The sequence below is a fragment of the Microtus oregoni genome, unplaced genomic scaffold, assembly GCF_018167655.1.
Source record: "Microtus oregoni isolate MIOR12 unplaced genomic scaffold, Mior012 000010F_ref0000083, whole genome shotgun sequence".
Taxonomy (NCBI): domain Eukaryota; kingdom Metazoa; phylum Chordata; class Mammalia; order Rodentia; family Cricetidae; genus Microtus; species Microtus oregoni.
The window spans coordinates 28,987,995-29,060,083 of record NW_024543069.1 but is presented as its reverse complement, the minus strand read 5'-3'; positions in this window follow the sequence as shown (position 1 = coordinate 29,060,083).

Here is a 72,089-nt window from a genome sequence, read left to right as displayed (position 1 = left end):
TTTGTTTCTTTTGAGAAAGAATTTAAAGTTGGGTGGGTTAAGGATGAGAAGCATATCTGGAAAGAACTTTTGGGAGATGTATAATATGAACAATTTTATTTAAATTTAAAAATTGTTTGAACTAATACAAATTTTAATAATAAAAACGTACAAGAAATAAATAAAAAAAATAATTAGTTTCCAACTCTTGCACTTGAATAATGATGTGACTGCACATAGCATTTGTAAACCATATAATAACACTTTCAATTAGCTTATTGCTAATTGAATCAAATATATGTTATATTTAAAATCCATGAACTAAACTAAATAGTGTTTATATGGTGGCAATTTGGTATAAATTATTCTGATTTGAGACTTACATAGTCTATATATGGAACACTAGGAAGTGTCTATTCTCATCAAAGAAAGCAAATCAGTTAATCAAGGAATGATAAGAAATAATAAAGTCATATTGCAGAGACAGCCATACAATTGACGATATAAGCACATGCACACAAATTCTGCCTGTTCAAGAGTGACTGATCACAGGGAGACACACTACACATGCTGCCAAGTGTCTACATAGACATGGACTCTGTTTCTTTTACTTTATTTATTTAGGAATGCTTATACAGTTTATTTTTTACTTTTAATTAAAATGAAATTGCATCACTTTGTCCCTTCCTTTTATTCTCTAATATATGATTTTAATTATTGCAGAAAAGCTTCATTCTTTTCTCAACTCTCTTTCCTGTTGTAATTTTTATTTTTAATTGATTATTATTATTATTATTATTATTAATTACTGCATGCTGTATGCCACTGTATAGATAACATTAAAGGTATGTTAATGTCACAATCTGGTTGTTATGTATAAATGAGAACTTCTTTTGGGAGTTGTTTCTCTCATTCCAACATGGATTTATTGGCTCAATCCCACATCTGCAGGCATAAACCACAGCTACTTTTTCACTCTGAGCTTTTATTTTTTGCCCATTTTGTGTATTTTTAAAGTTAGAGTTTCCCAAAAAGCATGGTTTTCCTTTGTCCGAGGATGCCCTGCTTTGCTCTCCTCAGTGTTAACATTGCTGATGTCTGACTGCATTTATTTATCAACATTTTCCATTCTATCAGTAGTTGGAAATGCCTTATCTCTTTTTTGTCCTTATTATTCCCTTCTTCTATGTATTGTAAGATCAAAAATTAATAACTGAGACCTCATGACACTAAAAAACTTCTGTACAGTCAACAACACCATCATTTCAATAAAGAAGTAGCCAACAGAAATAGAAAAAATACATTTTACCAATTATTAACTGACAGATGGTTAGTATTTACAATAAAGAAATTTAAAAATTAACACCAAGAAAACAAATAACCCAATTAAAAATAAGATATAGTCCTAAACACAGAAAATTCTCAAAGAAATGAAACTCAAGTGGCTAAAAAAAACGTATTTTAAAGGTTCAACAGCAGTAATCATCAGAGTGGCAAATTAAAATTCCTTTTAGTTTTTATCCACCCCAAGTCAGCTATTTACTTTCAATTTTACCTTTCCTTAAATTTTTCATTCTTCTTTCCTACAATACATCCTGAAATCATCCTTTGCTCACTGCACTCTTCCCAGTTCCACCCACACCTCTCCTCTCCCCAGATATACAGCATTTGGAGTAAAGGACTTTGGGAAACAATGAGGTTCTACAGGTACCCAGAGGAAATCCTAAGAATACTAGATAAATGATGATGATGATGACGTTTTCTAGTCCCACCTGTGGAAGCATTGCATAGTTAAAAAGGATGGTCATTTCAAGCTTCAAGTCCTCAATTACCAGGAGTTCTGGATCAGAATTCTGAGAGTTTATTCCGGATTAAGTTCCCACATCACCCCCTTTCCCAAATGCACTAGAATTCCAGTCATCTCTTCCAGTACTATTCCCTCCATTGTTTCCCAACTCCTCTCACCTGATCCCTCCTGTTTCCATCCAAAGATGCTACCAGTCTATCTGCAAGGTCTATTTCATTTCCCCTTCTCAGGGAGATGCATGCATTATCCCTTGAGACCTCTCTGGGTTTTGTAGTATGATAATCTTTTACTTAATAATTAATGTCCACTTCTAAGTAAGTATATATCATGTTTGTAATTTGGGGTCTAGGTTACCTCTCTCAGGATGGTTCTTGTAGTTACATCCATTTGCTTGCAAATTTTATGGTATCATTTTATTTTTTAAACAATTGAGTAGTGTGTAAATTTCACATCTTTTTTTTTAAATCCATTTTCAAGTTGAGGGACATCTAAGTTGTTTTCTGTTTGTAACTACTATTTATAAAGCTGCTAAGAGCATAGTTGAGCAAGTGTCCTTGTGGCAGCATGAGTGTCCTTTGGGGATATTCCCAAAAGTGGTATAGCCAAGTCTTGTAGTAGATTGATTTCCTATTTTCCCAGGAACTGCCATATTGATTTCCAAAGTGACTCTACAAGTTTACATTCCCAACAGCAATGGAGGAGTGTTCCCTTTGCTCCACATCTTAGCCAATGTCAACTATCAATTGTGTTATTGATTTTAGCTATTCTGACAGGTATAAGATAGAATCTCAGAATTGTTTTGATTTGTTGATGGCTAAGGAAGTTGAATATATCTTAAGTGTTTCTCAGCTATTTTGGTTCCTTCTACTGAGAAAAAAATGTTTAGATCTGTGAACAATTTTTAATTGGACTGTTTGTTTTCTTCAGATCCAATTTCTTAAGTACTGTATATATTTTGGATATTAGTCCTCTATCTGATGTGCAGTTGGTGAATATCTTTTCCCATTTTTTTTTGTCCTATTGATGGCTGCCTTTGTCTTACAGGAGCTTTTCAGTTTCATGAGGCCCCATTTATTAATTGTTGATTTTAATGCCGATTTGCTGTCAGTGTTCTGTTTAGAAAGTTATTTCCTGTGCCAAAGTGCTCAAGGCTGTTCCTTCTTTCACTGCCTAATGTCCATAACATCTTGTGTTTTATGTTGAGGTCTTTGTTCCACTTGGAATTGATTTTTGTGTAGGATGATAAATATGAATCTATTTGCATTCCTCTACATGTAGATATTCACTTATAACAGCACCATTTTTTGAAGATACTTTCTTTTTTTTTCCATTGTGTATTTCTTTTTCCATACAGAAAATCAGGTGTCAATATATGTGTGGATTTATATCTGCGTGTTTGATTAGATTCCTTTGGTCTACATGCCTATCATGTAGCTTATATTATTATAGCTGATTTTTATAGTATGAAATCAAGGATGGTGATACTTCTGGAAGTTTTTTCATTGTTAAGTATTGTTTTAGCTATCCTCGTTTGTTTTTTTATTGTTGTTTTTCTATATGAAGTTCACTATTGTCCATTAAAGGAATTTCAAGAATTTCATTGAAGTTTTGATGGGGAGATTGTGTTGAGAGAATAACTATTTTTATTCTTTTGATCCTACTAATGCATGAGCATGGGAGATCTTTCCAACTTCTGATGTCTTAGACAATTTATTTCTTTCAACACTTGAAGATTTTATTATATAAATATTTTACTTGCTCATTTACAGTTTCCATATGGTAATGTTTGATGCTATTATTAAGTGTGTTATTTCCTTGGTTTCTTTCTCAATTCATTTGTCATTCATATATAGAGGGATACTGATCTTGTATTCAGCCACTTTTTTAAAGGTTTTTATCAGTTGTAGGAGTTCTTTGCTAGAATTTTTGGGAACTCTTATTTAAATTGTGACATTATCTGTGACTAGCAATAATTTGACTTCTTCCTTTCTAATTTGTATACTCTAGATCTCCTGACTTACCTTATTGCTCTAGAAAAAAACTTCAAGTATTATGTTAAATAGATATTGAGAGAATGGATAAATAAAGGACATTGAGCTTATAATTCGCGATCCTAGAGAAGCTAAATAAGAAGGTGAATCCAAAGACAAACATATAGGCATCCTCCTGAATATTAACCTTCATCAGCCGATGAAAGGAGACAGAGACAGAGACCCACATTGGATCACAGGACTGAAATCTCAAGGTCCAAATCAGGAGCAGAAGGAGAGAGAGCATGAGCAAGGAACTCAGGAAGGCGAGGGGTGTACTCACACACTGAGACAATGGGGATGTTCTATCGGGAACCCACTAAGGCCAGCTGGCCTGGGTCTGAAAAAGCATGGGATAAAACCGGACTCTCTGAACATAGCGGGCAATGAGGACTACTGAAAACTCAAGAACAATGGCAATGGGTTTTTGATACTACTGCTCATACTGGCTTGGGAGGAGCGTAGGCAGTTTGGCTGCTCACCTTACTAGACCTGGATGGAGGTGGGTGGTCCTTGGACTTCCCACAGGCCAGGGAACCCTGATTGCTCTTCGAGCTGATGAGGGAGGGGGACTTGATCGGGGGAGGGGGAGGGAAATGGGAGGCGGTGGCGGGGAGGAGACAGAAATCTTAAATAAATAAATAAATAAATAAATAAATAAATAGAAAAAAAGAAAAAAAAGAATCTAAAGAAAAAGATATTGAGAGAATGGACAACATTGTCTTATTTATGATTTTAGTTGGATTGCATTCAGTTTCTTTTCATTTAATTTGACATTGACTTTAGGCTTGCTGTAAGTTGACTTCATTATGTGGAGACATATTCCTTGTGTCTTTACTCTTTCCAAAGTATCAGGAAGGGATGGAGCATTCAAAGAGATGAACATGTTATACAATGATCATTCTTTTCTTTCTTTTTCTGTTTGTATTTAGGGTGGATTGCATTAATTGATTTTTGTATGTTGAGCCATTCCTATATTTCTAATATGAAGCCTCCTTGGTCATGGTGAATGACCTTTTAAACATGTTCTTTGATTCTATTTTCTAGTATTTTTGCATTTATGTTCATAAGGGAAATAAATAGTTTTATAATTTTCTTTTGTTGTTGATTCTTTGTTTGGATTCAGTTTCAGGAAGACTGTGGCCTTATAAAATGAATTTTGCAATGTTCCTTATGTTACTAATTTGTGGCTAATTTGGTAAGTTGGAATTTGTTAGATTTCTATGAAAGACTGGTAAATTTCTGAAATAAAACTGCGTGGTCCCAGGATTTTTCAGTTTAGAGACTTTTGATGATTACTTATATTTGCATAGGGATTATAGGTATAATTAAATGTTTTTACTGATATAGATTAATTTGGTAAGTGGTATCTATTGAGAAAATGGCCCATATCTTTTCTATATTTCAATTTTGTGAATACACGTTTTTAAAGTATGACCTAATGATTCTTTGGATTTCTTTAGAGTTTCTTGTTATGCACCCACCCCACTTCACAATTCTGATTTTGTTAATTTGGATAGTCTCTCTCTGTGTGTCTATTAGTTTATTTGGATAAGAGCTCTTCTATCTTGTTGATTTTCTCAAAGCACCAACTCTTAGTTTCACTAATTCTTTGTTTCTATTTCATGAATTTCAGATCTCAGGTTAATTATTTCTGGCAATTTCCTCCTTTTTGCGTGTTCTTGCTTCTTTTTGTTTTAGATTTGTCAGGGGGGACTCTTCAAGAGCTCATATGAGATCTCTACAATTTCTTTATGTACGTATTGAGTGCTATCAACTTGGTTTTAGCATCAATTTTATCATGTCCCATAAGGGTGGGTATGTTGTGCAGTCAATTTCACTGAAGTCTAGAAAGTCTTCTATTTCTTTCTTTTTTTCTGTGAGTCCAGTAGTCATTCAATAGAGATTTGTACAGTTCTCATGTGTTTGTAGGCTTTCCATTGTTTCTGCTGTTATTGAAGTGACCTTTAATCGATATTCTCTGATAGAATAGACGGGGTTATTTCAGTTTTCTCATATATGTTGAAACTTGCCTCATGATATGCTACATGCTCAATGTTGGAGATTGTATGTGTGACCCTGAGAAGAGGTCATACTCTGGTGTTTAGCTGAAATACTATATAGATATATGCTATGTCAAATTGGTTTATTATATCAAGTAGCTCTAGTGTTGTTCTGTTTATTTTTTGTTCTGGTAGACTTATCTGTTGCTGAGAGTTGGGTATTGAAGTCATAGCTATCAATATATGATAATCAATGTGCGATGATCAATGTGTGATTTAAGCTTCAATAATATGTTTTTCTTACAAACACTGATGCCCTTACATTTTGAGATATGTGCATAAAGAATTGAAACATGAATTTGATGGACTTTTTATTTGATGGGAATGAATTGTCCTTCCCCATCCTTCCTGATTACTTTTGGCTTAAAGTTTATTTTAATAGATATTTTAATGGCTACATAATCTTGTTTTTTATGTCTATTTCCTTGAAAAGTCTGTTTCTAACCCTTTTACACTTTCATAATGTTTATCTTTTATGTTGAGGCATGACTCTTAGGTGAAGCAGAAGGATAGATACTGTTTTTATTTCCATTCTGCTAGTTTGTGTCTTTTTATTGGGGAATTAGACTTATTAATACTGAGTGATATCCATGATCAATGACTGTTATTTCTTGTTTTTATTTGTTTGTTTTGCTGTTGTTGTTGGTGATAGTAGTGGTAGTGGTGTGTGTGTGTGTGTGTGTGTGTGTGTGTGTGTATGTACTTGTTTCTCTTCTATTGTTTTTTTCTGGTTTATTATTATTTCCTTGGCTGTCATGGGTATAACTAACATCCTCGTGGTAGAATTTCTCTTCTAGTATTTTCCCCAGAGGAGAATTTATGGTAATACATGATTTCAAGTTGACTTTATGATCTTGTTTTCTCATTCTTTGTGATTGATAGTTTTGTTGGGCCTAGCAGTCTGGGGTAGAATGTGTGTTTTCTTAAAGGATACAGGAATTCTCTTCAGGTCCTTCTGAATTTTAGAGTGGAAGTACTTTTAATAGGTCTGCATTTACATATTACTTGGTTTTATCCCTGAAGCTTTTAGTATTCATTCTTTTCTCTGAATATTCAGTGTTTTGATTAAAATAAAGCAAGGGGACTTTCTTGTCCAATCCATTACATATATGTCCTTTATTCTTCCTGTACTTTTATATGCATGTCCTTCTTTAAGTTAGGAATCTTTTTCTATGATTTGACAAAAATAATATTTGGGCCTTTGAGCTGGCATTCTTATCTTTCCGGTGTTCCTATTAGTCTATGTTTGGTCTTTTCACAGTATCCCAGCTTTCCTAAATGTTTTGTGTCAGAAACATTTTAAATTTAACATTTTCTTTCATAGATGTATCTTTATCTTCATTGTAAATCAATGACTGAGATTTTATTGCCATTTTTTAAATATTCATTTTGTGATGCTTGAATCTGTGGTTCCTGTTCACTTGCATAGATTTCTTTTTATTTACACTTAATTTCCAATTTTTCTTCAGTTTTTATTTCCTTTATTGCTTTTATTTCCATTTTCAGATCTTTCAGTTTTATTTTTTTCAGCTGTCTGTTTGTTGTTTTTCTTATCTTTTTTCTGAGATTTTATCATTTCTTTCAATTGTTTGTTTATGATTTCCTGACATTTTTAAGGGATTTATTCATTTCATCTATAAAGACATCCATTATCTTCATGAGGCCGGTTTTAAGGTTTTTTTTTTTTTTTTTTTTTGGTTTGGCTTTTTGAGAGAAGGTTTCTCTGTAGCTTTGCTTTGGAGCCTGTCCTGGAATAGCTCTTGTAGATCAGGCTGGTCTCGAACTCACAAAGATCTTCCTGCCTCTGCCTCCCGAGTGCTGGGATTAAAAGTGAGCGCCACTACCGCCCGGCTAAGGTGGTTATCTTGTGTTTGCTAGTTGGTTTATTTCAGATGTTCTCTATTAGAATGCTGGATTCTGGTGGTGACACATTGCCTTGACTGCTACTTATTTCTTTCTTATGCTCACCTCTAGGCATCTGCATTTATGAGCTGAGTAACACTCCATTGTGTAAATTGACAACATTTTCTTTATCCATTCTGATTAGGGAACATCTAGACTTTCAGTTTCTGACCATTATGAGAAAATCAGATACGAACATAGCTGAGCAAGTGTCTTTGTGTAGGTTAGAGTATCCTTTAGGTATTTGCCTCAGAGTGATATCGCTGGGTCTAGAGGTAGATCAGTTCCCAGTTTTCTGAGGCACAGCCGTATTGATTTCCACAGTGGTTGTACAAGTTTGCAATCCCACTAGCAATAGAGAAGTGTTCTCCTTGCTCCATATCCTCACTAACATGACCTGTCACGTATTTTTTTGATCTTAGCTATCCTGACAATTGAAAAATGGAATCTGAAAGTGGTCTTGATTTGCAATTCACTGATGACTAAAGATGTTGAATAATTCTTTAAGTATTTTGTGTAGGATGATAAGTATGTGTCGATTTACATCTTTTATATGCAGACATCCAGTTTGCAATTGGTAATCCACATTTGCATTATTACAAAAAGTTAAATGCATTTGAAAAAAAGAAACATAGATCTTTTGTCTGTCATAAGGCACGATACTAAAATGTACTAATTTAAACATTATTCTTACATTGAATATTTTTAAAAAATTATGCTTTTATTTGACATTGGCTTTAGTAATATATTAAATAAAATATACTCTAATTTTAAGTGGTTTATTCTTTTGTAATTAAGTTCATTTGTTAAAATATTTCTAATAAACCAAAATGACTGTTATTTAAATTCACATAAATAGCATGATTTTATAAATTCTAGATTTTTTGATCCTTATTACATATTTTCAAAACTTTATATCATTTCTAGATAGTAAACCTACCTCTATATTATCTTAATAAAAATATTTTTGATGGCACTTATGATATTGATCCCAAGTCACATCTGTAAATCAAACACTTCACACTGATTCTCACCACAAATCCCTCTCTTGTCTCTTAATTTGAGACGTTGTCACTAAAGGGCCCTAAATGACCTTGAACTTCCTCTGTAACTTAGGCAGACCTTGAAACTGTGCTTTTCCCAAACACACCACAAAGCTCACCTGAAAGGAATACTTGCGAAAGCGTGTTCAAAAATCTTAGCTAGCTTTTAGAATTATTGCAGTGACAAAATTTACATGCAAAAATTTCAGTGAAATTGACTTTTAACTTTTCATGTTACAGGTTTACAGATGTAGGAGCAAGTTATTTTTCTTAATATTCATTGTATGTGTGTATATAAATATACATGTGTGCATATATATGTGTATATATATGTATGTAAACTACTACTCATTCTCTAGTTATTTTTGACAAAGTGCAAATGGAGCTAGGATACACATCACAAATCTTTATTTGTGGAAAAGAAGAGCGAAAGGACTGAATGCATGTGGTTTTCACTTTAGCCTTTTCCCACACCTGTGTTTTCAAGCCCCTGGCAGAACAGCAATTTCCCAAATAGTAGGAGGTAAAAATGTATGTCTAAAGGGCTTCTAATGAAAAAGAAAAGTGTGATGTGTATTAGTGAACACAAAATCCACAGAAATACTGCATATACAAGTGATTCAGAGACACTCAAGCAAGCAATATGAATTTATGACTGAATTTTTTTCAGTGTAAGTATTTGTATTGAGCTAATTACAGACTCATGAACCACTCTCTTGTGTAAACTTCAGTGTCTCACCATGCAGCAACATATTTTAAGAGGATAGAGAATATTTAGAAGAATATGGTATATTCTTTTGACTATCCTCCCTTGAATCTATGCATTACACTCAGAAAACTAAGTAATTTACTTTAAAAAACAGAGAGCAAGTTAGAATTTAAGAATTCAGTCACATGGATATCTCAAAGTTATAAATAGTAGTGAAGTCATACATTTTCATGGAATGGAGGCTTTTACAGAATCTGAAAGGTTTATTTGATTTAATTTGTATCTTACATTGACCCTGAAATGTCCCTTAAGGACATCATCTATTATGGCAAATTCTTTTAAGCAACAGTTTACAGTTGCAATATCATATAACTGATTTTAAAAAAATGTCTCATTTAGATTTTTAATAATTTTAATAAAATGTGACAAATATGCTAATGCAATCCATTCTGTTTTATTTGATTCTTGCATATTTTCTATTCTTTCTCATGATGATAATGACATATTTGGAATTGATGTGTACTCATTTTAATGAAAATGACTACTTAAAAATTAAAAACAGAAGAGCTCAGTTGCATCAATTCCCATGAAGATGTGTATGAATGATCTTCTTTCCCTGAAAAAGAATTTAATACACAATAATGTCCCTACCATCTCTAAAGTTTTCAATGTTTGCCAAATTATTAAACATGCATCTAAATTTTTTATTATCACTCCAATTGATATGTATTGGTTTGATTGTATTTGGAATTATATTTATAAGAATTTTCCTGTGGTTTTGTATTGATATTGTAGCAGGATACCTTGTAACCAATCAGAACATTTGGCTTGAATGCTGACCGATTTGACCTCAAACTTGAGGTGATACTCCTGACTTCCTCCCTAGTTCTGGAACTTTACTACCACATGCATCTGAATTTTCTATTGTTTTGTAATGGGTTTTAAATAGGAAGAACTATAAAATTCAGAGTTACTTATTATACTATGGCTATGGCTCGATTCTCTAATTTCTTTGTTTTTATACATCACAAAATGCCTTACAATATTTCACCAAGTGATTACATATTACTTTAAAATATCTGAGTTTCATATAAATTAAGAGAACAGCTATCATATTTGATAAAATTTTAGAAATCTTCCCTTTCCTCTCTCTTCCTGGTTTTCTGTCTTCCTGGTTTTCTATGCTATTGTCTTCAAAAATGTCTATGTCAATATCAACTATGTAACCATATAATAAAGAAAAGATATACTAAAAACAAGTACACCATTTTACTATCACATATTACCTTAAACTTTGTTTTCTTTCTATTATTTTTATACAATTGTTTTATCAAATCTAATTTGATTTCCATAATGCTAAAATATAAAGTTTCTGATTGGAGAAAATTAATAATGAAATATTCACTTTAGAAGAACTAACAATAAAGAGTCTATGATAAAGAAACAGACACTATCTTGAGATTTCAAAGCTCAAAATCTGATGAACTAAACAATAAACAGCAAGTGTTGCCCAAGAGGAAATGAATTTCAGTGCTAAGGGGACAAAGGCACATAAGGATCTTATAAAGCATAAGAAAAGAAAGTTCTAGTTTCAAATGACAGGACTATGGTCAGAAACTAGAGAGAAAAATGGAGAATAACAGGAGATGAAAATTCCAGGGAAGGTGATATTAAAAATGACAAGTAAAATAAACATGGAAAATGTGCCTTAGACATAGATTTCACTAATTAATCATTGATAGACAATGTTTAAACACACATCCAATTTATACACACTACATATATGCTAACATTATGATACATTCTTAATTAAAAATTCGAATTGTTTTTAAAATTATCGCTTGATATAACTATGCATGAAACATAGTGCTAACATACCTTACAAAATATATTCACCAAAAATAACTTTCCATATTTTTAGGGTATGTTAGTGTTTTTCAGAAAAACAAAATACATAGACACATAAATAGATATTAAAAGAGGAATAGTGTAAGAGAGACAGATATATATATATATATAAATTATAGATAAGTGGTAAGTATTTATGATAGATTGATATATATGTAATACATCTATCATATGTGTGGGTCTGTGGTAGATGATAGATAAACAGCTAATTAAGAAAAAAATTTACAGCAAATTAACTGAAGATTATTAAGACTACAGTGTCCCATGTAGATTGCATTTTATAACTCATAAAATCAAAAGATGAGAAAAACTAGTGAAATAATAGTCTTAAAAACTATGAAAATATTAATAATAATCGTAAATCAAAGTCTTAGGAGGTTGAGCATGACCTTAAGTGTCTTTTGGCCATTTGAACTTCCTCTGCTGAGAATTCTCTGTTCAGTTCAGTGCCCCATTTTTTAATTGGGTTGATTAGCATTTTAAAGTCTAGTTTCCCTAGCCTATAGCAATACTGACGAATATCTTGCATATCATCATAGAACCTTCATCTGGTGATGGATGGAGATAGAGACAGAGACCCACACTGGAGCACTGGACTGAGCTCCCAAGGTCCCAATGAGGAGCAGATGGAGGGAGAACATGAGCAAAGAAGTCGGGACCACGAGGGGTGCACCCACCCACTGAGACAGTGGAGCTGATCTACTGGGAGCTCACCAAGGCCAGCTGGACTGTGACTGAAAAAAGCATGGGATAAAACTGGACTCTCTGAACATGGCAAACAATGAGGGCTGATGAGAAGCCAAGGACAATGGCACGGGGTTTTGTTCCTACGCAATGTGCTGGCTTTGTGGGAGCCTAGCCAGTTTGGATGTTCACCTTCCTAGATATGGACTGAGTGGGGAGGACCTAGGACTTACCTCAGGGCAGGGAACCCTGACTGCTCTTTGGACTGGAGAGGGAGGGGGAGAGGAATGGGAGGAGGAGGAGAAGGGTGGGAGAAGGGGGAGAAGGGTGGGAGGAGGGGGAGGGAAATGGGAGGCTGGGAGGAGGTCGAAACTTGTTTTTTTTTTTTCTTCCTTTTCTCAAAAAAAAAAAAAAAAGTCTTTGGCCCGTGACCTGAACTACAGTTCTCCCTTTTTATCAGAAAATTCTAGAAGCAGAAGCACCGTTACTCAAAGTCAGAACAAAGATGCTATTCTTCAGACTCAAAGAAGAGAGAATGAGTTTTTCTTGCTTCCACTGGTTTGTTTCATCTGGCCCTGGCAAGATCAATGAGCATGAGTTTCTTTTCTCATTAAACTCATCTAAATGCTGGAATATGCTCCTCACTCAGAAATAATGTATAACTTCTCAGTGATCAGCCATAATTCAGTTTTGTAGATGTACCAGATTAACCGTCACATCCCAGAAGTCAATGATTCCCACTCGGAATTTTATTTATAAGTTGAGTTATGTACAACTTTGTGGTAATTTGGATTTGAGGTAGGGGCATATTAGTGTACATATTTGAAGTCTCTGCCTCTGACAAACAATGAAACAGTTACTTTGTTACTTTCATGTGTAGGCATAAACTAGAGGAAAGAAAGATGACCGGCCATGAAAATTGACAGATCCATTGGTCAGAAACACTGGGCAAGAAAACAAGAGGAAAGTTTGATATGCTTTTGATATAATCTGAAATGCTATTGGTTCTTAAACATGTGAATGTGAGACACTAAAACATCTGAAGTTTAACCAAATTCTCTTGAATGAACACACATTAGTGATACCTCATATAGCCTTGGGGTTAAAATAATTCTCATTAGTAAGGATACTTTACTCTGAAAAAGGTTTCTAGCATGTGTTTAAAAAACAACACAATTTCTATTTTCTCATATTTCTTTTCCTCCACCCCAGGACTTAGAAAATAATTGCTATACAAGAAAATAAAACAATTATCTGATTAACAACCCAGATGGCTTTACTAAATTCAGGTCAGTCATTCAGCAATATGCTCCAAGGAAGCTACATATGTAGATTATTGCCAGAAGATACTGTATGCTTACTTTGAGTGCTCCTTTACAACAGAAATAAAATGCACAATGTCTATGTTAAACCATGACTAGCCACCTCTCCTGTCTATAGAGTTACTTTTCTCAGATTCTCAAAGGCAGCTTTGGGGTTGAGATCCAGAATGATAGGCAATTTCATGCCATGTGTTTGCTTCTTCTTTTTCTCTTTCTTTCTTTCTTTCTTTCTTCCTTTCTTTCTTCCTTTTGGCATTAAATTTTGTAATGTAAGCATTGAGCCTTGCTGGACATATTTGTCTACTGGTACTGCATGTCTTTAAAGGATCACTGATTTAAAAACCTGGTACTCCAAGTGTAGTCAGCATCTGAGTATCTTGCTAAATGTGTCTTTTGTACTTGACTTTGTTTTTTTAAGTGCTTGGAATTTCTGTGTATGAAAATTTTTCTAATTCCCTCCCACTGGATACATTACTCTGTCTAAATCTTTATCTTAAATATAAAATTCTCTTGAGAGTAAATCCCCTTTTTCAGTTCATGCTATTCCTACCTTCAGAGTTACCCAAACAAGGCAAGCCTACTTCCAACCTCTGGGTCCACAGAAAGGAAAACAGACTTGTTCCTAATGCTCTGTTGTTCTCAAATGACTGAGGGTGGGATATCAAGTTGAGCAGGACCAAGCTCCTTCCCTTCTTAATAGAGATGGAGGAGGAGTGGATGTGTGGCAGGTAGAAGGAAGGTGAGGGAAGAAATGGGAAAAGAGGAGGGAGGGGAAACTCTGGTTGGAATGAAAAATAAATAAATAAAATAACAATAATCTTTGGTTGTGGTTAGTTCAAAAAGACTAATGATCTAAAACCTTTAAAGGTCATTTATTTTGAGGCAGTCAAAGATGGAGGAATACAAATATAAGAAACAGAACAGCTAAATGAAGACTGTGATTAGAAATGTATGGAGACCGCTTTCTTCTGAGTACTGACTCCTTGAGAGCTGGGTCCTTGTTGCTAGAGTCCCTGTCAGCTTCCCACAGCATTGCAATGCTGGCCATAGTACTCATAGGGTCTACTATTGTTGAGAGTGGTTTTTTTTTTAATTTATTAGATTTTGTAAAAAAAAAAAAATATCAAACCAAGTTCCCACTCCCTCCCCTCCTCCCATTCCCTCAACACGGCCTCCTACCCCACCTCCATCCAATCCTCAGAGAGGGTAAGGCATATTGCTTTGTGGAAGGACCAAGGCCCTCCCTTCTACATCTAGGCTGAGTAAGGCACACGTCCAAAGATAAAAGACTCCCCAAAATCCAGTAAATGCAGTAGGGATAAGTCCTGGTGCCACTGAGGGCCCCTCATTCTGCCCAAGCAAATGAACTGTCAGCCACATTCAGAGGGACTAGTTTAGTCCTATGCTTGTTCCTTCTCAGTCTGGCTATAGTTGATGTGCACCTATTAGCTCAGGTAAACTGTTTCAGTGGGTGAAACCATCATGGTCTTCACCTCTTCCAACATATTCTCATTCCTTCTTCTCTTTAATTGGACTTTGGGAGCTCAGTCCAGTGCTCTGATGTGAAGTCTCTGCCTCTGTTTCCCTCAGTTGCTGGATGAAGATTTTATGGTGATATTTAAAATATTGAGTGAGATAGCCCGAACCCAAAAAGAGGAATATGGTATGTACTCACTCATTAGTGGATTCCAGCCATAAACAAAGAACATTAAGCCTATAGTTCACAAGCCCAGAGAAGCCAAATAACAAGGTGAACCCAAAGAAAAACATATAATAGATCTTCCTGGAAATTGGAAGCAAACAAGATCGCTGGGCAAAAGTTGGGAGCATATGGGTGGTAGTAGGGGTAGGGGTGGGGGGGGGGAAGGGGAGAGGGGGAGAGAGAAGGGAGAAAGGAAAGACGGAGAGAGCTTGAGGGAGTGGGAGTGTGGAGATGGAGGAAGGGTGGATATAGGAGCAAGGAAGAAGATATCTACATTAAGGGAGCCATTTTAGGGTGGCAAGAAACTTGGCTCTAGAGTGGATCCCAGGTGTCCACGGAGATGTTTGCAGCTAGGTCCTTGGGCAGTAGAAGAGAGGGTGCCTGAACTGGCCTTGCCCCACTAACACGCTGATAATTATCTCAAATATCACCATAGAATCTTCGTCTGGTGATAGATGGAGCTAGAGACAGACCTTCATCAGAGCAACGGACTGAGCTCCCAAGGTCCAGTAGAAGAGCAGAAGGAGGGAGATGAGCAAGGAAGTCAGGACCGCAGGGGTTGGTTGGTCTACCCACTGAGGCAGTGTTCCTGTTCTAATTAGTGCTCATCAAATCCAGCTAGGCCGGGATTGAATGAGCATGTGATCAAACTGGACTCTGAATGTGGCTGACAATTGGGACTGACTGAGAAACCATTGATAAAGACACTGAGACTTGTTTCTACTGCATGTACTGGCTTTTTGGGACCCTGGTCTTTGTAGATGCACAGCTTCCTAGACCTGGATGTAGGGAGAAGGGCCTTGGACTTCCCACAGGACAGGTTTCTCAGCCCTCTCTTAAGGAGGGAGAGGGAGGGATGAGGATAAGTTGGGGAGCAGGAGGGGAATGGGAGGAGGAGAGGAAGTATAAATTTTTGAATGGAAAAAAAGAGTTATGGAGAAACATAGTGCTAGGAAAATTCCCAGAAATCCTCAAGGATGACCTCAGGTAAGACTTTAAGCAACAGTGGAGAGGATGCCTAAACTGGCCTTTCCCTATACTCAAGTTGATGACTATCTTAATTGTAATCACAGAACCCTCAACTAGCAACTGATGGAAGAAGATACAGAGATCTACAGAGAAGCAATGGGCTAAGCTACCTGATACCAGTCTAAGAGCAGGAGAAGCAGTGATATGAGCATAGGAGTCAAGACTATAATGGTGATTCCCACAGAAACAGCTGGCCTGAGCTAGTGAAAGCTCACTGACTGTCAAGTAATAGCAGGGAAACCTGCATAGGGTCAAATTAGACCCACTGAATATGGAGGTCAGTTGTGAGGCTTGGGCAGTCTGTGGGGCCACTGTTAGTGTAACCAGGTTTTAGTTTGAACTGGCATCTTGGAGATTATTTATTTTGCAGGGATACCTTGCTCAGTCTAGATGGGGGGGGGGGGGGCTTGGTCATACCACAAAGTGAAGTGTTAGGCTTTGTTGACTCCCCATAGGAAGCCTTACCCTTTCTGAGGAGTGGATGTGGGATTGGGGTGGGGGGAAGAGGGGGAACACAGGAGGAGAGGAGGGAGTGAGGATGGTGATAGCTATATAAAATGGAAAAAGATTGTATTAAAAATTTTTTAATAAAAACAGTCAAAGAGAATAAAGCTGATAAGGGAGGGGGAGTGAATTGGGGGAGGGGGAGGGAAATGGGAGGCGGTGGCAAGGAGGAGGCAGAACTCTTAAATAAATAAATAAATAAATAAATAAATAAATAAATAAATAGAGAATAAAGCTAACAGAACAATGAGAAAAAGAAATCAGTGTTTCGGTTCCTCAGGAAATTCGGGATCAACCTACCCCTGGACCCAGCCATACCACTCTTGGGAATATACCCAAGAGATGCCCGATTATATGACAAAAGCATTTGTTCAACTATGTTCATAGCAGCATTATTTGTAATAGCCAGAACATGGAAACAACCTAGATGTCCTTCATTGGAAGAATGGATGAAGAAAGTGTGGAATATATACACAGTAGAGTACTACGCTGCGGTAAAAAAACAATGACTTCTCGAATTTTGCATGCAAATGGATGGAAATAGAAAACACTATCCTGAGTGAGGTAACCCAGACCCAAAAAGATGAACATGGGATGTACTCACTCATAATTGGTTTCTAGCCATAAATAAGGGTCACGGAGTCTACAAGTGGTGAACCTAAAGAAGCTAAATAAGAAGTTGAACCCAAGGAAAAATATATAGTTATCCTCTTGCCTATGGGAAGTAGACAAAATTGCCGGGGAGAAAAGTGGGATCTTGGGGGTGGGGTGGGTTGGGGGTAAGGGGAGATGGGGAGAGAAAAATGAGAAGGTGAGAATGGTGGGAACTTGGGGAAAAAGGAGGATTGCGATAAAGGAAGGCTGGAGAGGGGAGCACGAAAGCACAATTCTTAGTTAAGGGAGCCACCTTAGGGTTGGCAAGAGACTTGAACCTAGAGTGGCTCCCAGGAGCCCAAGGCGATGTCCCCAGTTAGTTCCTTGGGCAGATGAGGATAGGGAACCTGAAACGACCCTATCGTATAGCAATACTGATGAATATCTTGCAGATAACCATAGAACCTTCATCTGGTGATGGATTGAGATAGAGACAGAGACCCACACTGGAGCACTGGACTGAGCTCCCAAGGTCTCAATGAGGAGCGGAAGGAGGGAGAAGATGAGCAAGGAAGTCAGGACCACAAGGGGTGCACCCACCCACTGAGACAGTGGGGCTTATCTATTGGGAGCTCACCAAGGCCAGCTGGACTATGACTGAAAAAGCATGGGATAAAACCGGACTCTCTGAACATGGCGAACAGTGAGGGATGACGAGAAGCCAAGGACGATGGCACAGGGTTTTGATCCTACTTCATGTTCTGGCTTTGTGGGAGCCTAGCCAGTTTGGATGTTCACCTTCCTAGACATGGACGGAGAGGGGAGGACCTTGGACTTTCCACAGGGCAGGGAACCCTGACTGCTCTTTGGACTGGAGAGGGAGGGGGAGAGGAGTGGGGGGAGGAGGAGAAGGGTGGGAGGAGGGGGAGGTAAATTGGAGGTTGGGAGGAGGGGGAAACTTTTTTTTCCTTTTCTCAATAAAAAAAAAAGATCATTAAAAAATATATATTTATCTGTCTGACAACAGGGCAAGACTGAGACCCTGCTCCTTTATTGCTTAGGGTCTTAGCAGTGGTCATCATTGTGGATTCCTGGGAATTTCTCTAGAGCCAGGTTTTTGCTAACCCTATAATGGCTCCCCCAATCAAGATATCTCTTTCCTTGCTCTCATTTCTGTCCTTCCTTCATCTTAACTATCCCATTCCCTCAAGTTCTCTGCAATCTTCTTCTTCTCCCCTCCTCTTCCCCTTCTATGGTCCCTTCTCCCCACCTGTCAGAATTGCTAAGATCAAAACCACCAGTGATTGCTTATGCTGGAGAATATGTGGAGAAAGGGGAACACTTGTCCATTGCTGGTGGGGATGCAATCTTTTACAACCACTTTGGAAATCTGTATGTTGATTTCTAAGATTATTGGGAATCAACCTACCTCAGGATCCAGCAATACCATTCTTGGGCATATGCCCAAAAGATGCTCAATAATACTATAAAAGCATTTGTTATACTATGTTCATAGCAGCATTATTTTAATAGACAGACTGTGGAAACAACCCAAATGCCCCTCAACCAAAGAATGGATAGAGGAAAACTGGCACATCTACACATTAGAGTTACTCAATGTTAAAAAAAATGACATCTTGAATTTTTCATGCAAATGAATGGAATTAGTAAACACTATCCTGAGTGAGGTAACCCAGACCCAAGAAGATGAATACGGCATGTACTCACTCATAAGTGGATACTAGCTATAAACAAAGAATATTGAGACTATAGTTCACAATACTAGAGAAACTAAGTAATAAGGTGAACCCAAAGAAAAACATATATAGATCCACCTGGAAATTGGAAACAACATCGCCTGTTGAGTGTGTTTTATACTGTTCTTCCCTGACTGTTATGCTGCTTTAAGAGTAAGTCATGCTTTAAAATAGTTTGTGTTACAAACATTACTAAGAAGTATGCTACACAAAGACATTACAACCACTCTTTTCATGATCTTCTTTAATCTGTAGTAATATAAAATTTAAATGATATAGGTATGTATTTTCTCTATAGTTAGAGCATCTAACTTTTGCAAATGTTCAGGCCAAGTCAGCAGTCACTCAAACTTGAATCTATTCATGGCATAATGCAGGAAATGGAATTTCACAATGTTGTTTCACCACTATTGAGTGTAGGGACAGATTGTTAGTGAAATGCTAAAATACAGTAATTGTATTTTTCTTCCTTTCTTTCTTTCTTTTTTCTTTTCTTTTTTTTTTTTTTTTTTTTTTTTTTTTTTTTTTTTTTTGATTTTCGAGACAGGGTTTCTCTGTAGCTTTTTGATTCCTGTCCTGGAACTAGCTCTTCTAGACAAGGCTGGCCTCGAACTCACAGAGACCCGCCTGCCTCTGCCTCCCTAGTGCTGGGATTAAAGGCATGCACCACCACCACCCGGCTTCTTGCTTTCATTTTTAATTTATTCTTCTCTTATACAATACATTCCTATCACATTTTTTTCTTCCCTCCACTCCTCCAAGTTCCCAACAACCTCACCTCCCACTCCTTGTTCTTTTTCTTTCAAAAAAGAGCAGACATCCTAGGTATGTGAAAAAAACACTTCATAAAAAGATGCAATAAAAATAGGTACAACCCCTTATATGCAGGCTGGACATGGCAACTTTGTAGGAAGAAAAAAGTCCCACAAGCAGGCAAAACATTCACAGACACTCCCACTCGCACCATTAGTAATCCCACAAAACACCAAACTAACAACCAAAATGTATATTCAGAAGACCTAGCTCGGATCCATACAGGCTCCATTCGATACTCTCTCAGACTGTACGAACCACTCAGCTTGCAAAGTATTGCTCATCACTTACAAGGCTATTTGATCATTAACACAATGAAGGGAGAAGAGGAGAAAGAAAAAAATAAAAAGAGGCAGGATGGAGTAAAAGAAGAGAGGGGGAGGAAAAAAGGAAGGAAGGAAGGGAGGGAGGGAGGAAGGGAGGGAGGGAGAGAGGGAGGGAGGAAGAGAGGAAGGCAGGAAGGGAAGGGAAAGAATTGATAGCAATAATATGGAAACAGTAAATGTTGGTCCACACTTCCAATTCTAATTACCAGGGATGTTTAAATACACAATATGAGAATTCCAACACCTAATAATTGAGTTTCATAAAATATATTAACTTAGCATTGAAAGACCCCAGCTTAGCTGCTGTAATGCCATTTTACAAAGCCTTCACACAAATAAATGTAAGTTCAAGGTAAAGTCAGTACTTCTAGGTGGTCAAACAGGATATCTGTGGTCAGATACCAGGCCTAGGAGGGGAACGAACAGTTCTGGGAAAAACTATATGTACCCTAGATAGGGCCAAGTCTGTTATTATTATCAGACCTTCATGTCTCAGGGGAACTTGTCCCCTAAATGAACCCATTGCCTCATTCGAACTGACCAATGAGATCCCTGTAACCATGCATTGCTTCTGTATGCCTGCTTTTGCTCCCCTTTTCCTATAAAAAGACCTTCTCCCAGCCTGCAGGCACGCAAGTCCTCCGAAAGGACTTTGCCGCCCATAGGTACCTGTGCCCACCCAATAAACCTCTTGCTAATTGGTCTCGACTGTTCCCTGGGTTAGGGGTCTCCTCCTGAGGGAAGGACCACTCTGAGGGTCTTTCAGCATATTACCTAACACCAAACTGTCTGTGTTTTGTGTCTGCGTTTTTTGCATTTAAGAAAAATTATGTTATTATTGTTATTTTCATTAAGATGTTATTGTTATGTGTATAGAAGAAAGCCAAAACTTCTGTTTTAAATTCACCTATGAATAGTGGGGTGAATTGATGTTTTTAGTGTCATTAGAACTGCAAGATGATTCTAGGGTTTAATGAATCCCTTTTATTCCTGTACAGATTATTGCTTTCTACCATGCATCTCAGTAAATGTGTGAAGTTCATAATGCTACCTAGGCCCCACTCAGGTTGTTGTATAACTCAAGAATAAAATCTGCAGTCTCTGAAATTAGAAAACACACGATGGAACATCTTACTGCTAAGGGTTATGCCGAGGTGCTAATGTGTTATTAGCCAGAGATGATGCTTGCCAAGAACGACAATAGTTCAACTGTCAGCACAGGCACCTGCATCCAATTGCTTGAAGTAATATTACCTCCCTCTCCAACTACTCACAGATTCTTGACCATGTTCCATCTTATGCAGTGAAAATTACCCCTGCCCTCATCTTTCCCCTCAAGCAGATAGTTCCCATGATGGTGCAGGTACTGCCAATTTAACCCGAATCGCACTAAATGTGTGCTTGATCTGTCACAGCTGATTTACGTAGGGAGAAAGCTATGATAGGATGGAAGTAAAACCAGAAAAGTTCATTATCTTTCCTTGAAATCTTCCAGGCTTCACTTGCATCTCAATTTGTTCTTCCTTATACATAGGGATCATCTCCAAATGAAGCAAAAGGGCAGACACTCATGACATATTGACTAGGAGATAATGGCATGGTCATTCCTACCTCCCTTTATTCATTGCAGCACGAAAAGGAAGAGAAAGCCACAAATGCCCTGAGATATGGTTCCAATTATAATTTCTCTGCCTACGTCTGCAAAGACCATGTACTCTTTTAATACTCAATCGCTGCCTCTGGCGTGATGATATGCACTGCCAGGTGCTCTTTTAATGTAGAAGAAATGGTTTCCTGGCAGGCATCTTCCTGTGTAGCTTAGGTGGCCCGAACAGCACGACATATGTGGAGAAGGGTTTTGAGGGAGATCGAAGCTTTTGTGAGCCAAAGTTCTCAAATTATTATTAAGCAGTTTAAGAATGAAAGCTTACAGCAACTGGGGAAGAATCATAAAGAAATGCTGGCGTCACAATTACTGGAATTAAATCTGAGCTTCACTTGTCTTATCTGTCTTTAATAATGTCATTTTACTGTGAGAGTAGAAGAAATTATCTCATTGGCAGGACAGTGGAATCATACAAATGATTATACTGCCTTTGACAGGGGAAGCCCTGCAGTGTTACTTTATATTTTTGCCTTACTCCAAACATATGCACAACAATAAAGTCCTTTCCACTTACAAAAGTTAACACTTTGGGTTGTTGTATCTCATTACTATATGTGTTCCATCCCCAAATTGCTAGGACACTAGTAAAGCCCTTTACCACTCCATGAAGAGTTCCAAGGAAATGAGAAATTAAACAATTTTCATTATAAATGTCTATGACTTGGTCAGTACTGGCATAAGTGTTACTTAGGAAGGCAGAATATTGAAAATTCCTAACACAGTTGTGTTTGAATCTTTCACTTCTATTTATTTCCATAAAAGAACATGCTAGTAAATCAGATGCACTAGTTTCTTTAAAAGACCTATGTCTGCTTATTTACATGCCTTTATTCTCTGCTTTTTGAACATTATATATCTGATGTATTGTCTCACCTACACCCTAATTCTTTTTAAATAATGTATTCTTTATTCTATAAAAAGTTTGTACATTTCAACAGTATATTATTATCATATCCATTCACCATCATCACCCTTCAACTCCTCCAAATGCCTCTAATTCATGACCTCCCAATTTTATTTCTATCTTTCTTTTTCCTTTTTGACATCATTCTATTTGTCTATTGGCTTTTGATAAAACAAATTTATAAATTATTCTCCTTCTTTAATATTGAAGTTTCATTCAAACTTCTAGTTACTTTTGTTAACTAAAAACATATAAATCACAGATCTTGAAAGCACCCGACTGGATACACTGCCTTTCTCCCCCAGTTACGAAGGAAGGTTGAAAGTCTGCCATGCTGAGCACCAGGTAGCATACCCAATGGCCTGGCCGAGCACACTGTTCAACCCTGTCATCTCCCTCTTTTTGGTCTTTTCTGGTTGGAAACCAGCAATTTAAACTTCCCTATTATTTGCTTCAGTAAGTTTTGTCTTAACTCTATTTGCTGTAATTTAAAGTGAGGTATTCCCAATGTGCTTAATGTCCCAGATACAAATACAAGACTTTATTGTATTCAGTTTATATTCCATGATCTAACCCAACACACCATTGTTATACAAAGTGTATACAATTAAAATACTTTGAGGTCACTAAAATTGCTACATCTAAAACTCTTTCAGAGGAGCTCTTGAGTGCATTATATGTTAGAAGTACTGCCAGCCTTCTTTATGAGATAGGCACTCAGGAGCAATGACTAATCATAAAATCATATATTTATTTTACTTTGTCAAATAAATTAAATTTTGCTGTTGCTATAGTAAGTAAATCAGTTCCTCTAATCTGAGATCTATGTTCACAGTTCTTCCATTTAACAAGTTCACAGTTCTTCCAAAACACCTAGTTTCTCTCTCTTGTTGCTTTCAATTAGTTGAATAGTAGTCTTTAATATCAGTTAAAAAATGTCTGGTTGAAGATCATTTTTACAACATGTATAATACCTTTGACCTCATTAATACATTTACATCAGCCAAAGAGTTCAAAGCATTAAAGTAGAATTGCTTACAAATGCCTGTGATAACAATAGTTACGTCGTTTACATATCTATTTCTTATTAATCAATGGAAAGCAACACACATATCAAGAGATTGCATAGGAAATTACATATTAAAGACCACGCACACATTATAGAGAATTCCCTAAGAAACTACGGAGTGGGAACTCCCTTCTTAGGGTATTAGAAAGGTGGAGCTTTCCCTTAGCAAACTTACGTAAGCACTGTATGCAAGGATTTCCCATGACCCTAAGGGATTTGTGGAAAAATGCCTCACTGGGGAAGACCAGAAACAAAACAGGCAGCTTAACAAAGATGGAAACAATTGTCCCTGCTTTGTTCCAGCCATTCTAGAGAAAAAAATGATTCTTATTTCCTCTGCTTTTTTTTTCCTACAATGGGATTTAATGTCCCTGGATCATTACTAATAGTATATAATAATTCCCTAGCCCAGCCATCATATCGAACGCTCCCAGACTTTAGTTTGATGTATTTGCTAAAGTCAGCTTGAGAGTTTCCACAAATATTAATGTGACCAGAGGGACCTGTGAAAACATAAGGAGTTATGGTTTAGATATTATATAAAGTATCACCCTGCACATTGCGCACAGATTATGGAAACTTACCATAGAAGAGGCCATGTTGCTATACTCCATATATTTCATTTCTGCCTGTATGAAAAGTGCCTTTTGCAGGAAATCTCTTGCAGCAAAAGATTATAACTCTGAGGCTGAAGGAGCAGGGAGATACATTTATACCTATGCCACTCAGCTAGAACCAACATAAGAAAACTGGGGTCTTAACCTTGCATGCAGTAAGAATGATAAATGTTCCATAAGCCATAATGCTTTTTTCTTCCTATACAAGTTTCAGTGTCCTATGAAGTCTGCAAGTGTGTGTGTGTGTGTGTGTGTGTGTGTGTGTGTTTCACACCTTAAGGCAGGCAATGAGAAGTCAGGTATGATCTTCCTATTTTATGAGTGATTGAAGTAGGCTTTTAAATTTGTTCAGCACATCATCACGTTAAGAATCCAGAATTATTTTTCCTTACATTTCATCAAACCTTATATTTTCTGATCCTTTCAAACTGGATTCATGGACACGGGCATAGAAAGCATTCTGGCTTTAAATCTGCAACCATCAGAGCTGAAAACAAAACAATTAGAATTAAATTATTCCCTCGGTGCCTTAGGACTCCAGCAATGATTAAAAATAGCTGTTTGTGAGGCAAGTGAACGTGGGGAAATCTGTTTACTGAGCTCAGAAAACCTCAGAGGAATTCCCGCATGCTGTGTGCCTGAGGAGATGTGTTCAAGGGATTCATTTTCCACTCTTTATTTTAGATTAGCAAACAGAAGCTATTGGAGTAAAAGAATGAGAAAAATATAGGTACTCAGGTGTATTTAGGCTTGGCCTGTACTTCAAAGCACTCCCATGCCCGTTCCATCCATCCTAAATAGTTTTATGGCTTGTTTGTCTGCAGTCCAAGAAAACACTGTGGCTGTTAATGATGCTGTTCACAAACTTACACTAATTGCACAGAGTGTCTTATATAGTTCAACTACTTCACATATAAAAGGGTAAGTTTTAAAGTTCATCTTGACCTTTGAGTACAAGTAGTCTTGATGATACTGCCCATTATACATAAACTACTATTGTATCTTGTACTACATTATTATGCATCTGAAAAATACACAGATATGTGCTTAATACGCACTATTTATGCTATGCAAATGATGTTGCGCTTTCTAATAGTACCTGAAGTAGCCATTGTGACTTGTACAAATATCTGAAGACTCCTTGAACGTGAATGTATAGAAAATACAAGAAAATATTTCAAGTGCAAATAAGAACATAATGAAAAAAATACATTCAATATTTTTTCTCTGCCTAACACCTGGCCTAATATTATCACATTTAAAAGAATGAAAATTCAGACCCTCAATACCGTAAATTACTAAACCAAGTTTCCCATGTTGAGAAAATATTATGGGTTGTACATGCAAAATTAAGCAGGTGATCCTTAACTTGAATTAAAAAAAATAAAAATTCTGATAAAGAATCAAAATCATAATCCTGTCAGCTGAGTTTTAAGGTTATTTTATTTTTTATATCAAAAGTGTGTAAGGCTGATGGTACACAAGTCTAAATTGCTGAAATCAGATACACAGAACCCACTTTGGTGAAGAAAAGAGGTATTGGGATGCTGGACCTGGAACGCCAGTGCTCTGAAGTTGGTAATGGGTTATCAGAGCAAGCTGGCTAGCCAGGAGAGTATTGATGAGCTTCGGGTTTATGTAAACCACACTACATGAATGTACAAAATGAAAAATTGTCAAAGACTTCGGTTGTCAACGTTGGCCCCTCACATGCTAGTGCACAGGTGTGTAACCAGAGGAGTATGACTGTAAGTGCACAAATTCATACACACACAACAACCAAAAAGAAGTAGAAATGTAGATATTGATAAGGATTAAGGCAAAACACACCCAATGACCATGATTTTAAATAATAAACTACATTATGTAAGTATGTAATATAAATAGTATACATAGTAAACTTTATGTTGTTAAATTAAAGTAGTTGACATTGTAGCTCTAAAAAAAAAATCATTTCCAAAATCCTTGATTTTACCATGGATACTTTAATTTTAATTTTACACTTCCTTGAGTATTAATGTTTATTGAATATTGCACAGACTGAATTCACCTTTTTAAAGTAGTGACATTTTACTTGCCAAATTTGTGATTATGACTTCTCCTCAGTATGAAACTGTGGAAGATAATCAAGTCACCATGGGTTATTAGATGGACTTAAAGTTACTTTGACCCTGTCCTTTAAAAATGTGAATTTTCTACACAGAGACCAGCACATATTGTTGAAAAATGGTGATAAAACACCAGGAAAATAACATTCAAAGTCCAAAAATGTCTGGTGGTATCAAATGCTGGGGAAGGCAAGGGATCAATTAACATCCCCAATCCCAGGGGAAGCCCTACTTAGATTATTGTAGACTTACACTGTTGAGTGTAAGACTGTGATTCTGTCCATGACACCCAATATATGATGGTCTTCAGAAAATTCTGGAAATATTACTACCTTTTCTTTCACTTCTACTCCATTCATTTCTATGCTTCTATTTGTTCTCGTTATTACCTAAGGAAGCTAATATGCATTTATGTAAATACCTTAATATATGACTTTAATAGTAAGAACATTCACATTTAAATAATTCATAAAATAAAATTATATATATATATATATTATTTGTACAATAAAAAGAGCTTAAAAATGGTAAATCAATTTGACTTAGTTACTGTTATCATTTAAGTAGACAGAATGTAAAAGCTATATTTCCACAGAAAGATATAAAAGAGTGTAATGATTAAATCACTCTTTTCACAATATCCCCAAAGCTTATGCTATGTGGAATCATTTTATTTATTTATTTATTATGTATTGCACTAACTAGAATCATTTTCACTATTTTAAGTCTTGTATTTCACTCCCATGTTGTTCAGGAATCACAATAGTAAATGCTTTATCATGAACTGACTGTGGTGCCACTTTAAAAATCTATCATAGTCGAGGTCTTGGGTAGTTTCATTCACAATCTCTTCATGGTTTGTAATTCATAGCAGACTGGACGACTGCTCGCATCTCAGATAAACATTCAAACTTTCCTCGATTCTCGAGATCCTCCCGAGAGACTCTCTGCTCTTCCTACTCAATTCTATTGTTCTTTTTTAATTTTTATATTGATTTTATTGAGCTCTACATTTTTCTCTGATCCCCACTCTGCCTCTCTTCTCCCCTTCAACCTTCTCCCATAATCCCCATGTTCCCAATTTACTCAGTAGATCTTGTCTTTTACTACTTCCAGTGTAGATTAGATTCATGCATATCTTCCTTAGAGTCCTCGTTGTTGTCTAGGTCCTCTGCGGTTGTGATTTCCAAGCTGGTTTTCTCTGCTTTATGTTTAAAAACCACTTATGAGTGATTACATATGATAATTGTCTTCCTGTATCTTTGTTACTTCACTCAATATGATGCTGAATCATATCACAAGGACATGTGCTCAACTATGTTCAAAACAGCATTGTTTGTTATAGTCAGAACTGGAAACAACCTAAAAGCCCTTTGACCAAAGAATGGAAAAGAAAATGGAGTACTACTCAGCAGGGAAAAATAATGACATCTTGAAAATATCAGGCAAATAGTTGGAGCTAGAAAATACCAGATTCTATTGTTCTTAGACATCCGTTAATTTGTTCCAGGATGTGGAAGAATATTCATGAATGTATGTATTCTGGAGACAGAGGCAGGAAGAATGTCATGAGTTCCATACCTGCCAGGGCAAAACCAGATATTATTGAAAAATCTCCCCCCCCAAAAAAAATAGTGCTACTTTGATTTCAACCATTTATGTTATGTTTAGCAGCACATATATAGCTAAAAATATACTACCCAAATAGGTGGATTAAATAAATAAGAAGTAAATATTTATTGGAACTTATAATTTATAGATTCTGTTGGTTTTTTTTTGATAGAAGAAAAAGGAAAAGCAAAATATGGTACTTGTGTGCTATCAATGTGAACATTTTTTAACATTTTGAACATTTAAAGTGGAAATCCTTATACTTTTTATCATTGTGTAAAAAGAATCACTGTCAATAATGTTATATAAGCAACTTATTAGAAAATAAGCCCCCACTGTTTTCATACAAAAACAATGATTCATGTAATAGTTTAATAGCTTTCTGGACTTTAGTTTTCTGTCACCTTCTTCCATGTTTTGCAAAATTTCAACTCTTTGGAATCCCATGACTCTTGGCAACTTTGTGCTCCCTTCCTTCTTCACTGCATTATTATGTCAAGTTATTAGGACTTGCTTTAGAGATACATAACAAGTCACATCTTTTCTTGGCTTAGAAAGAAAGCAAGGCCTTTTCTTCAGCGTTTTCAGCTAACATTACAGTCCATACTGCTGTAAGTTTTGCTGGTTGCAAAGCAGCTCATTTCTATATGGAATGATTAATTAGGAGAGAGGTGGCATTATTCCCACAGGATCTTCTCACTGACTCCAAGGGTATGAGTCAGGGACTAGGAATTTGGTTTCTTTACAGTGAGTGCCTCCTTCTGGATGAACACAAGAATTGCTAAGGTTCTGTTATCTATTCAAAATTAATGACTTTGATATTCACATTAATGTTGAACACAAATTCAGAAGAAATCAGGAGTGGGTAATAGAAACTAGATTTTAAGTTTAAGATTAAAGCTTGGATTAATTTCCTTTGGCCTTGTAGAGAACCAAGGGGACAGAGACATAGTTACATCCATGCAATAGATGCTCCTGTAATTTTAGAAAATATCTAGTTAAAAGTTAGTAAGCTCATTTCAACTTGTTTTAACACAAATGTTCAGAATACTCACATAACATTTACCTTTGATGACTCTTCAGAATTTTTTTCACTATTTTCTGATTCTATCTTCTTAGATATTTTGCCAGTATATACAATCAGGTAACTGAAGTAATAATTTGTCATGTTTCTGACATTGTGCCTATTTTTGCTACCTTACACATGCAGTATGAGAGAACAGAGATTATAGTTTGCTTTGGTCACTGGCACAAACGTAATCTAACATCAGATTTAGCTCTAGTAAACACTCAAGTAATATTTATCTCAGGCATGGTTAACTTGTTTTAGTCAGTATTAAATTGCATATTGTAAATTTATTAGGGAAGATATATAATACAAAATTTAATAGATTCATGTGTATATATACATGTATGGGTAAACATGTATAAACATATATATATATATATATGTGTGTGTATATATATACATGTGTACATATATGTGTGTGTATCAGTTATTTTATTACTTATTTTAAAAGTGTCGATTTAGAACATAGCAAGTAACGCCAGAGATATTTAGAATTACATTTCTGTTTTAAAAATTCAGGTGCCAAACTAAAATTTATATGTTGCTAAAAGTTTTTCAGCAAATATATTGAAGAACAAAACTAAGTCAAGCCTGATTTATTATGCTTAGCAAATTCTAAAGTGCAAACATTCCTAATCAACCATGGTGAAATTCAAACTGTAGTCTTGTTTTCGATTGACTCACAAAATTCTAGTGGGTTTAAAAAATCTCACAACATTAGCGTCCAGTGCAAGGACCTTGCGATAAAGATTTCTATCTATGCCATCTAGTACAGTTTATTATAGATGGCATATCTGGGACGTCACACAGGCTGCAGCAATTGCCCAAGCATTCTGGATCTAGAAGACTTAAAGCAGTATTCTCAAATAAACAAAATTAACAAAATATACACATTTACTTTAGGTAACTATTAATTCTGAATTGTGTATTTATTTTGCTGCCATTTACTCTGGCTATTAAATTAATGTCCTTATTCTTATCATTATTTTTATTGTCAGTATTTGTCTGTAATTTAGAAAAAATGGAGTTTCATTACCAATGCCATTTTTCTGGTTATGTACTTGATATTGGTATTTTTAAAGAACTGCTTAATTTAGTGTTAATACTTTGAGAGTTGGGAGAACTATCTACCTTGAAGGATGCAGCAGATTCAAGCATGCCTAATCCCCTAGCACATATTGCAGCAAAATAAAAGAAACAGATGTCAATTAGTATCAAAATACAAAGAGCAGACAATCTCTCTGAATCTCATGGGTGCAAAATTGGAGGACATATGAACCACATTGCCAGATGTTCAACCTCTACTGTGAATTCAAAACCAAAAGAACTTTGTTAACTGGAAATATCCAAGGTCGTAATACATTTTAAAAATTACAGCCCAGAAATAAGAGACATCAAATCTGAATTTAAAAAAAAAAAACACTATGAAAAAGTATTTATAATTTGGTGCATAAACTTCCTCCAGGATTTTGCTTGTCAGGAATTGTATTTTTTTGTTCGCTCTACTGCATGGGAAATTTCTGGTACTCAGTCTTTCAACTACAAACAAAATAAGCAGGCTAGGTCTCTGAAACCCTCTCTCTTCATTTACATAATCTGTGGTTCTAAGATCCAATGCACTTATGGTAAGGGAGAGGATAAACTCAATAATAAATTCTTTTTCAATCATGTTCCAGATTTCTTTTGGACGTGATACAGACAGTCCTTTAATGAATTTTTTTTTATTATTTTAATTTTTCCAGGAAGGCAACAAAAACGAAACAAACAATATTCTTTTCTCAGTGGGAGAAAGAATGAGAATCTGACTCAAAGAATCCTAGTGAATAAATAATAATAGTAATAATAACTCTATATCTCTCCTTCTCTTTATAAAATCATGCATATACAACATTCAAAACATTGATGAAGTTTATTGTTTGATTTCTTACTTTAGGAAAATAACTTTTCTTAACATATTCAATATCTTTTCAGTTTTAGTTTTATTTCTCCTTAGAAACTAAATTTAGAAAGAATGAATATGAGATTTCATATTTCATTAAATGCTTGTTCAATGAGAGCAAGTGAAACGATTGTATCTCTTTGATATTTTCAAAAATATTCTGCATGTTATTTCATTGAATGTTAGGAGTGTATAGTAAGAATCATATCTATATTCATCAGGCTTATGAAGAACTCAGTATATACTGAGTCAAATAGAAGAGGAATGCATAGCACAAAATGCATGTCTCCAGTTATGGGACAAACATGTTGTAACATCAAAAGTACTGGAACTGAGGGAACATGTTTCCCTTTCATTTCACAATAAATCTCTGCTCTAGAAAGACACTATGAAGTGTCTGCAGACAGGTAGAAGATACTGGAAATAACCATATATAATGAAGACTGTCATCTGTAGTAGAACTCAAAAGAAATAAAACAGCTCAAATGGAAATGGCTAAAAGTCCAGCGGAATACTTCATAAAAAGATAAAAAAACTTGCAAATAGCAGACAAAAACCTGTCCTACATCCTACATCATTAGGAAGTGACAGGTAAAACAGCGAGATACTGTTGCACACTTATCAGAATATTGAAAATCTACTATGCTGTCAATATTTACCTTCCACAGAGATGAATGGAGCAACAGAAGCCACAGGTCTATCTTAAAAGGATTCAGTCAATTCAATGGTTGACCTGTTTGTAGTGTACTCCAGAATTAAATGCAATTTTAAAATAATTATTTCTTTTAATTTTTGAAATAATATAGTTATACCATTGCCCTATTCACTTCCCTCCATCTCCTGTATCTTATTCATGTTCTCTTTCAAATGTCAGTGTCTTTTTACATTTATTATTTCTTCATGCATATGTGATATATATCTACACATACATAGTGATGGATTGATAAGAATGGCTCTCATAGGCTCATATATTTGAGTACTTAAAATAATGAAGCGGTACTACTTACAAGGATTAGGAGGTATGAAGTTCTTAAGGCAACTATGGCACTGGGGGAAGTATGACACTAGAGGCAGGCTTTGAAGTTTGAAAAGCCAGTGGTTCTCTCTTCCTGTTGTCTGCAGATCTGGATATGAAACTCTCAGGTACTTCAAAACATTATATCCTAAGTGCCACCACGCTTCCAACCGTGATGAAAATGAACTAAATCATATGTTTTTCCTTAGGTTCACCTTTTATTTAGCTTCTTTAGGTTCACCAATTGTAGACTCCGTGACCCTTATTTATGGCTAGAAACCAATTATGAGTGAGTACATCCCATGTTCATCTTTTTGGGTATGGGTTACCTCACTCAGGATAGTGTTTTCTATTTCCATCCATTTGCATGCAAAATTCGAGAAGTCATTGTTTTTTACCGCAGTGTAGTACTCTACTGTGTATATATTCCACACTTTCTTCATCCATTCTTCTATTGAAGGACATCTAGGTTGTTTCCAGGATCTGGCTATTACAAATAATGCTGCTATGAACATAGTTGAACAAATGCTCTTGTCATATGATAGGGCATCTCTTGGGTATATTCCCAAGAGTGGTATGGCAGGATCCAGGGGTAGGTTGATCCTGAATTTCCTGAGAAACCGAAACACTGATTTCCAAAGTGGTTGCACAAGATTGCATTCCCACCAGCAATGGATGAGTGTACCCCTTTCTCCACAGCCTCTCCAGCAAAGGCTATCATTGGTGTTTTTGATTTTAGCCATTCTGACTGGTGTAAGATGATATCTCAAAGTTGTTTTGATTTGCATTTCCCTGATTGCAAAGGAGGTTGAGCATGACCTTAAGTGTCTTTTGGTCATCTGAACTTCTTCTTTTGAGAATTCTCCGTTCAGTTCAGTGCCCCATTTTTAATTGGGTTAATTAGCATTTTAAAGTCTAGTTTCTTGAGTTCTCTATATATTTTGGAGATCAGACCTTTGTCTGTTGCGGGGTTGGTAAAGATCTTCTCCCAGTCAGTAGGTTGCCTTTTTGTCTTAGTGACAGTGTTCTTTGCTTTACTGAAGCTTCTCAGTTTTAGTAGGTCCCATTTATTCAATGTTGCCCTTAATGTCTGTGCTGCTGGGGTTATACGTAGGAAGCGATCTCCTGTGCCCATTTGTCGTAGGGTACTTCCCACTTTCTCTTCTATCAGGTTCAGTGTGTTCGGACTGATATTGAGGTCTTTAATCCATTTGGACTTGAGTTTGGTGCATGGTGATAGATATGGGTCTATTTTCATTCTTCTACAGGTTAACATCCAGTTGTGCCAGCACGATTTGTTAAAGATGCTTTCTTTTTTCCATTGTATGCTTTTAGCTCCTTTATCGAAAATGAGGTATTCATAGGTTTGTGGGTTAAAATACGCGTCTTCTAAATGATTCCATTGGTCGACTTCTCTGTTTTTATGCCAGACCACACTGTTTTCATTACTGTAGCTCTGAAATAGAGTTTGAAGTCAGGGATGGTAATGCCTCCAGAAGATCCTTTATTGTATAGGATTGTTTTGGCTATCCTGGTTTTTTGTTTTTCTATATAAAGTTGATTATTGTCCTCTCAAGATCTGTGAAGAATTTTGATGGGACCTTGATGGGGATTGCATTGAATCTATAAATTGCCTTTGGTAGAATTGCCATTTTTACTATGTTGATCTTCCCAATCCAAGAGCAGGGGAGGTCCTTCCATTTTCTGGTATCCTCTTCAATTTCTTTATTCAATGCCTTAAAGTTCTTGTCAAATAGATCTTTTACTTCCTTGGTTAGAGTTACCCCAAGATATTTTATGCTATTTGTGGCTATCGTGAAAGGTGAAGTTTCTCTGATTTCCATCTCTCCTTCCATCTCCTTTGTGTATAAGAGGGAGACTCATTTTTAGGAGTTGATCTTGTATCCTGCCACATTACTAAAGCTGTTTATCAGCTGTAAAAGTTCTTTGGTGGAGTTTTGGGGGTCGCTTATGTACACTATCATATCATCTGCAAATAACGAAAGTTTCACTTCTTCCTTTCCAATTCTAATCCCCTTGGTCCCATTATGTTGTCTTATTGCTATTGCTAGAACTTCAACCACTATATTGAAGATCCTCTTGCCTAAGGGAAGGAGACAGAATTGCCGGGGAGAAAAGTGGGATCTTGGGGGTGGGGTGGGTTGGGGTTAAGGGGAGATGGGGAGAGAAAAGTGAGAAGGGGAGGATGGGGGGAATTTGGGGAAACAGGATGATTGGGATAAAGGAAGGCTGGCTAGGGGAGCATGGAAGCACAATTCTTAGTTAAGGGAGCCACCTTAGGGCTGGCAAGAGACTTGAACCTAGAGTGGCTCCCAGGAGCCCAAGGCAATGTCCCCATTTAGTTCCTTGGGCAAATGAGGATAGGGAACCTGAAACAACCCTATCGTATAGCAATACTGACGAATATCTTGCATATCATCATAGAACCTTCATCTGGTGATGGATGGAGATAGAGACAGAGACACACACTGGAGCACTGGACTGAGCTCCCAAGGTCCCAATGAGGAACAGAAGGAGGGAGAAGATGAGCAAGGAAGTCAGGACCAAGAGGGGTGCACCCACCGATGGAGACAGTGGGGCAGATCTATTGGGAGCTCACCAAGGACAGCTGGACTATGACTGAAAAAGCATGGGATAAAACCGGACTCTCTGAACATGGCGAACAATGAGGGCTGATCAGAACCCAAGGACAATGGCATGGGTATTGATCCTACTTCATGTTTTGGCTTTGTGGGAGCCTAGCCAGTTTTGATGTTCACCTTCCTAGGCATGGACGGAGCGGGGAGGACCTTGGACTTTCCACAGGGCAGGGAACCCTGACTGCTCTTTGGACTGGAGAGGGAGGGGGAGAGGAGTGGGGGGAGGGGGAGAAGGGTGGTGGGAGTGAGAGGGAAATGGGAGACTGGGAGGAGCGGGAACCTTTTTTTCCTTTTCTCAATAAAAAAAAAGAAAGAAAAAAAAGAAAAGAAAATGAACTAAACCTGCCAAACTGTAAGCAAGCCCTAATCCCCATATTTTTTTTCTGGGTTTTTCGAGACTGGCTTCTCTGTAACTTTAGAGCCTGTCCTGGACCCAGCTATTGTAGACAAGGCCAACCTCAAACTCTCAGAGATCTGCTTGCCTCTGCCTCCTGAGTGCTGGAATTAAAGGCGTGCTCCATCACTGCCCAGCCCACCAGCCCTATTCTTTCATAATAATGAACTAAACATCCCAAACTGAAAGCAAGCCCCATGAAAGCTGCCTTGGTCATGGTGTTTGATCATGGCAATAGAACACTAACACATACACACAGACAAACACACACACACACACACCTGCCTATGTAATCTACTCAGTCTGTATAATGTTACTTGTATGTATGTTTTCAGTACTATTTGATATTGTATAACCAATTGGTGGGTATTTCTTCTTCTTCTTTTTTTTCTTGGCACTGCAGTCTTTTTTCCTAATTATTTATTTATTTATTAAAGATTTCTGTCTCCTCCCGCCACAGCCTTCCATTTCCCTCCCCCTCTCTCAATCAACTTCCCCTCTCTCATCAGCCCAAAGACCAGTAAGGGTTCCCTGCCCTGTGGGGAGTCCAAGGACCTCCCACCTCCTTCCAAGTCTAGTTTTATTCCATGCTTTTTCAGAGAGAGTACTACTGAGCAGTAAAAAAACAATGACTTCTTGAATTTTGCATGCAAATGGTTGGAAATAGAAAACAATATCCTGAGTGAGGTATGCCAGACCCCAAAAGAGGAACATGGGATGTACTCACTCATACTTGATTTCTAGCTATAAACAAAGGACATTGAGCCTATTATTCGTGATCCTAGAGAAGCTAAATAAGGTGAACCCAAAGAAAAACATATAGTCATTCTCCTGGCTATTAAACTTCATCAGGCGATGAAAGGAGACAGAGACAGAGTCCCACATTGGAGCACCAGACTGAAACCACAAGGTCCAAATCAGGAGCAGAAGGAGAGAGAGCACGAGCAAGGAACTCAGGACAGTGAGGGGTGCACCCCCACACTGAGCCAATGGGGATGTTCTTTCGGGAACTCACCAAGGCCAGCTGGGTTCTTCTTTGAAACTAACAATCGGCAAGCCTCTATGTGAGAAATTACAGAATAGATTTACTGATTATATCCTCCGAAGCATGCGTGGACTCAGCCTACAGGCAGCATAGATATAAAAAGTCCTGATGAAAATTCAGTTTTGCTTGCCCGTGTCTTTATTGCTTTCAGGTCATTTCATGTATCTTCTACTGCAGCTGCTGTGCCACCCACTGTTCTTCATCCTGCCATTCCTCACTGCAAGAGATTGCTCTGTCAATGGCTTTGGAAAATGGACTAAGTCCAGAACCCTGTGAGCAATCTCTCAGACCCACAGAAGAGGGAGATGACTACTGTGGATGAAGTCTGCTCCATGGACGGAACAACTAGCCTCTCCAGGGTGCAGAAGACCACTGGATCGTAGAAAACTCTGCCTAAGTAAAGGACTTAGCACTTGGGTACACCAAAAGCTTGTACATGGGCTTTTGTAACAGCCTCAGGCCTGATTGTCACGTCTTCAAGGAGACAAAATGTCATTCAGTAAGTGAACAAGTGCAGTAGTATATCCAAGAAATGTGATTTTATTTAGTTCTGAAAAGAAATGATATTTCAAGTCTACAATAGATAAAGGAGAATGTGAAATGTCAATCTATCCTAAAGTAAAGCAAGATTATCTGAAGAGAAAGTAGGGTATTATTCTAAGTATGATAATCTGGGTGTGGCAACTACATTTCTTCCTTCCTGGGTGGGATTCCAGAATAATTTCTATGTTGTAGACCCCACGTGTCAAGGTCTTATCAATTTTCAACACTTTTACAATGAAGACTAAGCATTCGACATGTTAATCATGATAGGAAAAGCTATATCACTCTCCAGGGGATTGTGAAGGACTTAATTAAATGCAAGTTCATCCTAGTGACAAAGACACATTTGAATCCATGTTCTACCAAGGCCTGTCATGTGAACTTCGTGAAATTACTAAGTCCCAAATGAGCTCATTTCTTTTTTTCATACAAATCAAATCATAGTCAATAAACCAGACAATTTTTTTTTTTTTTGGTTTTTGAGACAGGGTTTCTCTGTAGCTTTGGTGCCTATCCTGGAACTAGCTCTTGTAGACCAGGCTGGCCTCGAACTCACAGAGATCCACCCGCCTCTGCCTCCCGAGTGCTGGGATTAAAGGCGTGCGCCACCACCGCCCGGCAAAGCAGACAATTTTTAAACTCAAAGTAGGACAATTGGTTCAAATAACTGTTTTTCCAAGAAAATAGTCCCTAAGTAAACACTATTAATTTTAATAGTTCCTCTGTACCACAGTATCAAACATATCTGAGGTCCGCTTGTTATATATCAAGCAACTCAGTCTCAACTGTTCAGAATATTGAGAAAAGAAACAGATATATAGCAAGTGTCTTGTGCAGAAATTAGGATTAACAGATCATTGTATAAAACAGATAGCAAAATTCATGAAGATTCCCAAAGTGGATCTCCATTATCATATGCCAACAATATATTGTAAAGCTTACTAAGAACTGCCCCAAACTTAGAGCCTATTTTAAGAGAGATTATTTTACGATTTAATCAGGATAGTTTTGATGGACTCCAGGCTACCCTGGATATACCAAATATTTCTGTCATATGCTGGACTAGTCCAGTCATTTTGTTTTGTTAATATCAAGTCACGTATACTAGTATAGTACCTAAGAGCTTAATTTTGGTTCTCTTTTGCCAGAGAAGAATGTATAGAATTCAAGACTCTTGAGTCCCAGGGAAGTGAACTTTCCATTACAATGCACAGCTGTAGGAATAAAAGGGAACAGAAAATGCCACTTGAATTTCATGATTTCAAATATTCAGCCAAGATGAATCCACTTGCTGCACCTGCTTGTATCATCCTATTTTGCGTCTCCCCTGTGAATAGGCCCACAGACACAACACCTATTTAAATAGATTGGATCTTGAAAAAAAAGTAAATTGGTATTTTGTACCACATAGGTTCTTCAACAATGATAATATCTGTGCTATGTGCACATTGAAAATTAAATCATTTTTTTAAGGCAGTGTGGGATCTGCTAATAAAACCCTCAGGAAACCCCTCTGTGTATCTGCAGAGCAGCTTTCCAGAGCACATTTGAGCTTTTCAAAAGCACAAGAACAAATAAGATTGATTATCAGTCCACATGCCAGATTCTACATAGAAATTAAATAACGTAAAACCGCTCTTATGGAAGTGATACAACCACCTGCAATATTAAACCAATAAAATGTGTGTTCTGCTGCTTCTGAACTGTCTTGACCCAGATCCATGCAGCAGCTTTCTCGTGGAGGAGTCCTCCACAGCCCCTGATCAATTGCTCCCAACTGTGGCAAAGCAGCAAAAAGCATTCCAAACTGACTAAAAGGTCAGAGCACTCTGAGTGAATTCCATCAGTGAAGCAAATGTGAAGTTAGCCACACTTGTGATAAGCAGAACAAACGAAAAATAAAAAGCAATTGATTAGAATATACGCGGGGCGTTCAAGGAATTAGCAACTCATTATTAGCCTAGAGTCCAGTGCCTTGACACATAATAAAGAAGAATTTAGTTAAGCTACCATTTATTTTTCTGTTTATCTGGATAGTAACCAATGCTCTGATGATTTCAAAGGAGTTGATACGGTTCTTTAAAAATAACTTCAAGAACTAAAAATATGCCTTTTATTTCGCCTCTATGTACTAGATTTTCAATGGTTTCAGATGGTATATCTTTGTATTCATTAGTTGCAGGATAGTAAACCCAATCAAGAAAAGCAGAATTCCTACAGTAATGTTTTTATTTTAAAATTAAAATATCTGCTAGAAAGTATGTCAATAAATATGACTACATTCCTTTGACAGTCTGTTGTATGAGATGGTAGTCCGGTGCTCATGTGGGCTTTAGAGAGCTGTTCTCTTTGGTACAGACAATTTCAGCACAAACAATTAAAATAAAGAGAGGGGACAAATATATTTGCAACGCTACAGGTTTTGCTATAGTAGTTACCAAGAGTTTTCAGGGTTATGAATACACATTGAAAGTATGATGTAATAAAGAAAATAAGTTTGTATGTCTGTCAATAATAGAAAATTGATTTATTAAGAAAGAAATCATGCCTTCAAAGGCAACGATTTTATCCTGAATGGTGACTGCCAAGGGGACAGATGGGTAAACTAAAATTAAGAAGAAATCAATAACAGATTACTAAAACATGGGAACAACTCAGAGAGCTGCTTCCAAGGAACAAAGACATTTCCTGTTTATGACAATGAGTCTACAGGCTTAAATGGGAAGAAGAAAAGTAAACCAATCGATGTAACTGGTCCCTGGAGCTCAGTTGGGATTGAGCCCTTTATGTGGCTTGCAAGTCTACATTCGGGCATGGCATGAAGATTGTGGTATCAGACACATTTCCAAAAATGATGTTTATGTTTATTCTATATAATAATATTCCTATTCATCCTTTTTATGTCTCCTCTTTCTCCTTGTCTCTGTCTATCAGTCAGCCTCTGTTTCTGTTTCTCGGTCCCTTCCATGTGTCTGCAGATTTGATTTCAGAATATTTCTTCATCTCACTATTTATCAGTTGACTGAACACCACGAGTTTGAGAGAAATTATTTCCATGTAGGAAAGTTTAGTGTTTAAATATTTTTCAGAAGCAAGTTTGTAAATTAAAGCAGAATTACATCACTTTCCTTCTCCTCCCTCCAAACTTTCCCATTAATCTCCATAGAAGTTTAACATTGAAATAAATAAATTCCATCTATAAAGTGAATAATAAGCACATGCAAGAATTGTTGAGTAAATCAATAATATTGGAAAAACTGATAAATAAGTAAATTATTATTAATAAGGCTAATATTCTATGACTATTCTCTTGGTGGCAGTACATTGAGAAGACATTTGTCCTACTCCCACATTGGGGCAACATCTGTAAGTGTCCAGCCTCAACAGGTTCATATGCTCCATGGTAGAGGCATGTAGATTAGGAATGTTAGGCATATAAAATAGAGAAACAAAAGAAATGGACAGAGACAGAGAATAGAGTTGGGAGAGCAACTCAGTGAATACTGAAACTGCCCATGTTTATTTTGCATAGCTTTACACACCCCAATCCAAAACTGGGGGTAAGAAGGCAAAAGACTGTTTTACCATGATGCAAAGAACAGACAGACCAATTATCTCTTCAACACCTGGAACATCAAGGAACTATAACCTGAGCTAAGTATTCTGCTGTTTAGGCAGACATGCAGCGACCATACCTTAGGCCAAACATCCAATAGAAAGCAATTCCCTGGACCAAACCATCTGTCACAGCCTTGATGGAGAAAGAAAAGGCCTGAACTCTCTGACTTTTGGTAAAGGTGAAATGGATCCACCTCAATGGGCTCCAACAATATTCCTTTTAGAAAAGTCCTACAGAGAAAGTGAGTGCACTATACAGCAATAAAGCACAGAAAACTCACTGTGGATATCAAGTTGGCTTCACAACTTATTCTATTGATTGAGGTCGCATATAGATATGGAAAGACTTCATAAATTATACACTTTTAATCATAGACTTTGATTGTGCCTTATATCCAAATTAAATTAAGCATGGTTAATATTTAAGTGACTCTTCTATGACAAACTGTTTATTCTTATAGAGAAAAGTGGGACAATAAATGTAAGATAGATATTCACATATTGTTAGTCATAAGTTTTGTATTTTCTTCAGTTCTGTATGGTTTCACGGAAATGTGTTTTCCAGTGTCATCGCCCTTTATACAGCAATGAACCAAGTAGTCAAGATTTTGCCCTGTGCATGATCGCCCCCTACTGGCAGATGCTGGAGACCCTCTGTTTCCATTATTACTTTTTTTTTTTTGAAGGAAATAAATGACTTAATGTTTTATTTTTTTTTGTTTTATTTTTTATTGAGAAAAAAAAATTTCCGCCTCCTCCCAGCCTCCCACTCCCCCCCCCCGTCCCCCGCTTCTCTCCCCCTTCCACCACTCCTCTAACCCTCCCTCTCAAGTCTGAAGAGCAGTCAGGGTTCCCTGCCCTGTGGAAAGTCCAAAGTCCTCCCAGCTCCGTCCATGTCTAGGAAGGTGAACATCCAAACTGGCTAGGCTCCCACAAACCCAGAACATGTAGTGGGATCAAAACCCAGTGCCATTGTCCTTGGCTTCTCAGCAGCCCTCATTGTCTGCCATATTCAGAGAGTCCGGTTTTATCCCCTGCTTTTTCAGTCACAGTCCAGCTGGCCTTGGTGAGCTCCCAATAGATCAGCCCCACTGTCTCCGTCGGTGGGTGCACACTTCTTGGTCCTGACTTCCTTGCTCATCTTCTCTCTCCTTCTGTTCCTCATTGGGACTTTTGCTCCAGTGTGGGTCTCTGTCTCTATCTCCATCCATCGCCAGATGAAGGTTCTACGGTGATATGCAAAATATTCATCAGTATGGCTATAGGATAGGATCATTTCATGTTCCCTATCTTCAGCTGCCCCCAGGAACTAACTGGGGACCTCGCCTTGGGCACCTGGAAGCCCCTCTAGGTCCAAATCTCTTCCCAACCCTAAGATGGCTCCCTTAATTAAGATATGTGCTTCCCTGCTCCCCTATCCAACCTTCCTTTATCCCAATCATCCCGTTGCCCCAAGTTCTCCCCATCCTACCCTTCTCACTTTTCTCTCCCCATCTCCCCTTACCCCCTCCCACCCACCCTTAAGATCCCGATTTTTTGCCTGGCAATCTTGTCTACTTCCCCTACCCATGAGGATAGCTATATGTTTTTCTTTGGGTTCACCTTCTTATTTAGCTTCTTTAGGATATCAAATTACAGACTCACTGACCTTTATTTATGGCTAGAAACCAATTATGAGTGAGTACATCCCATGTTCATCTTTTTGGGTCTGGGTTACCTCACTCAAGATAGTATTTTCTATTTCCATCCATTTGCACGCAAAATTTGAGAAGTCATTTTTTTTTTTTTTTTACCGCTGAGTAGTACTCTAATGTGTATGTATTCCACACTTTCTTCATCCGTTTCTCCATTGAAGGACATCTAGGTTGTTTCCAGGTTTTGGCTATTTTAAAAAAATGCTGCTATGAACATAGTTGAACAAATGTCCTTGTCATATGATCGGGCATCACTTGGGTATATTCCCAAGAGTGGTATTGCTGGGTCAAGGGGTAGGTTGTAAAAACAATTATTAAAAAAAAAAATCACGTGCCCATGTGTTGTAGAGTACTTCCCACTTTCTCTTCTATCAGGTTTAGTGTGTTCAGACTGATATTGAGGTCTTTAATCCATTTGGACTTGAGTTTTGTGCATGGTGATAGATATGGGTCTATTTTCATTCTTCTACAGATTGACATCCAGTTATGCCAGCACAATTTATTGAAGATGCTCTCTTTTTTCCATTGTATACTTTAAACCGGCTCGCTGAACATAGCAGACAATGAGGACTACTGAGAACTCAAGAACAATGGCACTAGGTTTTGATCCTACTGTACATACTGCCTTGTGGGAGCCTAGGCAGATTGGATGCTCATCTAACTAGACCTGGATGGAGGTGGGTGGTCCTTGGACTTCCCACAGGGCAGGGAACCCTGATTGCTCTTTGGGCTGATGAGGGAGGTGGACTTGATTGGGAAGGGAAATGGGAGGCAGTGGCGGGGAGCAAGCAGAAATCATAAATAAATAAATAAATAAATAAATAGCATTTCTTTATTAAATTATAATCTCAAAAATAAAAGAATCAATGCTTTTAAAAAGTGTTGTGTTTTATGTGATTTCTTTCTATTGCATGCAATTTCCTGGGAAGATATGAACAAATGTCTCTTCACCTCAGAAAACTCCAAGAGATCAGAGAATCCTTCACATGCAGAGCATGGGAACCACTGACTTTATGGACCACTTGAGGGATCTTGGGAATAGTGTGGCACACAGTGTGTGGGGACCTCAAAGCCTGCTGCATCACTGAAAACCACACAGTAGCTGGAAAATGTTGTATGAAAGCTACAGTCCTGGAGATCCTAGCAGAGTTTACAGTCGTCGCCAATGGAGACTGTTCGTTTCTTCAGCAGACACTGTCTTATTTGGATACTTGAGGAGGAGTTCCTGTGAATCATAGCTTCTTCAGTCTCCCAATCCGAGAAAGTTTCATGGAATTTATGAGTCATTAAAACAATTTCATTATCTCTGGACAGTGTCTTTGCATGATTCAGATGGGCATATTTTAGGGCCAGAAACCTCACTGAGATGCTTCTTATGAAACATTTCTATACACGTAAACAAACTCTCCTCTGAGTGAATATGAAGATCTACAAGCTGAGGTTTTTCAGATAATGCAAAGTCTCCATTATCATGATAAAGACGCAGCATTGCGGAACAGTAGGGGTGCTGTTTACCATTGGAGGAATCCTAAATAAAATGTGAAAACGAGGAAACAAACTTTGCATTTCAAAATCAGTTATTAAAATTGCTACTATGAAATGCCAACAAAGATGAAGACATTTAAAAAGTACATAAAAAATAAAGAAACAAAATGGATGATTCGATATACACGCAACTACTAACTTGGAGTTCTGTGAAACAAATCAAACCAGAATATTAAAGATCAAAAGATCAGACTATAGGGAGATATGGAAGGAGTGATGCCAGGTAATGGACATGAGTTGCTAAAAGAAAATATAAAGCTAATTGTTTTTCTATTTAAAATTTTTTCATGATTTGTTTTGGAGGAGGTTGGTGGCGAGTAAGTTTACAAAATATATTCAGTACTGAAAGTGTAAATTCTAATGTAGACCTTCACTGTCTCTGCTCCTATTGTCTATTCCAAACTTAAAGAAGTTCACTGTGTTCTGTAGGACTTGGATCTGATTAATTTTGATGCACGGAATTTTTATTTACTTGTGTGGTGTTTATAAAAAAGCTAAAAACAGAAATACTTGCATATTATTAATATTCTTTAAACAAATTATAAAAGCTGATATTTCATCTGATCATAAAGTATCCCAAATAAACTCAGCCATTTTCCACAAGAAAGAACACATTTGGAAATATCACAGGAAGTAATTTCAAGACATACTGTAAAGTTCAGCTTCCCAGATAACCTCATAATGATATCTTAAAAACTACTAGAAAAAAATAAAACATAGAGCCCAGAACCTACATGTTCCCCAAAGATCTATTTTCAGCAAGAAATCAAGAAATATTACCGGAGATTAAGATTCTCCTCAAAACTGGTGAAAAACAAGACAAAACAAAAACTTAAATATTCAACGTGCAACAATAAGTTTCACGTGGTACGATTACAGTGTTCCCTAAATAAACACACATGCGCGTGCACACACACACACACACACACACACACACGCACTCAAAAGCAAAGAGGATTAGTATATTTGTAATAAAATACATGTAGAGTTGGAAAATTCATGATATTTCTGTTAAAATAGAAAAAAAAGCAGAAAGTAAAAACAATGTAATAGACCATTATCAGTAAAGACATTAAGCACCTGAAATGGTGTCTTACACATTATGAAAATGCTCATAACTCAGAAAAATTCCTCCGTTATTTCTTTGACCATGACAGATACAATCCTTTAACGTTGTTTGGAGTTTCAGGGCTTCTAGCATAAAAATGGGCCTTTCAAAAGACATTCTACACTGTGAATAGCCCTGCTCATTCTTCTACTTCTGTCACTCAACTTTTTGAGAGTCTTATTAAAAAAATATTCAGCTTTCCAAGGTCAACGTTTCAGCCTAAGAATTCTCGATAAATAGTGTCAAAGTTTTCTATGTCAAACAATATTACTGCTGCATTGCTTGATGTTATTTCAAAATGCTTGTTTACATTTTGCTTATAACAAAATGGAGACTAAAATTGAGTAGAAAGAGGTTACATTGCATAAAACAATGTAAAAAAAGCTCTTCAAGTTCTCTTTAACATCCATCTTTTATCATATTTTTATACTAAAAATAGTGTAAGAATATCTTCCTTAGGGTAGAAAAGTTTACAAGTCTTCAATCTCAAATGTAAGAAATTTGTATAGAATGTATGTGTTTAAAGTTTTAGTAATGTAATCATAGAAACTGCCATACTTAAATATTTATATTAATGTGAAAATTATTGATAATCTTCATAAGGCATTTGTTTCAAAACGTACACCTTACTTTGCCGCAGACATTATCATAAAGTTATTAAAAACATTCTTAAATAATCAAAGGAAGCATCTTTTCCAAGGGCTAAATAGTATGATGTTTTTAATGTACCTGCTATTAACATATTTCTATGCATTGCTGTTCTGCACACTCATATTCTATTTCAAACTGAAGGTAAAAAGGCAAGGACATCCTAAGAGATGAAATACAACTTTGCTTTATATTGTGCGTAGAAACAAGCCGGAGAACCGAAAATTGTATCTAAGAAAGGATATTATTTATAGACCCTGGAATATGAAAAGAAATACCAGGAGATGTCAAAAATGATTGAAACACTCAACCTTGACAGCTCTGAAATGCGCAGGGCTGAATACCTGCCACAATTTGTGAATGATCCTCTCTATTCTAAAGCTGCTTGGTTTAGCAGGCACTGAGGGAGAAATGGTTGAGGGAGGCTGAGAAACAAGAAGAAAAATGTAAGTGTGATTCCATTGTTTAAACTTGACCTAATGTATATTATTCTTCAATCAAAACAGCTATAAACGTACACCTTGGTGTCCATCAGCAGGTTCCTTTCTAGGGACTCTTTGATGGTACAAATGGAAAGAGTCAAAATGTGAGCATGTTCATAATGCTCTCTTTTCCAGTGAGGTGTTCACTTACAATCCTAATGATTTGAACATACACATACTCTTTTGTTCCATACAGTTGTTTTCTGCTAGTACACATTTATGTGCAGATATTTTCACATGGCTTGTACTGAAGAATTTGTACTAGTTTTATATAATAAAATTTGATAATTTTCAGAAGGCTTTGAGTAACTAAGAAAATACTTACAATGAGTAAGTATTACCCACAATCCCTGCCAAATGATGCACAGAAAGCCCATCCCTCCCAGTAAGGGCTGTCCACCATAGCAGTCTAATTAAATCTCACCAGTGGGATGGTTTGTAAGAGTGGAAGTGAAGTAAATCAGATAGAAAATAGTATTACTTGTGTTTAGTAAAATCAAACAACAACAATGATTAGCGTGTGGGAGTCTTATACTGTTGTCAAATTTATTTTTCATGTGGAAAAATTAAAAACTGATTATCTCACTTAAACTTCATAATATGCAAACATGTATAAACCCTCAGATACACACAAGTGATATTTAATTCTATGATATAGAGATATGATATAAAAATCTAGAGATATCCAATTTAATTGTTATTTCTGCTAAGACAATCTCAACATTTCATGTCATGATATTTTGTTTGTGCTTTAATAAGTAACACTTGCCTGAATATCAGAGTGCAGAGCTAGCCACTGCTAAGGCATAGAGGCCAGCCACACCTTTATTCCCATCATTTGAAATTCACACACCTTTTATCCCAGGACTAGGGAGGTGGAGACAGGAAGGGATATGGCTGGGCAGAGAGAGAAATATAAGGTGAGAGGAGACAGGTGCTTATTCCATTCAGTCTGGGGATTTGTGTTCTATTTGCTGAGAAAAGACTATGAGTGCATCTTAAATTGTCATGAACTATGCCATGGTCTAGGGTCCCAAATAAAACATCTAATATTTTTGAGGGCATTAACAAAACTGAGAATAACTTTTTCACTTTGCACAAAAAGTGTCTTGATTGTTATATCCAACATATCAAAGGCTCTTGCTTGTAAAATAAAATTTATTCAAAAGAATAGAGTAAATTGAAACACCTGAACAAACCAACCGCTGAGAAAATATATATATATATATATATATATATATATATATATATATATATATTAATGTTTAGCCACCAGTGCACACAGCCCAGAGAAGTTAGTCAAAGTGAGTCATGTCACATAAGGTGGTGGCAATAGAACCCAGCAAAGTTTCTACATGGTGATATTTTTTACAAATATAAAAACACCATAAAATATGTGCGATCGTGAAGGCAGGCACCCAGATTCCAGAAAGCAATGGACAAGACAATGTGTGGCCTTGTTCATTGCTTTTCTTCTTCTTGAAAAGCTAGTACATGAAGTTATAAAAGTGAAGCTTATTTTGGGAAACACCATGGTACTGGCAAAGCCATGATAGCCACACAAATCCTTATGAAAAATGAAGCCAGTCTACAAAGATCAAATATGCCGTAGACACTTGAGCTGAATGGGCAGAGCTACCAATCAGGATGAGGGAAGCCTGGGTGATGACATCATAAACTCTAGATGTTGATCATGAACCAGCAAAGATTAGTGTTCGTCCAGCTGCATTTATTCTTGTTTTCATCTAATATTTCTTTTAAATGTTACCACTTTTCTTTTTTGAAATTGGGTGGGGGCTTGTTTTAGTATATTATTACATATTCAATGAATCTGAATTTATTCTTTTCCTTTTATTGAAAATAGATTTTTTCCACAATATGTGGTGATTATAGTTTCACCTTCCCCTACTGCCCCCAGTTTTTTCAAACTTCCCCACCCCTCAGTATAGATGCTGAAATAAAGAGAAATAACATATTTCTGAGAAATAATAACCAAACATGACAAAATAAAATATAATAAGATGAAACAAAAATCACAATTCTAACATGGATACCCACCAAGAGGAAAAGAGTCTCGAAAAACAGGAAGACAATTCAGAGACCCACTCTTTGTCATAGTAGTAAGTCATATAAAATGTTTAATTCTAAGCTATATTATATATATATTCTGAGGACTGGTGCAGAAACAAGCAGTATGTGTGTTGTTTCAGTCTCTATGAGCTCATGTGCCTTGATTTATTTGTGTCCCCCACATCCGCTAACTCTTATAGTCTTTCTTCTTCTGCTTTCCCAGATTTCCTGAACTCTGAGGCAAGGGATTTGATGGAGAACTCCTATTTAGATTATCTCTCAGTGAAGTGTCTTATTGCTTGTGTCTGTATTTGTTCCCATCTGCTGCTGGTGAAAGCTTCTCTGATATTGATTGGATAAAACATTGATCTCTCAGTACAAGAGAATACTAATAGGAGTCATTCTATTGATATTTTTTTTAACGTCTAGTAGTGCTTGGTTTTATCCCAGGTGTCTGCATCATCTTTCTCTGGTTACTCAAGCAGTGTCTGGTTTGGGCTCCTTCTTGTGAAATGGGACATAAATTAAATCAGAATTTGTTTGGCTATCCCAACAACTTCCGAGTCATTTTTGCCTTAGCACACATTACAGATAGAACATATTAAAGGTTAAAGGCTTTGTAGATGGGTTGGTGTCCATTTTTCTCTTTGGTAGCCCACAGAGCATTTTCACACATCAAAGAGACTAGGACATAGAGGTGAAGGTTCCATGTAGACACCAATTCTAACTCTCCAAGTTCATTAAGTTGTGTGGATGTTGTCCTTAGCAAAGAAACCCTACTGTCCTTTTGCCAAGAGCAATCCTTTGTCATAGCAACAGCTTCATTTGTTTGGGGATTTCCATGCTACCCCCATTGGCCAAATATTCAACTATTGAGTTGAACTCAGTTCCACCATTAGAAGATTTGACCTGTGCCAAGAAGTACCCAGTTGAGATTCATTATCTCCCAATACTAGACATCCTAATATGGGTCACCTTCAAACACTCTAGAAAATTTCCTCTGAACTAGGTTTCCATGTCACCCAACAAATGCCCCCCACCCCAATTCCAACCAACATTCCTTTCATTCTCTCCCTCCACTTCATCCCCTTGTCACTCCAGTCCTCACCTGTACCCAGATACTCACAGAATCTATTCTATTTCTCACTTTAGCAAAATGTATACTTGCCCCCATCTATTTACCTAACATCTTTGGGTCTACAAATTTTAGTTTCATTATCATTTATTAAACTGCTAATAGCTTCTAAGTAAGCACATACCATATTTACCTTTCTGGGTCTGGGTCACCTCACTCAGGGTGATTTTTTTTTTCAAATTCCATCAATTGGCCTGCAAATTTTATGATGCCCGTTTAAATATATATATATATATATATATATATATATATATATATATATATATATATATATATAGCTGAGTAGTACTTTAATGTGTACATGTGCCACATTTTCTTTATACATTCCTCAAAAGAGGGACATCTAGCTTGTTTCCCGTTTCTGGCTATTATGAATAAAGCAGTAGTGAACAATGTTGAGTGAATGTCCTTTTGGTAGGATGGAACTTTTGGGAGAACATTTACTCTTAGCATTAAGAAAAATAATATCATTAAGGTAATTGTGGAAATTTTGGTATTTGCCCCTCTTAGAGCCATATGACTACATTTAGTTCTATGGTCCTGATCTATGACTCTAGAAACTTGCTACCTATCTCAATTATATTCTTAAAGAATCTGAGTAAGAGAAAGATTTTCTTTCTTTAAAGGGGAAGAATAGAAAACCAAAACAAACAAAATGAAACAAAACTTATAACAGACCTCACATATCGATTTCCCAGTATCCAATATTCTTTTGAAATTGTATTAGTCTGAACCCAGTATTGACATTTGGATTTTAATATTTAATTCCACTATGTGGGTCCCAGGAGTCCAACACAAGTCTTCTAGCTTCATAGCTAGTCACTATCCCAATTTGCCACTTTCTTTGCCATAGGTTTAAAAAATTTAAAGAAATTCTTATCCATGACTGCAGTATTTTTTTCTCAAACTTGTCTCAATTATCTTTTTGGAAATTTCTTTAACAAAAATATTACTTAAGCATATCACTTATAAAACCTCCCACTTTATGATTTCTGTGATACTTATTATTAGGTCTAAAATTATTAGTTTCCCTTTATGTATAACACAGAAAATATGAAGAAGAATTAATGATTCCAGATACACAGAGATTTCTGTGATGAAACCAGAAGTCTGTCTGTTAGGTTAGATCTCTGCCAATGGAGATAGACCATCAACCACCGAGACATTAAAGTTCATTAAAGTTATTTCTAATGGAATCCTAGATATATATATATATATATATATATATATATATATATATATATATATGATTTGGGAAAAGACCAAAAAACAAACCAAATGTCTTACTTCTATAGTGGAAATGCCTTAGCAAAAGTAAGCTATATAAACATGGGGGTGCCTTTGCCATCATGTCTTATTATGGACTCTGCCATGAAATCTCTACCAGGAGGTGATGTGAAGCAGTGGCTAGAAGGAAGCATATCCAAAACAAATCAGCATTCCCCATTACATTAGTCACATTGTATATGAATTTAGACTCTGTGGCAGTTTGTGTATGGTTTAAAAATATATATTAGTCAGAACAGAACTGATAGATTGGTTAAATGTGTACTTGGCCAATTGACTCTCCCAATACAGAAAGGTCAAGAATACAACAGTTATTCAGTCCTCAAAAGTGGATGAGCATGTAGCCCAAGTCTGCGACTGAAGTCCACGAAGGATCCTGGAGGAAGATTGTCCTTTTGTCTACACTGGTATTCTTGAAGAAGTTGAATTGAATACTGGCCACAGCACCAAAAGTGAGAACAAGTTGGCAAAAAGACACCTTTTCTTCTTCCATGTCTCTTTATTTGAGCTGGCCCCAGAAGGAATGGCCCAGATTTAGGGTGTGTTTTGGTGTACAGGTCATCTGATTAGGAAAGTTACTTATGATCTCTGACTGGGGGCTCATGTATGGAGAGTAACTTTTCTTTACAGATGCACTTCTGTGTAGGTTGACCATTCCCCAGTCCACAGTCTCACACTCGTGGAATTATGGACAATGCTAATTGGACACATGAGGACTTGAATTTGGGAGAGGGATATGAATAGAGAGGAGTACCCAGGAGGAGCTGTAAATAATTAAAATATATGTGTGTATAAATTCTCAACAATTACAATATTATAATAAAAAGAAAAAAGAAAGTTGCTAATGAAAAAAGGGCCTAGTTGCTTGAACTTTAGAAGGTTACAGATGTAGGTAAGTTGATCATAAAATTAGCCATAAAACATGCAAAATACTATTAAAATATTCTAGTAATATTCTTTGGACTGGTAAGCAGGACATCGTCCTGCAGAATGCAGCCTCATTTGGTGTGATTAGGAGATGAAAGAGATTGGATAATTTCAGCAATGTTGGTAAACTGCTTGCAAGTCATGAACATCTTCACTGCCATTCTTTCTCTTAATGTAAAAGAATGTGTTTTATTTACTGACTTTCCAGAGGGTGATAGAATGATACAGAATGACCGAGGACTGGGGAGCATATAGGTATAATCCAGAACTAATATACTTTCAAAATAAGAAATATTGATATGTATGCTGAATGCTTTATTTTTACTACTATTAATTTATTTTTAATATAATTCAATTAAATTAATAATTTTCTACCCGTGTGTCTGTGTTTCCTGTGTATCACACATTATTCAGTCCTATGGTTTACAACATAAAGTCTGGGAACTCTAAATTAACATTCTTGTCAAAGAACTTCTTATAGACCAGAACAATTTTGAACTTCTGTTCCACATTGTTCTTCTGTGCACTCTCTAAATGAGCCTTTATGAACCTTAACAGGGATCTTCTGACTCAGTTTCACATGGGAAGGCCAAGGCTCAAGGATGACTGGCATTGAGCACTGCTGGTGGGGGGAGTGTCTTCTGGGTCACTTTTGCATTTTTTTTTTTTATTGAATGGCTTTCTAGAGTTGGCTTAGGTAGAATTTTCCTCTGAGCAAAAAGGACTTCGCACTTTCACTAAAATTTTCTCAATGCAGGAATTAGCCAGACATGGTTTTTCTGGAAAGATTTCAGCTGGGGAAATTGGTACAAAAGCTATAATAGTTTTAGAACCACCAACCTTGGCTGCTGCAATATTTTGCTCTTGCAGTTATGCCTTGAGGTCTGAGTTCTTCTCCAGCAAGAGCAGTTTCTGAGAGATGCTAGACTGAAGCTCATATGGCTTTTTTTCTAATGGGATCACATTCTTGGCATTGATGCTGAATAAGGCCTTACAGAATTATGGCTTGAAAAGATACTTTGTCTTGAGAGAACTGCTCACATCCTGGCATTAGAAGAAAAGAGAGTGGATCTTCAATAGTGGAAGGGCATAAAATGAATAAAATCCCATTTTTAATATAATTAAAACACTTTCCTTCACTTGTTCCTCCCTCCATTCTATTACCAATAACATCACTTCGGCCCTCTTATGCTCTGAAACTCTTACTCATTGGGTTCTATTTATATTTACTAGTGTATATACACATAGAATACCTGCATCATAAATATTGAGGTTTGAGATGTTATGATGTGCAGTGTAACTTACTATAGAAACATGATTTAATAAAGGCTGTGATTACTTAGTACAGGATACCATTGGTATAGGCAGAAAGATCATAATTAATATCAAAAGTAGAAGCCACTGAGTAAGCAGAGCAGGGATTCTGAGGCACAGTTATTTGTCAGATACAATAAAGTTAGCTAATGCTCAATGACTTTTTGTTGACATCTCCTCAAAGACTCAATTGAAGAACTAAGGAAACTACACAATAAGTCAAGTACTTGTGGCACAAATATGTATACCTAAATTTGAATACTCAGTATGCACTTAAAAATGTTCTCTTTCCAGTACATGAATTTAACCACAAGTCTGTTGAGAAGACACATATATTCCTGGAGCTTGTTGGTTCAGCTTTTCTTGAGAGACTATGGCCACTAGATTGAAGGAAAGAGAGATCCTACCACAAAAACTAAGTTGCAGAAAAATACGGGACATCCATCATTGACCTGTCATTTCCACCTGCATGTTCATAGAAACATACTGCATTCATCTGCATCTAACCATATACCATATGCACCCCACAACCTTGTTTTGCTGTATTTTCCATGATTTCATATTTGTTTTTAAATTTACTTATTTTATGTACTTGGATATCTTGTCTGCATGTATATCTATGTACCAGATTCATACAGTGATTGGAGATCAGCAGAGGGATCCTTTGGGGCTGGAGGTTCAGGGAAATATCAGCAACTATGTCGATACTGGTAAGCAACCTTATCCTCAGAAGGGCAGATAGTGTTTTCACAATGCACACAGCTCTTCAACCTTCATTTTTTTTGATGATTAGTGAATAACATACAGAGTTCACACTACATCCACATCTGACTTTCAGAAAACTAAATTGAATTCATGAAATTATGGAAATGAATCAAAAAGAATTTTCTCAGCTCCCGTACCTTTAAAAATCATTATTTTAATTGCCATTTTAGCATAAAATATGTGGGCAAAATGCCAGGCCTAAAGTGAGGTATCAGCATTGTGACATTATTACAAAGTTTTTGCTAGGCTTGTTGCTGAGTTTGGTATTTTGTATTTTGTAGATTTTGTAAATTCGTCTCTGGGTACAGCAGAGAAAATGCAAATTGAAAAAAGTTACTACCCATTCTGTAAAAGCTTAGAGGAAAGGAAACCAAAATAAAATTACCTTAGAACCACAAAGGTAGAACTTCCTCTGCAAGAGAAAAGGGGCACTGGTAAATGTCAAGGGACTCGAAAAGGAGATTTTCACATGGCATTTCAGAAGAACAAGTAATCCTTTCTTTTCAGTGCCTGGAAAACCAGAATAGTAACACAACACACTGTTTGAACTCCCATTACCAAAGATCCACTAACCTCTGACTCATTGAGACATAGAACAGATAGGTTACCTGTTGTTCTCTTGCAACACTACAACTCCCAACATCCCTCTGGACTCCAGCGCAAGCAAGCACGGGACACATTTCCCAGAAGCCTTTGCATCCCCCGTTAAAAGCAAGGACAAGCCACGAGTTCGCCCCTTCTTGCCCCTTCCTTCCGCTTTTCCTAGTGTGTCTGTACATTCTCCCTTACCTGTTATTACCCTTCCCCCTCCCATTAAAAGTGTACCACGTGGGACCGCAGCGTGTCTGTGTCTTTCCTTGTGTAACCCTCGTCTAACCGGCAGGAATTAAGAACAACATTACCCACCTGTAGAATCCTCTTACTCTCTCCATTTGGGTCCCAAAGACTACTTTTCTTTCACCCCTTCCATCCCTACCCATAACCCCTGATACTGTGACTTGGATAGGCCTCCCATTCTCATGTGTATGTCTCACCAGCGAAAAGAACAAGAATGTGAACTCTACAGGTAGAGACTCACTTTTGGGCCAGAGGTCACAGAACACTGGGTAGGTACTCTGCCCCAGAATGTCTTCAACTCTCTTGTTACCACTACCCTCACTTGGTGTAGGAGGTCCTTCAGTGTTGCTGTCATTGGTTAATAAAACAACTGTTTTGGGCCTGTTGATAGGGCAGAACTTACATAGGTGAGGAAAATAGATGGAATGCTGGGAAACAGGAGACAGAGTCCAAGAAAGGAATGCCATGGAGTCTCCAGAGTTGGACATGATGAATCTTTCCCAGTAAGCCACTGCCACGTGGCAATATACATATAATAAGGATTTTTAAATCAAGATGTGAGAGTTAGCTAATAAGAGGCTAGCACTAATGGGCCAAGCAGTGACTTAATTAATACAATTTCTGTGTGGTTATTTTGGAGCTAAGCTAGTTGGGCATCTGGGATCAACAAGCAGACCTTTTCTTTATAACACCCAATATCCCTAATCACCTGTTTTTTTTCCGCATCATCGTGTCCCAGTTCCCAATTTGAAAGAAGGCCACTGCTCTACCAAAGGCCCAAGGTCACACCAGCCAACAAAAATTTGGGAATATCCAAATTCTTGTGGATACTCCTTGCTGGATGAGAGGCCATACCTTTTGCTAGAATTTCAGTGAGCACAAACCAGAAGACCAGAGTGGAAACAGAAACCAAAGAACATAACATGAATCCAACAAAATCAAAGTTTTAAATCACCATATATACCTATAATAAACTCAAACCCAAATGCCTAAATACTAGCTTAAGAACACAGTCAATAACAGGCAAGGTAATATGTGGCCACAACCCAACTGTCTTACCACAGCAAACCCTAAATTTTCCAAGATAGCTGATGCACAAAAAGACCTTAAAAACAAATTATAAAGATGACACATGTCCTTAAAGTCAAACTTAATAAATCCTCTAGAGAAATCAAGGAAAAGACAAATGAAAAATGCAAAAAAATAAATACCTTAAAGACAAATAAGAATGTCAAGAAAAAAACCCACATTTGAAGGAAATGCATAAAACTTTTCAAACCTGAAAATGGAACTATAATCAATAAAGGAAACAAAACCTGAGGAAATTCAATAAGTGGAAAATCAAGGTAAAGCAAAGAGGAACTGCAGAGACAAGCATTCCAGTAGAATACAAGAGATGGAAGAGGGAATTGTAGGCGTTGAAGATATGATAGAAGAAAAAGACAAATTGGTGAAAAAAATGGTAGATATAAAAAAGTTTTCTAACAAAAACATCCAGAAAATATAGGTCATTATGGAAAGACCAAACCTAAGAATAATAAAAGAAGAAGAAGAATCCTAGTTCAAAGGCCCAAAAATATTTTCAAAATAATTGTAAGAGAAAAATTCCTAACTGAAGATGTCTGTAAAGATACAAGAAACATAAAGAATACCAAATACTTTGCAGCAGTAATGAAAGTACCCTCATGTCAAAATAATGGAAGCACTGAACATACAACATAAATAAAGATTATTAAAACATGAAAGGGGAAAAGAGCAAGTAACATCTAATGGCAGTCCTATTCGAATTACACTCTAATTCTCAATGGAGTCTAGGAGAGACTGAAGGACCTGTACAAATTTTCTGCAAACTCTGAGTATCCACAGATGTCAAACAGACTACTATACCCAGAAAAACTTTCAATCACTGTAGATGGAGAAAACAAGGTATTCTATGACAAAGTCCAATTCAAACAGCATCTACCCTCATGATGTGGGATTCCCCTCTGTATGTTGTGAATACCACTGGTTACTAAAGAAACTGTCTTGGGCTTGTGATAAGGTAGAGTAAGCTAGGAGGAGAAAACTAAACTGAATGCTAGGAGAAAGGAGGCAGAGTCAGAGAGCAGCTTTGGGGCCACCAGTAGAGACAGAAATGATGGAAAATTGCTGGTAGGCCATGAACTTCATGGTAAATTATAAAATAATGGAAATGGGTTAAATTTAGATGAAAAAGCTAGCCCATAAGTAGTTTGAGCTAATAGATCAAGCAGTGGTTTAATTAATACAGATTCTGTGTGGTTATTTCAGGAGTCTGGGCGGCCAGCAAATGAACAAGCAGCTTACTACAACACCTAAAATCCAGTCCTACAGAAAATACTAGAAAGAAAATGCTAACACAAGGAGGTTAACTATACCCATGAAAAAACAGGAAGTAAATAATCCCACAAGAGCAAAACCAAAAAATGGAAAGAACCCTCCTCTCTCAAAGAATGCAAAGGTATGGTCCATTCATCAGTTGCATAAAGAGACACATCTCAACATCAGAGAATGACATTACCTCAAAGTAAGGTGTTGGAAAAAGATTTCCGTAGCAAGTAGACCTAAGAAATAAGCTGCTATATGCAGTCTAGCAAAATAGACTGCAGACTAAAATTAATGAAAAGAGACAGGGAAGGACACATAATACTCATCAAAGGAAAAATGCACCAAGATGACATTTGAATTATTAACATCTATGCCCAAGTGCAAGGGCACCCTCATTTGTAAAAGAAACACTATTAATGTTTAAATCATATTACGATCCTCACACAATGATAATGGGACACTCTAGTAACCCACTCCCACCAATGGACTGGCAATTCAGACAAAAATAAACAGAGAAATGATAGAATTAGCAGGCATTTTTAATCAAATGGACATAATAGATATCAACCAAATATTTCGGCCAAACACAAAAGAATATGCATTCTTCTCAGTACCCTATGGAATTTTCTGTAAAAATGACAACATACTCAGTCACAAAAAAAGTCTCAACAGAGAAAAGAAAATTTAAATAACCCCTGCACCATATCAGAACACCAAAATATAAGCTAACTTTCAACAACAGAACCTACAGAAACCTATAAATTATGAAAACTGAACAAATGTTTCCTGAATGACTAATGTGTCAAGAAAGAAATAAAGAAAAGCACAAGTAGTAACATCTCATGCTTGTGAGTATGTAGACCAAGGAGAACACTCCTCCATTGCTGCTGGTGTGCAAACTTGTATATTCACAATGGAAATCAATATGATGATTCTTCCAAAGATTGGAAATTGATCTACTAAATGACACAATTATATCACTCATGGGCACATACCCAGTGAAGGCTTTATCCTACCAAAATGACACTTGCTCATCTATGTTCATAACAGTTATATTCATAATATCCAGAAACTAGAAACAACATATATGTCCCCTAACTGAAGAATATATATAAAAAATGTGGTATATTTACACAATGGTGCATTATTCAACTGTTAAAAAATTGTATCATGGCCAGACAGTGGTGGTGCAATTCTTTAATCCCAGCACTCAGGAGGCAGAGGCAGATGGATCTCTGTAAGTTAAAGGCCAGACTAGTCTATAGAGCTAGTGCCTGGACAGGCTTCAAAGTTACACAGAGAAACCACATCTCAAAAAAAAAAATTATATCATGAAATTTGTAGGGGAATGGATGCAACTAGAAGGAAATCACTCTGAGTGAGGCAATCTTGAGTCAGCAAGACAAATATCATATATACTCAATTATATATAGATATTTACTGTTAAGTTACGGATAATCAACAGGCCCAGAGTGTGTAAATAACAAATACTTCTCAAAGTGGGATGCATGGATCTCCTTGTAAAGGGGAAGTAGAATAGATTGGCAGGTATAATGTGGACCAATAGGGATACGAACAGGATAGATCAAGTACAGGGAGTGAAGTGAAGCTGGAGAGACCATTGGAAGAAATGATTGGAACTGAGGAACAATTGAGGGGCGATGTGAAAACCTGGTACAGTGGAAACTCACTGGAATCTATGAAGGTTGCCTTAGGGAAGACTTCTAGTAAAAGTGGTTATGGCTTCTGAGCCAGTCATCTTCTATCACCAAACAGGTATTTAAGTGCTGGGACTAGGAAACCAATAGACCCACACAAATCTCAACCCACAATTTTTCCTGCCTTGTAAAATGTCCTGGGGTAATGGTAGCAAAGAACTTTTGGCTATGGCCAACCAATATCTGGCCCAACTTTACTTCTATGCCTAGCGAGAAAGAGGCTGCTACTGGCACTGCCTAGATGATAAGAACCAGAGGCTGGATAGCCTAGAGTCCAAAGATAGAACTGAAAGGCCTAGTCAAAGGGAAAAAATGAAATAATTCCAATGATATTCTGCTGTTCTCATCGATCGTCAGTACTTAGCCCAGTTGCTATCAGAGAGGCATCTTTCAGCAACTGATGGGAACAGAAGACATATACAGGGATCCACAGTAGATGTTAGACAGCATTTGGAATATACCAGGGAAGAGGTGGAGGAAGAATTGTGGGAAGCATGGAAGCTGAGGACACCACAAAAGTATTCTCAATGGAATCAACTAATCAGAGCTCATAAGGGAATCACAGAGACTGAAGTGGCAATCACAGAGACCATATGGGTCAGAGAGGGATCCTCTGTATATATCTTATGGTTATAAGGTTGATAATCTTGTAGGACTCCTAACATTGGAGGTGAGGTGCTCATGACTCTTTTGCCTCATTTTGCTAACCTACTGGATTGCCTCATCCAGACTTGATATGAGGGATTTGCCTAATCGTACTATGTATTATCACTAATTATGTTGTGTTCTGTTCATATAACTGGGCACTTTGGTTTTTTTTTTTTGGGGGGGGTATAAGGGACAATGGATCTGGATGAGAGGACTGGAGGACAGGCAGGAGTAGAAGGAGAGAAAACAGTATGCAATGTATAAGGGTCAAGTTAAAAAAGGAAGAAAAGATCATCAGTTTTAGTGAAAACTTGCAATAGGGATTTTCATCTGTGATCACAGTATTCTATTTCTTCTGAACAATATTTCAATTAACATAGACTAAACTGAATCCCTCTTTGTTACAGATAGAATTTGCTTAAGGTGATTTAGTATGCTTGCAGTGCTCCTTAGTGTAATAATAAAAATTAAAAAAAAGATTTATACACAAAAAGTACACATTAAAATTTTAAAAATGAGTAACACATCTGCATAGAGGAAGAAATAATGATTTAACTATTTTTGATCTCCTTTGCTCAAAGTCAATATGTCTATAGGTAAATTAGACTTCTCAAAAGGAAAAAAAATGATCCAATAATTATCTAGTAGATATGGATTCATTTGATTAGGTTATGGAGTACAGTATGGATATTCCAAAAATGACTGTCTCACAATAGAATGAATGAGAATGTAGCATTGGTTCAGTCCAGAGGATGGCAATCTCTGTAGTCCCAATCTGGTGGAAAATCTGGGAGGATTGATTAGATTATTGGAAAATTGTCAGATCTTTATTTTGGAAAAACTTTGATTTAATACTAGTCTCAATATTATAATAGAGGAACTTGTCAGTTAGAAATACGAGAAGCAATAATAAAGAAGAAATAATTTTTCCATTTTATTTTATGTAGGGCACCCCCAGAATGTGTGGTCCGTATTTAGGATAAGTCATCCTTAAAATAATCCAATTAAATCCATCACAGGCATGCCCAGCAGATAATCATTATCCAGGGATACAAATTTGGATGAATATTATATACTCATCTGTGAATACTAGCTAGCTTGACTTTTAAGAATAGTCTACAATACCCCTGCAATATTCTTACCATCAGAGATGAATAAGGGCTTTTGGTAAAATGCACAGATTCTATAACTTCAGTTATTTATCATTCCTGGTGATGCCTTTGTAAAGAATTTAACTGATTTTTGTCCTTACTATTTTGTTTTGATTTATAGTATCCCACTAAAATTAGGTACAAGACAAGACAAGAAAAGACAAGACAAGAATATCTCCACTCTCCATATATCTTCAATTTAGCACTTGGCTAATGATTATGACAAACAATGCTGCTATGAACATAGTTGAGGACATATCTTTGTGGCATGGTTGAGCATACTTTGAATATATACCCCGAAGTGGTATTGCTGGATATCAAAATGTAGAAGAAAGAAAATAAATCCAAAGTATCTTTACTTGCAGTTATGATTCTATAAGCAAATGGACCCTAAATATTTCTACCAATAAATTTCTACATCTGATTAAAACTTTCAACACTGTATCAGGATACAAAATGAACATGCAAAAATTCAATGACTTTTTTTAGACATAAATGACAAGCATACTGAGAAAGAAATTAATGAAAGCTACTTCACAATAACCACCAAATAAATCTTAGGGTAAATCTAACCAATCAAATAAAAGGCTTGTGCAATAAAATTTTAAGATATTAAAGAAAGAAATCAGAGAAGACTTGGAAAATGAAAATACCTCCCATGTTGATGGAAGGTGTGGAGGTTTTTTAAATAGGAATGGCCCCCATAGGCTCAAATATCTGAATGCTTGGTCAACATGAGGTTGCTCAACTTTAGATAGGTTGGGAGCTGAGGCCTTATTGGATTGGGTATGGCCTGATTGTAATACATGTGGGCCCATTAGATGAAGTTTGTCATTGAGTATGGGTTTTGGGGTTTCAAGAAGTTCAAGGCATGTTCATAGGCTCTTTCTCTTCCTGATGCTCATGGATCTAGATGTACAACTCTTAGCTACCTCCCAGTACCATATCTGTCTGTGTACTGTCATGCTTCCTATTCTGCTTCTAGCCATGCTTCCTGTCATGTAATGATTGATTCAACCTCTGAAACACTAATCAAGCCTCAATTAAATGGCTTTCTTTACGAGAGTTGCTATGGTCATGATGTCTCTTCACAGCAAAGAACAGAGAATAGCACAGAACAATAGGTTGAAAATTGTAAAAATGGTCATCCCACTCATGGCATACACTGATTCAATTCAATACCCTTCAAAATTCTGGCTCAATTCCTCATAGAAATTGACAAATAATAACAACCTTGCATGTTTGTTGGAAGATTGCCAGCCTGAGACAAATCTCAAATGTCTACAAGAATAATTCTACCACATTAGAAAATTATTTATGTGGTTTGCAGAACTCTCTCACATAGATCTCCACGTTCTATTCCTTAGGATCTGAGTATGTTAGCATGCGATAGAAAGGAAATAACAGTTTCAGTTTGTGTTAAACTTGTTAACCAGTTGACTTTTAAAGATGTAATCCATGTAGGGCCAAGGGGAACACAGAGCTCTTTCATGTGGAAGAGATTTTGAAGAGTCAGGGAAAGAATAAGAGAGGATGTGAGGAAAGTGCTAATAGAGACCACTGTTGTCTTTGAAGACAAGAAAGGCCACAAACCAGGGAATGAAGGTGCCGCGCACCGCGCCCCTGTGTCTGTGCTCTGTGAGCTGGCACCCAGTTCGCAAGCTTCGGGCAAGGGGACTGGAGGTTATAATACACGAGCACACACAGACAAAGAGATAGCGACACGGGTCATCCTTGAATTCTCCAAGAATCCCCCCTTTTTTTTGTTCAGGGGCTGATTATATAGAGATAGCCATGTCCCAGCCAAACCCACCAGAAACCACTCTCTTGCCATGAGGAACTCCTGAAGGTCTCATGCTCAGAGCAGCAGTAGGCACTCAGATCAGGGGATTACAAGAAATTCAGAATCTGGGGTCTCACTGCTCCCAACACGAGGGCAATATTGTAAGACTGACAACAGCAACAACAAACTGATTTGGTTTTCCTGATCCTCACGAAGGGTTTACAACCCTGTTAAAAATCTCAATTTCTGTAAGACACTTGGAACTCTTTAACCCTAAAATGGTTAAGAAGTAATTTGAATAGAATTGTTAAGAAGCAATGTGGATGGTATTGTTAGCTACTAAGAATCATTTCCTATAAGCCAGGCGATGGTGGTGCACACTTTTAATCCCAGTACTCGTGAGGCAGAAGCAGGCAGATCTCTGTGAGTTTGAGGCCAGCCTGGACAACAAGAGCTAGTTCTGTGACAAACTCCAAAGCTACAGAGAAACCCTGTCTCAAAAACAACTTAAAAAAGAAAATTATTTCCTATAGCAAACCCAGAAAACTAAAATATGCCTCTAATATATGACTGGATGAGGCCAGATAGATAATGAATTTTCTTAGTCTCACAGCAAAAGTCACCTTTGATTAGCAATACCCCAAATTGGTCAAAATATTACTTTTCAAATGATATCCTGAAATGGATGAGTCTTAGACACAATAAGTGTATTAACTGTCTAGAAGCCTTAGTGATAAAGACACTGGACACTGTGTTTAGTGAAGTGTTATCCACCCCTGGAACCTGCAATGCAAAAGAGCAGAACCAACTCACTCAAGTTTTCGTGCCCTATATGATCACATTATAATTAAATGTGGAAAAATTCTAAAAAGAAATTACAGTGTACTAAATACAGATAAATATATCTAACAATATCTGCCAAATATATGCATGTGTGTTTATTTGTATGTGTACAGACATATGTTTGATTATGTGTGTACTTAATTCTAGAGAATCATTTCTTTGACCTAGTTGTAACTTTATACCCTAGCAGTAAGAATAACAGATTCTGTGTGTGCCATAAGCACCCCTGATATTTATAGCAGCTTACTATTTCCAGAATGGTTTCAACAAACCTCAGTCTGCTGGTTGAGAAAACTCTTTATTATCATTAAGGAAATATTTTTATTAAAAATATAAAATATGAGGAGGGATGTGTGTGTGTGTGTGTGTGTGTGTGACAGAGAGAGAGAGAGAGAGAGAGAGAGAGAGAGAGAGAGACAGAGAGAGAGAGAGAGAGAGAGACACTCTGTGTAGGTTTGGTAGCAAGTGTCTTTACCCTCTGAGAATCATGGCTGACCTTACCTTATGAAATGCATGTTTTATGTTTGAGAGGCCTAAATTTCCTGTAACTATTTGAAGACCTATAATTCAGCTGGTTTGGGGTAATTTTAATCGCAAAAGATGGAGCAATTTAAAGTTTGCCTTGAAAAATAGTGTGATATCTTTAAATTCGAGGATCTGTGTTTTTCTTCAGAGGATTTCCTTTCTTTCATTCAGGGTGTTTACTAGAATAAATGTTCTTCCCAAAGAGAATTGCCTACTGTCGGCTTAAATACAGCAAATATCACACATACACATACCATACGATTAAAGTTTGTTAGCTACAATCTATTCCCTGGACTATAACATTCTGGAGGGAACAGCCTATATCTCCTCTTGTGTTGTGTGTCTGTATTGAACCATGACACTGTACCCTAGATACACTGAGTATTATTTCTGTGGTGTGTTGAGTATTAGTCACTGTTAGGATCACTTAGTGAATACATATCCTAAAGTCTGAATGTCTATTTAAATGCAAAGACTAGAGGATACTGTGTTGTCTCTTCCAATGGTTTTTTTTTTTTTCCCTGTACTCTTGCTAAATTCAAGGATAAGAACTCTTCTGTCTGAGAAAGGCTTCTTGCTCTGGGAACATGATAGATGAGACACAGATCTGCTGAGATTCTGAGTCTTGCAGAGACTAATAATAGATGACAGATTAAGAATCACTCAGAATGTCATTGTGAAATGTTTATAATAACAGAAGAATAGCTTCTGTAGACAGCTGGAGGAGAAGGGAAGACACTGTCAAAGGTATGCACTTTCATTGGCATTTTAGGCTGCAAATCTATCTTTCATTAGCTTCCAGCTCTTGACATGAGTAGAAAATGTACAACAATTTTCATGCTAGAATCCCATCTCCTCATTTTCTTACACCATGTCACAGACTTTTAAAAATTCTTGACAAATATCCTACATAGAACATTTTTTTAAAACTGGATAAGTAATCAATTTATATAATTTAAACATTTCATATAATCACCACAATCTTTTACATGCAGTTACTATTGGTAGAAATATGCTACATTGTGTTCTATTCTGATATTGCAATCCAAACTACTGACAACTGCCTTCCCTATTGTAACTACTATCTAAAATTGCTTTTAATTAAAGGTAATATTCTAGTTATTATCCCTTTTTGTGTTTTGGTTAAATGCTTATTAACTCAAAACCATCTACTTTGAAGCACAAAAAATTGTGATGTCGCTCTGTAATAATTACATGCCTGAAATTTATATTTATGAACATAAAAGGAAAAGAATTCATGTCAAGGATAGGTATTTTAGATGTAAATAATCAAGGTATCCCATGAGGTATTTACTGAAGTTTCTCTTAGACATTTGCTTCAAAGAGAAAACATTGAAATGTGACATAAAATTAAGAAAATGAATGTAGTCCCAGTTTTCTGATACTAAATGAAATATTTAATTCACTAAGTTTGCTTCTGTGTTTAGTTTAGTGATCAGTTGAAATAATACATAAAAATATACCCTGATGCCTTCAGAAAGATGCATTTTCTCACTTATTTATTGTGGAATATTTGCTCTTTGCTAGGAATTTACCTAAGGCTCTTTCTCTGTCATTTTACCCTCTATGGTTTCAAGTCATCACCATGTCTTTTTGGGGAACAGTGTACAAAGGTCCCAGGAGATAGAACTTGTAAATTAAGAATGCTTATTCTGCTATCTATTTTTGTCTATCATATCTTTAATGTAGAATATTTTGAAGATCTGCAGAAGGCTGGTCTCTGTGTCATCCAAAGACATATATGCCAGATACGAATAACTTCACAGACCTTTTAGTAAGAATTAACAACTGTGATAAACAGTTGATTTACAAATGTGATAGCACAACATTTTGAATCAACTGCATTATGTTGAGACTTAATTCACTTTCATATATCTTATCTGTTAACAATGTTAATCGATATTAAATTTTTCATTTTTCAAAATAGTTTTCTGTTAGAGACAGTACAGCTGCCATATAATGCATAAATAGTCATTTTAGAGAACTGTATATGTTTCAATTCATAGGATTAGGACTGAAATGTATAAAACATTCATGTATTTTATGAGGCTGTAGGAAAAATAAATACAAATATGATCACATTAAATATTAGCCAAACATGATCATTTTTGCGTAATCCTTGATATTTGGACTGTTCCCCATTTTCATGTAGCTAACCATTTCCCAAGAAATGGTTTGCTTGGCTCCATATTTCTTTGATGATTTTCCATTGCCTGTTCTCTCTGCCCTATGCTATAAATACAATACACCATGCATAGAATCTGTCACTGTCCCAACTTTTTCAGCTGGGAATCTGCAGCAACTGTCTATTATTCCACAGATATAACAAGTTATAGATAATTTAGTTGCTAATTACTGACGCCTTGTCTAGATATGCTCCATCAAAGTGAGAAAAATTCTTCTCTCCATGTGTTCAATAAAATTGATAAAACGCTGTGTTCTAATTTGTCTAAGGGGTATAAGAAGTTTCACCAATAAACTTTTCCAGTCCATCAATGGAAATACATATTGTATTTTTGAGAATATAATTACATAATGTTCCCATTTCCTCCCTCCAAGCCCTTCCATATACACCTTCTTGCTTATTTTCAAATTGATTGTTTCTTGTTTTCATTAATTGTCTTTGCATACATATATACATATATGTTTTTAAACACTTACAATAAATAAATATGACATATTCTGTCTGTATAATTTTATTCATGTTTGTTTTCAGAAATGACAATTTTGTATCTTATAGTCAATTGGTCTGTTCTTTCCTTGGGAAGACTATTTATTCTGATATCAGTATTCTTTACACACCTATAGTTCTTAGTGCAAAGCTGAGGCCTAGTATGCTTTCATCCATACACTTAAAAATTCCTTTCTACATCCTTCCTTTTTTCCACCCCACCTGACATCTTACTCACCTCCATCTCTCCCTGTTAATGTCTCCTTTTTTTTTTTGCTTTTCTCATAGGTATCCTTTCCTGAATATTTCAATTCTGCTTGAATTCCAGAAATTCTAAAGAACCACAAATTGTAAACCAATACAGAGTAATCAGTATTAAACCGTTGTCTTATATTACCTAATGGCTTTTAATTATTAAATGTGTTTGAAATTACAGCATAAATTACACATTCTTCCCTTTGTTTTCCTTTCTCCATTTAATTCCATAAATGTTCCCTTGCTCTCTCCCAAATCTATGGCATTAATACTTTAATTGAGTGTGTGCATGTGTGTGCACAAATATGTATGTACAGACACACACATCTGGCTCAGTCCCTATAATATTACTTACATGTATAAATTTTGAAGTATAATAATTTGTATCAGATAACCAAATGTTACGCCCTTCCCTGGAAGACACAATCCACTCCCTACATAAGATCCAAAGGACCTAAGTTAGATCTACCTGAAAGCATTGCCATTGGTGACCTGTATACACAGTACCAGAAGTCATCATTTAACCTTTTGAAGGAAGAAAACAATTGGCATTCCTACCAAGCTATGATGTCTATGAATCATAGCAATGACCTACAGGGCATAGTAATCATAAGTATACAGTAATGACATGCATAACCAATAGCTCTTTAATTGGACTATAATACCTGTTAAGCATGGGGGAAACAATGACAGGTACAGGAAACCTAACTAGTTACCCAGGGCTGCAGAACTCACGAATCCTAAAAAAGAACCTTTGCTAAACCAAAATTATCCCTAACTATATTATACATATTTATCCTTACACCCACAAGGAAATGTCATTCTCATAATTCAAGAAAACTACTCTTAGCCGGGCGATGGTGGCGCACGTCTTTAATCCCAGCACTCGGGAGGCAGAGGCAGGCGGATCTCTGTGAGTTCGAGACCAGCCTGGTCTACCGAGCTAGCTCCAGGACAGGCTCCAAAGCCACAGAGAAACCCTGTATCGAAAAAAAAAAAAAGAAAACTACTCTTGCAAAAGGTGGGGTCAATCAAAAACAGCTGACCAAAATGCATAGCTGTGGAATCCACATAGAACCCATGTATGTACAATGCAACGTTCACAGATTCCACCCAGGAAACATTGCAGAAAGAGGAATAGAAAAGATTGTAAAATGTACAGAATCAGGAGGTTTGCTGTGAGATTGTGGTTCCTGAATGTGAAAATGAATCTTCATCCATGAAGTCTCAGCAACATGCCTGCCTAAGTATGTCCTCAGCATGTTGTCACTAACAGACATGCTAGTATAGAAGGAGGAAATTTCCAAAAGCCTCAAACTTAGACAAAATACTACAGACACCCAAATAATGCTGAAAGTAAGAAAATAGTATAATGGTGGCTTTTTATTTCATACTCTGTTCCTTGAAATCTCACCCTCTCTTCTTGCAAAGGATTTTAATGCATACTACAAATCTTTATTGTTTCATTTCTCTATGTTACTAAGTTAATGTGTGCCTCTTCTTCTCACTCAGCAATTTGACTATGTGGTACTGCCTTCACATAGGTGTGTTAGAGAAGAATCTAATCCTTTGCTCGCTTGATAGATGGATCTAATCCTTGCCATGGGTGCAAGATGGAAAATATATTACAAAAATGAACATTGCTATCTGAATTTATTTGCCTATTCATTGAGAAAATGTTTAAGATTTTATTACTTTTTTTTGGAAGAAAGCTTAGCTTTAATGAAGCTAATTTTCTTTAGAGTAAAGCTTACCCATCCCTAGTGGTAACTCTAATTTCATGCAGGGTGAGGATGAAATTTGTACATCTCATGTGGAAATAATCTTTCTTGGGCTGAAAGCAAATTAAAAGAAAAATATTTAAAGAACTACCCATGAGGGATAATCCTATAATGAATTAAGCAGCTGACAGTTACTTGATGAGCACCAAATTCTGCAAGTTTACAGTAAAAGAATTTATTTATGTAGTTTATTTCCATTGTTTCAATGTTCTTAAATCTGCTAAAAGACTTTTTGAACATTACAAAATGGGATCTGAAGTTTAGAAGTAAATGTATCAATACGAAATATTAACTTCAACTCATTAAATACTGTGACACTCTTCATACATAGGCACAGGAAAATAATGTCAAAGAAAAAGGAAAATTCATTGAGTTCTTAGGATTGTAAGCATTTCAAATACATTAGCACGCAAAAAACTTTTCAGGATATTTTTGAAGTGCTTTCAACTCACATTTATGGGGAGGCCGGTGTGAGTCTATTCAGCTACACATTTCCAGAACCCCTGAATTTGGGCATTGCCACAGTGGCAATTGAGAGAAAACTCACAAAGGAAAAATGTGGTCTAGGATAATCTGAGGGTTACAAAGAACAGTCATTTGCATTTTCAGATCAAACCCATAAGGGTATGACTGTGTAAGTGGTTTTCATGACAGACACTCAATAAACACCTGTTTAATGTGGCTTTCTTACTGTAGAAATATAAAACCTTTTGTAAACAGTTTAGTAAAATGTGAAAGTTAGCAGACATATATGGTTATCTCATTTATTTTCTTTATGGGAAATAATTCAGTAGAATATACTGACATTATTTAAATGGACTACATCGGAATTTTCATATAAACTTTAAAGTCTCTGCTATCACTTTACAATAAACAATTGTGAAATTTTTCTGATAACGGTACTCCAAAGTAGCTACTATTTCGATGCTTTCTAATAAAAAGAAGCAACTTATTCTAGGATAATCAAGGTTCAAATTAATAAGTTTCAGATAAAATCTTATGTGTGAAGAAAGTTTTTGTCTTCCTGTATATAGTACCACAAATGATTTTTATGTCTAGAAATTTAACCTTAACTTAAAGTCAGCTTTACTTTCTAAATATATATTGGCTACGGGGAGTAGACATCTTGTCTGGTGTTCACAGAGACCCTGTGAGAAGGGCAACAGCGATATTTTTGTATGCACTTCATAAGGGAGGCTTTCAGGTCAAATGGCTGGCGGATGTAATTCTTTTCTCTGAGACTATTGTCTTCCTCTAGCGTGCAGGTTTCTGAGGATAGGTATTGCACAGAATATAACGTATTCTAAATGTGTTCTGACAGGTACAGGAGAGAAAGTAAAAGTTCCCATCTTATAGTGACTTAATTTGAAATGTCCTGAGATTGCCAATAAACTCATCAAAAAGAGGTTTTTCAGAAAGTGCTAAGAATTTCAATCTAGACAAATTAGCTATAGACATAGGAGAGGCCCTTAATACAAGATGAACGGTAGTTTTCAGTTCATAACAGCTATTTTGTTTAATTCCACTACATGAGAAGATTAAAATTATTTTGATGGGCACATGCAGTTTATATTATGCATTAAGAATATGGAGAAGATCAAGATGTATTGTTTAAAATTATTCTCAATAAAATACATAGAGAAAAAGAATGCTATGAAAAGAAAGTTGGAGCACCTCAGTAGCCTTAAATTCTGCATTTGTTTTATTTTTTATATCCTTGAAAAGTCTGCAAAAGTAATGAAATGCTCAAAGTATATGAGATAAACATCATAATATTTGTTCCGTAATGAATCTGTTATCAGGAGTAAATGAAAATTTTAATCTCTTACACAATATGCATACATTCAAGTAAGTTATTTATAAGTATTATATTTATTTTAAAGACATATAAATATATAATATGTAGTTCTGAAAATGATCTTCACCTGTATGCTCTGTGTTAATGTTATTAGAGGACAGATTTTTGGATAATTAAAATATATTTGTAATAATATTACAGAATGAAAGAGTGATCTATAAAATATATTCATTTGACTTGCAGGCATATTGATGTGCATATTTTATTCCTATGACTAAGGTTGTATCTAAATAAGACAATACTAGTATATAATGCTATCATCAAGAAACTATACAAATTCAAATAAAGATACTATATGCTAAGTTTTATAGAAAGTATTTAATGTTTTGCCCTATGTGAATAATTTTATGTTATCTAGTGCTACATAGACCCAATGGAAATACCTAATAACATAGTCCAATGAAGTTTGCATTGTTTTTGTCCCCATTAGTTATTGGTAGTGGTTCTGACAATGCTAAGCAGTAAAATTTATGTAGGAATTGGAATTCAAACCCAACAGCCATAAAACAAAGAAAAAATCCATCCTCTGGGAAATGTTTTTGAGGTTTTACAATTATTTAGTAGTATTCATGAAATAAAGCAATAAGCATGAATGCATCAATGTCACTTCTCAGAAAGAGTATGGTCTGACAGTAAAAAGACATTCTCAATCACTTAATTTTTGTGTGAAGAATGACTTAAGCACAAGGTAGAAGTAAGTCTACCACTAATTTCTTACTTCCGTCAAGTAAAGTGTGGATATTTAAGTGGCATAAGTGCTAGCAATATAATGTTGATGTCTCTTGTCATGTAATAAAAATATGAAAAGTATGAAAATCGATATCACTAAAATGGGAGAACCCCTCTTAAAGTTTTATTGTCTGTTAACCATCAATGTGTGCCTGTCTTCAGACATTAACAGTTGGCACTTGATCTTCTCTCTCCTGTTTCTCATTCCTTCCCATTGCTGTCTGCTGCACACATATTCATTGTGTATCGCTTTTCCTACTTTCACTCAACGGTCCCTTAATTTGCTAATGAAGATGTGTCTGTTAATCCGATTTTTCCTGTTACAAAGAGGGTTAGATGATATTTAACACACATAGAATCTACACCTATGTATAAATAATATTTAAAATAAAATTTCTAAATACAAATATAGTTGCGCTTTTAACATTAACAAAACGTGTAGTTATGCATGCTGCTTTTCTCATGCTAATTCCTTTAATCATTAAATGTTTCCACTATCACAAATTTTCAATTAATGGAAAAATACTAGAAGTTTTAAAATAAAATCAACACTTAATATTATCTTCTCGTAAAACGTGGATGCAAATTATAAGTCTGTAAACTCTTTTCTTTCTCTTTATTCTCCATCGTGTTTAGATTTCAGATTTCAGTTAGTTGCTAGCCTTGTGATCTCTCTGTTTCCTGGGTATATGCATGACTTCATAATCCAGACACTTCAATACAGAAGGCATTTATGCGGCTGAACATTTTTGCTAGAATATTCGTGTTAGAGAGTTTTAGTTTTAGAGGGGCTCCCCATCTTAGCTAACTATGGTTTCAAATATTAGTTTATCTGTCATTTGCAAGTATCATCAAAGCATACAGTCCACTTACCTTTCCATTTTCTCTATATAAGTTAGCTATAATTTGGCAAAAACTAAAGTGAAAAGAGATAAAACTCTAAATGTGAATGCTTTGTGTTTAATATAAAGCATATGGTTAATAATTATTATTGCAGTATAAGCTTTAATCATAATTGTGCTATTAAAATTAATCATGACAGGAGCTTAAGAATCCCGATTTATTTTGTGCATAACAAATATTTATTTATATTTTATGTGACTATTATAATAGTCTCAGTTTTTTATTGTATAAAGTAGCTCTATAGTTTATAAGTGGATGCTTTAAGTCACTTTTACAATTCAGATTATAGTGATTATAGACATATATCAATAAGTATTATTGTTGATATTATTAATGCTGTCATCCAAACACTCTTATAAGCTCGAAAGATTTTGGAGAGAAAAACTGCAGAGATTTTACAGAGAAAAGATAAAAAGAATTGCATATTGATTTCTCACTGGTGATTCTCTGTAGACCTACTTACTGTCTATTGCTCACAGGAGAGTCATGAATGTGAACAAACAGCTTCACCCTGGCATGCCCAGTAATTACAGAATAAAAACCATGCCATTTCATCACATAAAATGACTTGAAGTGATTAGTTTTCTGAAAAGTTACATTGAAAGTATGTTGCAT